A 72,089-nucleotide genomic window follows, 5' to 3' on the forward strand; every position below is an offset into this window, starting at 1 on the left:
CTAAATGACGGCCCTCGTAAATTAATTATCCAAACGAAGAGAAAGCCCCATACACAAGCATAGGGCATAGAGCTGTAGCTTGCTTCTGTGTTGCGCCTTATTAGCGTTTTACGGAAAATCGATCAAAGCCCCAGTGTGGCTGTACTCATGTTGCTAATGTGGAACATGCTATCATCGCAGTTGTTTGCTTGCAAGAGAGCGGCGAAAGTGGCCCCTGTCAGCAAGTAGATTGCCCTCTTATCGTTCACCTCGCAAGGAATTCGTTCCGCAGCTCACAGAAGAAAAGCGCCCAGCAGCATTGTCGCATAGACCGCCACCGCGCCTCACAGTCGCAGACCGCAATGCCGGCACCCTCAACCTTCACACACCTTTCACAACACCGCAATCATTTCCTCCTCTCTATGTTCTTAGAGACGCATGTCGACACTCCCCTCACGCCAGGAGTTTTAAATGAAAATTGTTCTGAACGGAGGTGACTCGCTGGCCGCTCAGAGCACAGAGACAATAATGTCGAAATTTCAAATCGATCGGCTTCCAAAGGAGCGCTATACAGCGCGCTCCGCGAATCTTAAGCCGAGGAGCATTCGCGTTGTGGCCTATAAGAAAACACGGCCACTACCAACTGAGCTTTGTCTTTGCACCTACTTCTTAGCTTTGCATGACCCTTTTGCTTGACACCGAAACAACGCGAATCGGGCAAAAGAAACAAAGAAATTGTCATGCAGGGGAGCACACGGCGTGCGCTTATCGGAGCCTCAAGCGCTGCCGGCACGCTATTCTGGCTGTCAGGGCAAAATGCGTGATTCCGCCGCTTTCTTGCAAGAGGCGTTGTGTGGCGTAAACCCGCTCCCCGACCACCGCAATGATAGCATGTGGCGCATTATCCGCATAAATACAGAAACACTGATGCTTTGTTTGCGTGAGGCGTAAAACGCGACTGAGATGACGGAGTTCGACAAGTGTGGTTTGAACCGTGGGAAATCCTCCAGTTCTGTGCGCAATTCAAAAATAGGCTCATTATAAGAAATGCACGTTTTTTCTACTTTTTCCTGAGGGTGAAAGGGGGGGGGGTGCTGTACGCGGAGGAAATGGGCGTCCAGAGGGAAAAGTTCCTGTAAATAAGTTGATACGAGTGGAATGCGGAGTTTAGCTTCCTGAAGCGACGCATGGGATAGGAGAGTGAGGTTAAACCCAGCTGGAGTTCTTTGACATGCCCCCACGTGATGCAGTACACGGGGGTGTTCGGAATTCGGTTCCACTAAAATGCTGCTCTCCTGGCGAGGGTTTAACTCTGCGACCTTGCCTCCCGTATCGGAAAGGCAAAGCCTCTTAGCCACAAAGGCACATAAAGAAGGGTCCGTATCTGTGTATTCTAGCTTGCGCAGGGTACATATGATTATCGTGCTCTGTAGTTATCACACTCGTGATGCGGGAGCAGCCAAAGAAAAGTGACACGTAATGCCGTAAGAACAAAAGAAATTTGCAGAGATCAGAGTTCACAAAAGGCTACACTTGAGCTCAACGGAATATTGTGCCAATTCGACAACCCATCGGCACGGCCTATCAAAGTATGCTATAGTGCATGCACGGCAATATAACGACGTTATGGCAGCGGCACACGTTCCATTAACGAGTCGCCTACTCGCTCTGTTTTAAATGATGGCCGTTGCACTCAAATGTTCAGAATCCCTCCTTAATCTCCTGAAATGAGCCGCAACAGCAGTCTCACGGTGTCATCCACGATTGCCGTGTCATCACCCTTAGTTACAATGCGTGAAACTACAATTAAAACTGACCCTTAAAAGGCTCACGAGTCCATAATGGCAAGAGTACGGTGCACGTCGACGTCTTCTCTTGTTATTTTGAGGCACTTGTGACGTTGTGACGTTGCTGTTACTAATAGTTGGGAACTGGACATCCCGGTGGGAAAGTTACAATTTTTCCCAGTCCCGGTGTATAACACCAGTCATGTTCTCGGGGAGGGCATTCTTTCCGGGGCTGAATTCTAGCTGCCCTCATGAAGTTTGCCGATCTTTTGCGTCTCTTGCCACGCATGAATTTTCTGCACACCTTATTGCACTCCTCCAATGTGTCGAACCTGCGTTAGTTCGGTGATAAAACAAAACAAGGCCAGAACATTAGAATAACTGTGTTCAAAAGATCAAAAAAGCACTTTTCACGGCAAATATAGTTTTCTAACCTTAAGGGTAACACGGTAGATTCGAATAGAAGGCAAGCGTAGCCGGGGGCTGCAGAAGGTTAGGTGGGCGTATGAGATTAAGGTTTGAGGGATGGGGTGGCCGAAGCTGGCAAAAGACAAGGTCAATTAGGGAGACATGGGAGATACCTTTACCCAGCAGTCCGCTTAGTCAGGCTGATGATGGTGATGATGATGACGATGATGATGATGATGATGATAATGAACAGTTCCCCAGGTGAATGCGGTTAAAGCCGCCAGTAGAGGTTTTCATAAATGAACTGCAGTAACGTCAATTGAGCTTTAGAATACACTTCCATTCATACTGGGATGACGACCCCGGAGGCTATTTTCGGTCCCGACGTCACGGCGTGGATTAGAGTGAAAATTCTCATAATTTTTCATTCGTTAGCATTGAATGACCCAGACGAGAAGAAAAAGTGTTCGATGTTAGCTTGTTTTAGGTAGGTGGCAGCAGCAATCTTGCACCGTCTACCACCTGGCTGATAGCGAGACCGACCTGTCACCTGCTGCGGTTAGTACACGGCAGATCCACCTGCCAATCGTAATAGTCATCTGCTACGACTGCAAGACTGCAAAGTGAAGGGAGGGAGATTTCTTTTTCCGTTTGTAAGGAGATTATGGTGACGCTAGTATGCGGCTTCTGCCGTATAAATTTCAGCAAAGAAATAAATCAAATTGATGATGAATAATGAAGTATTTTATATATAGATGAGAAAATATAGTACACATAAAACTAATACAGCGGTGCAATATAAGAAGATGAGTAGTATGAATGAAGGTATTAGAAGCAACAACACCTGATACTAACGCTTCTCATCGCATAATAATAATTAACCACTCCCATATCTTTCCACACACTACACACACACACACACACACACGCACGCACGCACACACACACACACACACACACACACACACACACACACACACACACACACACACACACACACACACACACACACACACATATATATATATATATATATATATATATATATATATATATATATATATATATATATATATATATATATATATATATATATATATATATATATATATATATATATATATATATATATATATATATATATATATATATATGCAGAAGAGAGCATACCATAGGAATAGATTTTAGAGCAGAACCGAATGAAATTACCCTTTGTGTTGCCACGCACAATCCCCGCAAACGGTGGGGCGTCAAGGCAAAAATGAAGACAGATCTACACACTTAGATTACCTTCGCATGAAGACAATGCTTGGACGGACACCATCAAGATATTTCGGCTAGATTTTATATTTTTCCGTGTATTTTTGTGTGGCCAGATTTTGTGACATCCCTTAGCGAAAAAAAAGGTTGCGCTAAAAATGCATATCGAACGCGTTGTATTAATTTCATATCAATTGTTTATTTTTTGTCCCTTTGCATAAATTGCAATACGAATGTCTTCTAAGTATCGTAGGAGTATATTTTGAACATTCTCACAAATGCATCAAAAATACAATTTCTGTCCTCTTAGTATATCTATTACACATTAAATATATGAGAAAATGTCCATTAAATACATTACATTTCATTAAATATACACTAAAATATACAATTAACACATTAAATATATATTCACTTCGGCTTAAAAAGGTGTACTAGTTGGATTTACCGGAGGGGACACATCAGTGTTGTCAACAGCAGAACTTATGACTGAACCGGCTATAAGCATCAGAAGGCAATCCCAGATAAAACGCGTTGTCATCAAGAAGTCCATCTCAATGCAAGGTCAGGTGACGGAACCTCAACGGGAAAGTTGTCGCCACGCAGGAAATGCCGACGGAAAGTGACGTCAGCAAAGAGTTACTGTTTCGGCAAGTGTGATACTTGGCTTCCCTAGTATATACCCCCCCGAGAGGCGGCCCATTAACTTGCACGGTGAGGCATTCTTCGCGCAAAGACTGTGGGTCCCAAAATTATCGCACTAGTGTCGGAGTGGTCACGTTGGAATCCGGGGGCTATCTTTAAACGAACTGCTCCCCGTAACTTGGGTCTGACATCGGTTATGAGTCGAACTGTCAACCAACAAATATATGGGCTTCTATGGGAACCGGTCGGCCTTTCCAGTCGACGTCCTTTTTACTGGCATGTTCGGGCCCGGAGGCGGGCATAGCGCCCTTGCCGGTATAAAGCTATCGCGCCGTCCAAACTTAATTTAAATAAGTGGCGATTGCCTTCCTGCTAGAAGAAGAAGAAACGAAAGGACGACTGTAAAGGGAGAGTTTTCACTGTTCCCTGAAACGGCATTTCGAGCACTAGGTTGTTCCACGGCACCTTCAAGTGCGCTGCAAATATGCTGACGCGGACTGTCCATTTGTTGGAATTGAAGTATACTTTGCATTAATTAATGTCGTAATTCCGAAATAACACTTTAAATACATTTCCAGCATGCAAATGGAATTTCCCGAAACTCGATTTCGAGCACGAGACTGCTCCATGGCAGCTAATAGATTCAAATAAATTTTAAAGGGCTGTCCATTTCTTTAAACTGAAATATACTTCTATTATTAATATTTTCTACATAGAAAAATTTCGAGCACTAGACTGTTCCATGGCAGCTAATACCTTCAAATAAATTTTAAAGAGCTGCACATTTGTTTAAACTGAAATATACTTCTATTGTTGAAATTTTCTACATAGAAATTTTAATGAAGTACACTTTATTACTTTGACAAGACGCTAAAACCGCGTACATATTTTTTCTGTATTTTACACGTGCTCGAAGCATGTTTTAGTGACGTATTTTTGGAAAATTTTAAGAATATATTTAGAATACCAGGTGTAAAATTTCAGTAACCCATTTTCTGCATGTTTTAGTGCATTTCTGAATAAAAATTATGTTTAAATACAATATAAATATCCCACCGTATATTCGAAAGGAAATTACTTTTCGCTAAGGGATGATACCTACCGGTCTATTGACATTCCAACCTAGGATTGCAGCAGGCGAATGACGCGTCCGCGAAGAGAAAAACTAACTTTGGCGTGGTCATGGCAGAAACTGACCTTTTGTCTTCGTCGACACACTGGTGGTCTTTCATCGCCTCGTACTCCATCCGATGGCACCGCCTTACTCCGTCAGAGTGCTTGTACATGAAGATGGGAAAGTTCATAACTTCGATGGAGCAGACACCGCCGGCGCGTTCATGTAAGCAGCCCGGTGGAGGGTTCTTCTTATTTAAGCAGTCATTCTCGCAGCTCTGTTTTGTATAGTACTGTTTATGATTGCCTGGGTTGGTGGGGCATCTGCCTTCTTTGAAACTCCACGCCTGGCACTTGGTCCTGAAACGCCAACAGCCAATCGCAGGATTCAAGTGTACTGACCAGTCCAACTAGGGAAATTTTCGACGCACAAATTAGAGCACCAAGACGCGAATGAACTGCAATTCTACCTCTCTCAAACTGCACTGTTTTGTACTCTTGAACGTGAGCAAGCAAAAGATTATTTCCTTGCACACTTGCTGTACTAAACGACAAGCCATCGGGGACAAGATACTCATTGGTGAAAATCTTGATTAGAGATAATTTTAATCACTAAAAGCGCAATAAAAGCTACGGATAAATATCGATATACTACGCCATATATACCATGAAGCACGTGGCTCACCGTTGCACCGTGGGCCATCGCCAAGCAGGAGGGCCACGGACCAGAACGGTCACACTGACAGACCTCGCAATACAAGCGGCCGCCTTGCCACCGTTCTTTGCAGAAGGTGCTGCCGGTAACGGGCCATGTATCTGAGTCTGTCCGAGCTTGCAGTGATAGGCATATCCGTTGCTCCCCACTGTGCCTCAACCTCGATACCAATACCAGATCATGCACTCGGTAATCTTCATCACTGACACTATAGTGAAATGTTGAAATTCTCGTTAAAATCACAAACCCGCCACGTCGCTCAGAATGAGTGCCGATTCGAAACAGAGCACGGCGCCAAGAAAACATTAAGAACTAAAATTCATTCAAGTCGGCCTTCCTGCCGCCTTGCCATTGGTGGCGCTTCGCTGCTATGGACCCCCATCTTACGCAGCTTCGGAATGAATTTTAGTTGAGGCTGATTATTTACCTCTTGGTATCGAGGAACCAATAATCGGTGTTGATGTCGGTGGCCTTACAGGGTGAGAAGTACTTAGGTACCATGCGTAAATAATTATCTCTCCTGGGGTCTTTGCCGGAAGCGCGCTCCACGCAATCTGACATGTAGTGCAACCGGTTGACATTGCAGCTGCACAGGTACTGCAGGTTGTCTGTAGTCGAGACGCATCTTTTTTTCTTGTCGTGGAAATAGTATCCGAACTTGCTCTTCTCACAGTAGTAGAGGTATCTATTCACCGGATAGCACTGCAGAGAGAAAAAAAAAGAGTTTTGTAGCAACCGCAACTCGCGCAGAGTCAAACCGCACTCGGCGTCACTGGGCCATCAGTGCTAGCTGTGCTGAAGGCAGTGTGCTTGAAGTGCTCGCTAAGCGCACGAACAAGCATGCTATCCGAATAGAGGGACACATGCTATGGGCGAGTGCGAAAGCGCGAAACACGGCGTTAAAAGACCCTTTGTTAAAGGGCTTCAGCGACCCACGTGACCTGGTCTGGTCTCAGCGGGGTTAGGAACAAACATCAAAAACCTCGAAAGGTCAAGCAAGTTGGAACACGTGTGCGGACTATCCAAGACCCCACGCACATGTGTGCGAAATATTGTGACAGCGGCGCGGAAAATTTCGCCAACCAGTGAAATTCTTACATTCGCCCTGCCATATGATCAGTGTATCTTCCTTATTTCGAACGTGTCACTCATGCGGAAGGCTAAATAATAATCGCAGGATCTTGTTGACTGTCATCGATCACGATCCCGGTATTCATAAGGGCTTTGCGCTCAGCGCTCTCAAAAATTTCAAATTGAGCTACTGCTCTTGTCGGCCTTCAAGCGAATAGAGGGATACAGTGAGAGTGAAAGGACAGACACTTTACCTCTATTGTGGGAAGAAATTGGTCGCGTTTTGTAAACAATTTTAGACGTATAGTTTTCATACTCTTTGAAAGTAAGAGAGAGTATATACCTTCTTTAAAGTGAGCGGCTTCATCACAGACAGCGAAAACAGGTTGACGCACTCCTATTTATTTGCGTGCATTTATGTAATGACCGAATACTGTAATCTTTGAAAACGCCACTGCTTCCGATGAAGTCATTCCCTTTATAAACCAGAGAAAACAACTTGACAGGTGTCTCCACCTCCGGAAGATTTGACAAGCAGACACTTAGTATACATATTCTTTTTTTACGTGGATATTCGAATAGACGCAATGAAACGCGCGAACACGGCCTCTTAGTATTTGCCGCTTTGTTACCTCTGTCTGGGCTGCACACACGATCAATATTTATTGTATAAAGTTAGACAAGCCGGTAGGGCGCGAATACCGTAGAAAGACAAGATTACGTGCTTAGAATGCTCTCCTCGTTAACATGACCAGATAATTGAAATAGCAGCCCCGGAGCTCTTCACATTGTCACGACTGATATCAGTGGAAGAACCTGATCCGTTTCTGCCGAAAGTAAAACGAAAAGAGCGAACCCCCGCAACGGCTAGTATTCTCTACGATTATGTGTGGAACACAAGCATGCTTGGGCGAAGCAAGGCCGCCAGCATTTGGAGACTGCCTGCAAATAAATCAAGCGGCCTCTTTGGGCGCTGAACATATGTAAACCCAACAGCTTTGGGCATCTCGTCTAGCTCAACACGCAATGAAGTCCCATTCGCATGCATACTTCGGCTACATTAACGAAGATTCGAGCGACAGGAGAAACGAATGGTAGGGTAGAGGCTACAGATGGAGCTCAAATTTACTCTTTAGACCCACTAAAGGCTAAAAAAGAGAATTTTAAATCGCTACATGGATTTTCTTAAAAAACAAGAGGCACGCGCTACGCGAAACCCGTTGTCACAGCTATGCTACACGCGCATAAATTGAGCGGATAACTGACCTCGTCACTTATCTATTAACGAGAATGAATAAAATTTTTAACATGTTTAACTTGAAATTTTAAATTTTGTTACCTTCCACGGTAGCTGTATTTATAAAATTTTAGCATGCTCATCGTTAGCGATAATCGCTTGCGTTTATTGTGCGCATGCCACCTAACTGTGCATGCAAGGTGGTGACGACTGATGCAAATTTCCTGACTTCACGCAGTTGATGCCTGATGTTCATCTTCCCAAACGAGGAAAGCGACATCGAGAGAGTACAGCTATTGCCTTTTTAGTATCCTAATCATCTTTTTTTTACAGCGTCACAAGAGGGAGGAGATTGTAGATTATTGTAACTGCCTTCCGCGGCTAATTTGCTGCAATGAGTTAAGAATTAGGCTCAGCTTAGTCTGGCACACGTCGCCTCCATGTCTCCTCTGCCCTCTCTCTATGCCGCTTTCCTCGTTTGGGAGGATTAACATCAGGCACAACAACTGCGCCAAGCCAGGAAATTTTGCATCAGACATCACCACCTGTTATGCACACTAATAGTTAGGCTCTAGGTGGCTACAACAGCTACAATTAACTATTATATATATATATATATATATATATATATATATATATATATATATATATATATATATATATATATATATATACAGTATTACGACAAACGCGACTGTTCGTTTTAAAGGTTTATTGTGCCAACAGTTTCGGGAATGGTATTCCCTTCGTCAGGGCAGGCTTACAATGAAACAGTCTTGTCAATATAAGGACACAGAGCGAGCGAGGATGTATAAACTCCGCCCTCAAAGCGAACTTGATAGTGAGGGCAAGGGGCCGTATAATGCATATATATATATATATATATATATATATATATATATATATATATATATATATATATATATATATATATATATATATATATATATATATATATATATATATAGCAGGCAAGGCAAGGCAAATGAAATGAGGGGCTCGTTTGACAAACCTAAGAATGAAGCCAACAGTCACCGAAACTAAGGCGCATAGGGGAATGCTTCTATTTTTTTGTTTGTAGTTCCAATCAATGTGAGAATAATACTTCGATTAATATGTCGCTTAAAGAAAATTGCTTATAAAGCAGCAGAAAAAACAAGCAAGCCGCCGGTGGGATCTGAACCCACGACCTCCAAATGTCGCGTTCGGTGCTCCGGCGACGGCTGTCAAACCTGCTGCTTTCGTGGGTATTTATGTTTTGAATGTTAGGTGACTCATCGCACACTGCTGCACTGGTTCAGCGATGCGCTACTCTCCTGAGATGCAACGTGCGGCCATCGGTGGTGCTTAGGAGAAACAAGTTGCACTTTCCAAACACAATCTCTCGCGACCAATAATTAACTGAAATTCCACCTGCCATGTTGATCATTTCCATCGTGACCAGTTTATGTAATGAGCTGGCAAGTAAAGGAAAATCAGTTGCTTATTTTGACATACATGCCAAAAAAAAACAAGCCACCAAACAAGCCAAGGAGCAGAATGGAATGTTTCTTTTTTATTTAAAACATGGAGATGACCAATGGCAATTTAATAGTTCAACTGTACCATCGCTGAAATATAAGCTATTTAAATCCAGAAGAAAAAACAACCATGTGTCACTGATTGGGTCCGAACCCACAACCTCCGGATTTTCCGTCCGGTGCTCTACCAGCTCTGCTACAGCGACGGCTGTCTGTACTTTTGCTTAGAGTATGTTTTTTGCGCGTAACCAGATCTCGGGAGTGCTCAGCAGCGCTACCCTCGTTCATAAGGGCGGATGTAGTACGTCCTAGACTACAGCCAGCGCAACGTGGGTCGTAAATAAAAACGGAGGGCAGAATCTATGCGAGTAGCATTTTATGCTGCCTGTGGCATCAAGACTGCCAGAATCGAGGACCTCGTTAAAACAGACAAGGGAAATGAGGGGCGCGTTATGGCATACCTACTAAGGCATAACGCAAGATGTACACAGGCGGCATATGGTTTTGGTTCTGCTTTCCGGTCAATTACCTTTCTGCGATAATATAATTACAGTATTTATTTACCATTGATCAACTCAACAATTTAAAACAAAATAAGAAATATAGAAACCTTTCTTTGTGCTCCTTGCTTTCGGTGAATTGGCTTCCTGCATATCAATGTCATAACGAGCCCCTCATTACTCTAGCCTTGTCTGCTCAATAGCTTAACGCGGCAAAGCATTCTTGATGTCATAGGCAGCACAAGGGGGTTCTCATACACCTACCCTCCATGTTCTATCACATTCTACGCAACACACTAGTATTATAGGAAGTACTGGGCCCGCTGCTATAAACAAGGGTGGCCCTGGTGACCACACCCAAGATTTGGTTACGAACACCGAGGCTAGGCCTAGCGCCTCCGGTGACGTGCTGGCGGGGGTAGCTCCGCCTGCGCCGCTTGCCTAGGTGGCTTTCCCGGCAGTACATCTGCCCCATGAGCATTGACCAGACCTCCAAAATCGTGCCTTTGTTCCTTCGGATACGGCTCCTGCCCGGCCTTCTTCAGATGTACAACAGCTCCTGAGTGATTTGCCCTCTGGGCGGAACACAGATACGGCTGCTCAGCCTATACTTCTGGATCGACCTCTACCAGTACTACATGAGACGCCGAGCACTCCAATGGACCTGTCATCGGGCCGCCGGTGCTCCGCTCTTCTTAAAAGCGCCCTTCGGGAGACGCTGCAACGGGTTCCTCTTCGGTCAGCTGCGGCTCACAAGGCAAGCGTTCCTGCCTAACCACAGACCGCCCAGATGTGTCTACCCATCGCTCAGTGAGGACAAAGCCACTGTCAAATCTCCGGCAACGAAACGCCGTGCAGATATACCGACCAGAATTCTGCCGGCAAATCTGGATCAATGTCTCGGAACGAAAGGTTTTTGCGGCTTTACGGCCAGAAGAAGTCCAATACCATTGCTGTGTGGCTCTCGACCTTGGCTGCCGTGGAACGCCTGCAAACGCTACAGTGCATTGCAGTTAGCAGCGAGGTCTCGGTGCCGGTACAGGTGTACCTGGTTGATGGATCCGACTTGCAACGTTGTGCTGTCTACAACGTCGATGTCAATGAGTACCAGGCCGCCCTTCAGCGTCAGCTTTATTATCCCACTCACCGAGTGACCCAAGCACGTTATATGGGAAAAGGGCGCTCATGCATCGCCACCCTGCAAGGCCCACCAACACTTCCAGCCTGCTTGTATTAATATGGCTGCATTTTACGGCCTCGGCCATACAAACCAACCGCCGTCTACTGCTACAGTTGCTTCAGACCTGGCCATATGCGTAGATCCTGCCCTTTCACAGCTCAAGTGGAACCTGCGCCGGAAGGCGCAGCGGCGCACAGATGTGGGGTCTGTAAAACTGACGACCACGGCATCACATCGCCCACTTGCCCCACAAAGCAGAAGACAACAGAAAACATTCGTCGTGGGTATTCTAAGCAAATGACTGAGAACGTGATTACGTCCCTTGTGCAGACTTCCAACCGGTTTGCAGCTCTCCAGTCGGATCATGACGAATGGCCCGAACTTCCCGTGCTGCACACGCATGAAACTGCTACCCAGCCGACTTATAGCGAAAAAGTGCGTAAGGACTCCCGACATCAGCAGGCTACAAAACAACGTAGAATCCCGGAACCTCTCAACGATGGCATGGTAGCAGTTGATGACCAAATTGCACGCCTTTTGGCAGAGGTCTCAAGGCCCCGACAATCCGACAACATCGTGAACTGTTTGCCCGCCGTAGACATGCAGCGGGATCTGGCACGGCCACTATAAATGATGAATCAGCACCGAGCATGTCCCGCCCACCAGCTTCTTTCACCGCTCCTCCCAGAGTACCTGCTACTTTGCCAGATAAATCTACAGCATCCCTGCTCCGCTTCATAGTTACCCAGTTATCCAACCTGACATCTGTTCTCTTGCAACGCTTGGACTACTAACCGAAGATGGCGCTTTCCGGCTTTTCTGGTGTGCTCCAGTGGAACTGTAGAGACCTCTCCACTAAAGTGGGAGAGCTCAAAACCAGTCTTCGCTTGCACAAGCTCCAGGTGTGGGCCATGTTACTGCAGGAGACCAATGCCTTGCCAGCAATTCCGGGTTTCAGAGGTTACGCGTCGCCTTCGATAACGACCATCGTGTGCACACTGCTTCCCCTCCGGGAAAGGCGGAGGTGTACGTTGACACACGTTTCCCTCAAGTATGCCTCTCTCTGGAAACTTGATGCACCTCCTATCAGGAGGTAGTTTCAGCTGCTGTAAAATTTCCGAAGGCAACTGTTGTGGTGGTATCCTACTACGTAAGACCAGCGGGTGGCGCTCCCTCCCGTATTAATCTGGGCTGATTGTTGACTGTGCGTAGGAAATACCCCGGGTGCCCGATTTTAGTCGTAGGTGACTTCAACGCCCCACACCCAGATAGGGGGTACCCTACTTTGAGCCCCCGCGGCAGGCGCGTGCTTGATGCCTTCGCGGATGCCTTGTTTATTCTTCTAAATCACCCCGATTCAGCAACGCGGGCTATGCGTCACAATTACAGTACCACTTATACTCCTAATCTGACGTGGTGGTGTGGCCCCGGCACTCCCTCGTGGCACCTTGAGCCTGACTGTTTGGGGAGTGACCATCACCCTATAATCATCGGTGTCCACCCATCACGTGCTCGCCGGTTACGCAGAAAGTGCTCGGTTGTCAACCGGGATTGTTTCCGTACTAATCTCCAGGATCTCCCTGCAGTGTCGTCACCATCGCTTGTTGACCGCATTCACTGCGCGTTAAACAGGGCTACCACCTCCCCCTGTGCAGACATCGATCACCCGGTTCCAGATATCGGTCTGCTAACCTTGTGGGCTGCTCGCCGACAGGCCAAGCTGCACGTGATCCCACATCAGCAAAGGCACGTATAAGACTGAACTATATTACTGCTAAGGCTCGCAGATACGAACGCGATCTATCACGAAGGCAATGGCAAGCGTGGTGCGAGCAGTTTTCTGCGAAGTCATCGAATTCATCTCTGTGGCGAACTTTCTGTGCAATGGAAAACGATCACCGTCGCCCCGACGGATCTAGCAATGCTTCGCAGCTAACTTGTCTCCGGATGATTTCGCAAGAGAAGCGGCACGGAAATTCTTTCCAAAATATGATGTGTTGCCACCCTCAGCTACCCCATCTATCTTGGCAGGGATTCCATCTCACGTAGATAAACTGCCATCGGCACCATATGCCGAGGGGGTTGCGTCTCCTTTTACCATGCCTGAGTTGCTTGCAGCCATAGATCAGACTAAACGAAATACATGGCCCAGTGCGGATGCCATTCCATATGAGGTGCACAAGAACATGAGTTGTGCTGTCCTCCCTCAACTTCGCAACACTATTAACACAGTAGGGCTAAACGGCTCTGTTCCTGAGACCTGGAAATTGGCCACTGTGATCCAAATTCCAAAAGCAGGGAAGCCACCGACGGATCTTGGCAACTTCCGGCCTGTTTCTCTAACATCAAAACTGTGCAAGCTGACAGAGAAAATGTCAGCCACACGACTGTCGTGGTGGCTGGAGCACCACGGTTTCTACCACCCCGCCCAAAATTGGCTTCCGACCATTCATCGTCACTGAGGATGGTTTGGCTGTCTTGGCGTCGCAAGTTCTGTCATCAACTCGTAGGCACAGTGTACGTACCGTCCTCGCCATGGGTATCGAAAAGGCTTATGATAATATACGTCTTGCTACCATTTTGCATTCTATTGACATGCTGCATTTCCCTCTTCGAGTATGCAATTTTATAAAATCCTTCGTTGAAGGCAGACGATTTGCCATACGCCTTAGTGGTGACTCCATAGGATCATTTGAATCTGTTCGCGGTGTACCCCAAGACTCGGCACTGTCACCAACGCTGTTCAATATTGCCTTCATTCCTCTTGCATGGCGCTTACATGAGGTCCAGTTCTTACTGTACGCCGATGATATCATGGTATGGAGCACTCACCATGACCTGCTAACTCAAGCGACGGCCCTACTGTCAGCCTTAGATATTACCGCCAATTACGCTAAATCTGTCGGCCTACAGCTTTCCGTGAGCAAAACTACGTTCACGTCAGTGGCCAACCGCTGGGGACGCCGCAAATTCGCTGCCATGCCAATCCGTCTCCAACTATCTTGAACCACACTTCAAGAATCTTCGACATTGAAAATTCTGGGTTTGTCGATACATCACTCCGGAACGGGTACTACCTGGCTTTCTCACGCAAAAAAGCAGGCGTTGCAGACTTTGGGCCTAATCAGACGTATTGCTCCCAAAACCGGCGGCGCTCGCTCCCATGTCGCACGATATTTGGTGAAAGCGGTTTTGCAACCACGCCTCATTTACCAAGCACAGTTCCAACACTTAACCAGAGCTCAGTGGGATCGTCTGGAAGCCGTCAATCGAGAGGCAATGAAAGCTATCACTTGCCTTACACGCATCACACTAATAGTGGCACTTCAAGAAAATGCTCAGTTAAATACCCTTGGCGAGCTTGTGCAGCAGCGCCATGATGCTCGTAGCCTTAAGGCCACCCTTTTGCATTCACCACGAGCACTCCGGAATCTTTGCTTCATTGCACACCATACTGTCGTCGCGACCGCCAGTTCTTCCTCCATGGGACTTTGTGCAGCTGAGCGACAACAAATCTACCGATCTACGTCGCCCAATCTCACCTTTTGCTGCATCATCCCTTCGCGAGCTAATCGCGGAACAAGACCGTCACCTACCCAGTGGCTCGATTATTATATATGTTGATACCAGTATCCAGGGCTTTGTATCAACGACTGCAGTTTACTGTCCCTGACAGCCTGCACTTAACAAGACGGCCAGGTTTCGATTCGCGGGACCCCCTACTTCCTTCTGTGCTGAGCTGCTTGCTATACAAGATGCTCTTCGATCTGTATTCGTAGTTACCTTCCTTCCTACAGCCCACATTATAATCTGCACTGACGTCCTTCAAGCGACTCGTCTACTCCGACGCGTTAGCCGCAGCCCAGAAGTCTGCCAGAATATACATCTCCTGGCGGCTCGCATCCCGCAATTCATTCGAATTGAGTGGGTCCCACGTGACCTACTCAATTCACAAAGTTCTGTATATTTTGCAACCCGCTTGCCAACCCTACACACATCAATGCCTCGATTCTTCAGTATGGATGATGCTACCCTCCTTCTTACAAGAAAGGAACACCTCCGGCGCCGCACACGTGCTCTCGTCCCTCAGTGTGCGATAACCCTCCCCCGCGGTCTTACCCTTGAGGAGGAGGGGGTGCTCCGGAGGATCCGGGTCGCGGTTGCCCTCCCTCCTGCCGTAACTCGGACGTGGCCTCAACTTCGCGACTTATATCCCCACCTAGGATGTCTAGTCTGCCACTCGCAAGGCACTGAGGCTGACATTCACCACTTGTTGTGGGTTTGCCCGGCGCTGAAGCCAACTAGAATTCGCCACCTGGCAGCGGCGGGCCTCCACCGAGACAACCCGTCCTCATATATTGTTTGGACGCAAGGGCCACATCACAGCTCCCTCCTCGCCTACATTAGATCGGCCCACCTTTCCTGCGTTATTTAACACCCACCCACTCTTTCCTTTCCTTTCTCTTTTCTTCCCAATTCCCCTTATGCCCAGAGGCAATAAACAACGCTATCAAAAAGAAAATTGGAGGGAACACTTGAGCAAAGCCTTAAAGTACGACGCGATAGTGTCCACGAGTTAACAGCATGCGGAATTGGTCACTCTCAACTTAACGTTCATAACACCCTAATATAGTTCGCACCACTCCTGGTGCAGTGGTGCAGGGGTTAAGGTATGCGCGCACTGCCCTGCGATGACAGGCGCTTTCACCATTGGGGCTTCTGCGACCCAAATTCCTCTTCTATAGTAACCTATCGCAATCAATCATTAATTTACCTGTCACCTGCCACGGTGGTCAGTCTGCTCACAATCCGGTGGGCAGGTTTTGATTACCCCAGAAGGTCACGTGACTTAGGTAGCCACTGAGGTTGCTTATACAGGATATTTTTAACTACTGTGTGTTACTCGAAGCCCAGCAGAATATTGTATCCCAGGTCAGCCACAAGGTGGCCCCATCGAGTGGACACAGTGGCTCGCTGGGCCACCCTACCCTGCCCTATCCTTCGCTCCCGGCTCCGATGACGTCGACGACACCGGATTTTCTGCACAATGGAAGCCTCAAAGCTATCGTGTTAAAAGCACTCCCGAAAGCAGAAGATGGAACAGCCGTCCCCACAGCTAAGTTGATAGAGCACCGGACGTGAAAACTTGAAGTTTGTGGGTTCGGATACAACCAGCGCCATATGGTAGTATCTTTCAGCGGTAATACAGCTACACCACTAATAGCCCATTAATCAAATAAATTATAAAAATAAAAAGAATAGACACATGTCCTACGTACGCCTTGGTTTCAGTGACAGTTGGCATTTTCATTTATGCTAGGTGCTTCGGAGAGGATGATCATTAATTTCTAAAAATGTTTTTTTTTGGAGTACAGAGAAGCTTTTAGCGGTGTATTAATACCAGTTTGGGCGGACGTCAATAAACGAGCGAATGATAAAATTGATGAACTAAAATCAATTTTTAACTATTACCGACATGCTCCCGATTGCAATTATTGATCTGAAGCTAGCGGTTAGTAATAGGCATATCAGTTTTTGTACTCCGAAAACGCGATTACACTCGCCGCTTTGGCTCTAAAACTTGGCTACATCGTGCCAAAATGCATGCGCTTTCTAAAAGCATGCAGGCAATAGCAACGCCTCCAGTGCACGTATCTAGTAGAAATAGTCAAATTTTGCTTAGCTAAAGCCCAGAGGGCAATCGCGTGTTCGCAATTGTAAGAACGGATAAAGACCGGCTATGAATATTTAATATCAGTAAGGTGCCTATCGGTAATAATGAAGAACTATTGGAATTTAGTTCTTCAGTGCACTAGCTGACATGATTGGTCAGTTTTTTGACGTTGCGTTCGTCAACGCCATTATTACTATGCTGCAAATACGTTGTCTTTGTCTAAAAAACTTTTAATTGGTGATCACCTTTCTTGAAACACCAACTGCATATATACTTCTGGTTCATAGTGCCTTCCTCGCAACAGTTACATATAGTATGTCTAAGGCCGCGGTAGAAACATGTCGAGCAGGTTTCTTGGTACACATAGTTCAGAAGGACGGGAAAAGCTTCAGTGTGCTTTGTTAACGTTTCAATCAGAGGAATAAGTCCTCTCGTCAAAATGGAGCCAAGCACCCCCTCACTTCATCATTCTGTGCGATTCTGAGGCTACGGCAGGCATACGGGAAGTTATTCTTATTTTGTGCGGCTTTTGCTGATGGAAAAGTAAGTCATTTCGACTGTAGATAACTTAGAATAAATTAGAATAGAGAACGGCTCCCCCTCCCCCCCGAGCCATTCGTACCCATGCCCTTCGCATGTCGCGTACGGTGCTCCTTAAACAGATCTACGGCAGCGGCCCTCCGCTGCCTTCTGCGGAAAGTGGTTACATTAACTACCGGCTACTTGAACTTGCTCACCTGGACCGCGGCCAACGTCAGCTGTAGACGTACAGCATGTTGTTGCGTCCCAAGCGATACATGCAACTTGATTGCAAAAGAAGCAGGTAGGGAGCAGCACTGATCGAGAACTCTCGTTTCGTACCTCTTGAATCACGAATGGCAGGGCCGAGCCCTTTCCTATGCAGTCACCAAACAAGACTGTGGCTGTTGATGTTGTAGTTTTAAACTATGATTTTAAAGAGCCAACAGCATGAAGTAATGGCAGGCTAAAGGAAATATACAGTCTGCCTTCATTTGTGTCCAGCAATCGACCAATGTGCACCCCGAAGTGAGAAGTTAAATTAGAAACCAGCCCATGGTTCCAAGACAAGCAGCTTATGCCCTCCCTGCTTGGTATTACGAACAAGCGTTGCCTCTAAAAGCTGGAGGCTGCTAAGAGGTGTTGAATTTTGTGCAAGGTAGTGCGCGGTTCCAGCGATATACACAAGGGTGATGCAGACTGCGCTTTCAAATTTCACAAGGTTTGCATGTGAGAGGAAAAGAGTTCTTCTGGACTACTCGTCATGGCAAACACATGCCAGTCCTGCGACGAGCCCCTGCCAGATGACGGACGCGTCCTGAAGTGCAGCGAATGTGAGTCCTCTTACCATTTTGGTAGTTGCTCTGGAAGGTCAGAGTCAACCTTTAAGACCAAAGGCGAGAACGGCCGCCGGACATGGCGATGTGTAGCCTGCCGTCCATCAAAATCCAAATGTGGGGACAAAGCGAGCATGGACTCTGAGCTAACTATCTTTCTGGCAGATTTAACTCGAAGGCTCGATGCTCTGGCAGGACTGCCAACTCAAGTTGGGGAGATCAAGGATTCTATTGAGCTATTGTCCCAGAAGTATGATGACATCCTGAACCGGCAGATTAAACAAGAGAAAGTCATCAATAGCTTGAACAGACGTGTAGGCAAATTAGAGACTGCCTGCACTTCAGGCGATATTCAGCAGCTGAAAGCCACTGTAAATGATCTTGAGTTTCGTAGCAGGAAGCTAAACATAGAAGTTCACGGCATCCAAGCTACGCCAAACGAGGACTTGCTGTCTAAGTTGAACAATGTAGCCAGGACTGTAGACTTGCCAGAGCTGACAGGGAACGACATCTGCGCTATTCATAGACTTCCCTCAAAACCGAATAAATTGCCTGGGATTATTGTGCGGTTTGCCCAACAGCCAACCCGTGATCAGTGGCTGGAAAAGCGGAAAGCCCTTAGAAATGATTCATCTGGTGTTTCGATCACTGAAAACATGACGCATCAAAAGAGAGAGTTGCTTCGCTGCGCAAAACAGTGGACAGAGAAAAATGATTACCGTTTTTCCTGGCATTGCAGCGGGAAGGTTCTTGTAAGAAAAAGAGTGGGCGATAGCGCCATTGTCATTCGTTGTGCTGCTGACCTTGATAAGCTCTGATATGATTTCACTTGGCACTGCCTCCTGATGTTTCTTTTCAGTTTCCTTTCATCATGCTTCCCTTCTCAAGTCAGCAAGAAGATGTCATAAATCTTAAAAGCTTATATGATACCAATGGCCAAAGATGCTGTAGTCGTGTTCATTTTAATCTTAGATCAGGTAGAAATAAGCAGGATGAACTTGATTATTTTTTTAGTGAGGCGCAAATACGCTTCGATGTTGTGATGTTTTCAGAAACATGGTTTGCCTCTGAAGAGGATGTGTTTGCAGTTCCAATGTACAAATCTTACTACATGAATCGCACAGGAAAGAGGGGTGGTGGCATAGCAATGTTAATCTCAAACTCAATAGATTCTGAACTTATGTCTGAATTTTGCTTCATCACTCCTTTCTACGAGACGCTTGCTATTAGATGTGGTACTTCTGTTTTTTGTGTTTGTTACCGCCCTCCTTCAAATAATGTTCGTCTGTTCTTTTCTTTTTTAGACTCTTTTTTAGAATTTGTGAGTCAAAGAAAATACGCACTTATTATAGGTGGTGACTTCAACATCAACATGTTAGCTGATACCAGTGCTAAGACAGAACTAGAATCATTACTAAACTGTCATTCCTGTCAAAACTACATAACGACGCCCACGCGAATCACCCCACAATCAGCAACACTTCTTGATCTGTTTATAAGCAATTCAGATCCTTCCCTTGTTAGAGCTGGCACCTTAATTAACAATATTAGCGACCACTTGCCTATATTTTTATTCGTCAGTCAAGTGCATAATACACCTAAACAACTACGCTCGGAATATTCCTACAGACTCATAACTCCTGAAACGCTATCTGCTTTTAGAGACTGCTTAAGCAGAGTAAGCTGGACCGATGTGTTTACAGAGAGCGACCCCAACTTAGCATACGATTTATTTATGGAAAAGTTCTCTGAAATATACTTGGCATGTTTCCCAATCAAGGCGTTTAAAATATGCAAAAAAAGTCGGAAACCATGGGTAAATAAAGAAAGCCTTCAGCTTATGAAACATCGGGATAAACTGTTTAAGAGATTTATTGTTAGTAAATCGCCCGAAGCGCTCAAGGAATTCAAGAAATACAGAAATTTTGTCACTAAATACCTTCGTGATGCAAAAAAGCAATATTATTCTAACCTGTTCAACTCAACACAAGGACGCACAGACAATGTATGGAAGGCACTTAACACTGTAATTAATAATGCATCAGAAGCGGTGACTAATATAGTTAAGGATGGGGCAGAAATTCAAGGCGCTGAGCTAGCCAACGCTTTCAATGACTTCTTTCTGTCAGTTGGGGACCATAGCACCAGCACTTCTGACCTAAAATATATGAATGACCGAAGTAATTCAACCATATTTCTAGAGCCAGTCTCAAATAGTGAGGTTGTAGCCACTTTTTTTAGCCCTGAGCAATAGCAGAGCCGCGGACGCGGGCAATATTCAAATGAAGCCCGTAAAACACGTAATTGATTTACTAGCACCTTGTCTTACCCATATTTTCAATATTAGTTTGTCGACGGGAATTTTTCCCCGAAGCATGCAAATTGCAAAAGTAAAAGTTGTATTTAAAAAGGGTAACAGAAATGATTTGTCCAACTACCGTCCTATATCGATTCTACCTGTGTTTTCCAAGGGTTTGGAGAAAATAATTTTGAAACGCCTTACTTCATTCACTGACCGCTTTAAATTGATAAGCTCCTCACAGTATGGTTTTCGCAAAAACAAATCTACAGAACTCGCATTACTCGCCCAAAAAGAATTCATATTAGGAAAATTTGAATGAAGAAATATGGTACTTGGCCTTTTTTTGGATTTTTCAAAAGCCTTCGACTTAATTAATCATGAACTACTGCTACAAAAACTTGATCACTACGGCATAAGAGGCATCGCGAACAAATTAATTATGTCCTACTTGCAATACCGTTCTCAATTTGTCGTCATTGAAGGAGAACATTCCTCGATAAAATCCATTAAAGCAGGTGTCCCGCAGGGAAGCATACTGGGCCCATTTCTGTTCATCCTTTATATTAATGAGATAGACCGCATCGATAAAACGGCCCATCACATAATCTATGCTGATGACACGAGTTTGTCATCACGATGATTCACGAGGTGAATCATATGCAGATTTAGCTAGTCGAGCAAATAGCGCACTGTCAAAAATTAATGCATGGGCACAAATGAACTGTCTTAAAGTTAACAGTAATAAAACGAAGGCTGTTTTATTTCACCGCCGCCATACATATGTGCAGTTGCCTCCTATTTTGTTAAATAACTATGAAATTGAAGTGGTCAAAAACTTTAAATCACTGGGCGTATACTTTTCACAAAACATGACATGGGATCATCACGTGAACTATATTATCAATAAACTATCCAGGACAACCGGCATTATGCGCCGTCACTGCTACTTCTTCCCTACTTCTGTTAACATACTCATATATAATTCATTATTTTGTTCTTTATTAAGTTACGCGTTTCTTGTGTGGTCAACAACAACAGCTGGAAATATTAGTAAACTTTCCATCTTACAAAAAAGAGCTTTACGCCTAGCCTGTAAAATCCCTTATCGGTCTCACACTGCAGGTTTATTTAAGAAGCACTATTTAATTCAGGTTTCATCAATGTATGACTATAAGCTATGTCGTTTGTATAAACTCTGTTTACTAAAAAATAATGACGCCATAACAAGCTTAGCACAACTAGCGGAAAACTTCCCTATTTATAATGTTCGCCATCCAGAAGTGTGGTACGTCGCCAAATGCAGAACCAATTATGGACATCAAATGTTGAAATTTTTACTTCCCACACTTCTAAATCGCGTGTTAAAAGAAACTAACATTGACATATCTGGTATATCACCAAAAGAACTGCGTGAAGTGTTTGTATAATGATGCCATACACTGACCTTTTTATTTCTCTTCTATCTTTTCCTAGTGCTTTCCTCTTCGAATGATTTTGCTTAACTCGTGTATTTGTTTTGTCCAAGTGTACTTCATTAGCCGCAAGTTTTTTATGCTGTCCGTGTGCTAGGGGGTCAGGGCTTCTCAAGCTGTTTCGCACAGCTTTTACCTGCCCTCCTCGTAACTTTTTTGTTGCGGAATAAATTTGATTGATTGATTGATTGATAATTATCTTCGTTTGTGATAGCTTATAATCAAGCAGAAACTACAACTTGCCGCCACCTGGATTAGAACCGTGCAACCTCCGCATGCCGTGTACGGTGCTCTATCAACTTTAATTACGGCGGCGGCTCTCACACCTACTTTCAAAAACATGCATGTTATGTGAAGCCTGAACATGGGTGTCCAGCGTTCACTAGTTCACCTCTTAACATCACGTTCCAACTACAAGGCCAGACTGCCACTACCGTAGCAGATTTGACAAAGCAAAACGAATGCGAAACTTGGCCAGTTGATATAGCGCCTTACGCGACTTGCTTAGGTCGTGGATTCAGATTTCACCGGCATGTGTGGTTTCTTTTTTATTGTATTATTTCACAATATCTCGGATCTAAACAATTTTTTGCTCTCACCAAAATATGCCATCAAATAATATTCCTATATGACTCAAATAACATCAGACTGCGGGCTTTTAGTAAGCATAGTTTAAGTGGCCCCTGAACTTCCCTATTCATGTCTGCTCACAGCGTAGCGATGGACTGGACCTTGCTGGTCCTGAGAAAAATAGTGACATACGGGCACACCACTTGCCTCCCCTCGCTCACGGGGGAATCTTATGGAGCTTGCACGATAGCGATTGCAAGAGCGTACCTGCTGTTTAGCTGAACTGGTAAAAATGACGTGCATGTTCCATGTCATCCGCATTAATTTGAATAGACTAGTCTATCACTTCATACAGTAGTCTTCGTTTGTCCGCCAGGTGCTATAAGTGCCATTAAAACGCGGTTCAAGCTCCCAAACAGCCTGTGTAATAGCTATGCTTTACGAGTGCAGAAAAAACAGCTTCAAAAGTGCGTCTATCATAAGCGATTTTTCAGCATTAGTTAAAATATGATGTAGAATCACGAGAAACCAGGCCTGATAAGAGCACTGCTGAAATAAAAATTAACCGGTCATTTTTTTATGGCCGGTTTGTGGAATTTGATGGCTCGCCGCAGCATCAAAAACGCTATCGTTGCCACTGGCTACGTTTGCTAGCAAAAACAATCAACAATGAGTATAATGTAAAAACTCAGATTTAGAGCCATCGCTCCTACTCACTTGTCTTGGTCCCTTCGGCGGTGGTTTTTTGGTGGTCGTGGTGGAAGTTGTGGTTGTAGTCGTTGTGGTCGTTGTAGTTGTCGTAGTGGTTGTAGTCGTGGTTGTTGTGGTGGTTGTGGTCGTAGTCGTGGTTGTTGTAGTTGTGGTCGTTGTGGTCGTAGTCGTAGTAGTCGTGGTCGTTGTTGTGGTGGTCGTAGTTGTGGTTGTGGTGGTCGTAGTTGTGGTTGTTGTGGTCGTTGTGGTCGTAGTTGTAGTAGTGGTCGTTGTTGTGGTGGTCGTAGTCGTGGTTGTAGTGGTTGTGGTAGTTGTGGTGGTAGTCGTAGTAGTTGTGGTGGTGGTTGTAGTAGTTGTGGTCGTTGTGGTGGTCGTAGTCGTAGTAGTAGTTGTGGTGGTTGTTGTTGTCGTGGTCGTTGTGGTGGTTGTGGTCGTAGTCGTCGTAGTAGTAGTGGTGGTTGTAGTCGTGGTCGTAGTGGTTGTAGTGGTGGTTGTAGTCGTCGTAGTTGTAGTGGTAGTGGTCGTAGTCGTCGTAGTAGTAGTAGTGGTAGTGGTCGTTGTAGTCGTGGTGGTTGTAGTCGTGGTCGTAGTGGTTGTAGTGGTGGTTGTAGTTGTCGTTGTTGTCGTTGTAGTCGTGGTGGTTGTAGTCGTGGTCGTAGTGGTTGTTGTTGTAGTCGTTGTAGTCGTAGTGGTGGTGGTAGTTGTGGTTGTAGTTGTGGTAGTTGTAGTAGTAGTGGTCGTACTAGTGGTTGTAGTCGTAGTGGTCGTGGTGGTTGTTGTAGTCGTAGTAGTCGTTGTAGTGGTTGTCGTAGTTGTGGTTGTAGTAGTCGTGGTGGTTGTAGTTGTAGTCGTAGTAGTAGTGGTGGTTGTGGTGGTCGTTGTAGTAGTCGTGGTTGTTGTTGTCGTTGTGGTGGTAGTGGTAGTTGTAGACGTAGTAGTAGTAGTGGTTGTTGTGGTAGTCGTGGTAGTTGTCGTCGTAGTAGTGGTTGTAGTTGTAGTAGTAGTAGTGGTGGTTGTTGTAGTCGTAGTAGTGGTTGTCGTCGTAGTGGTCGTTGTAGTTGTAGTCGTAGTAGTAGTGGTTGTGGTGGTCGTTGTGGTTGTAGATGTAGATGTAGTAGTGGTAGTTGTACTTGTCGTGGTAGTTGTGGTAGTCGTAGTACTAGTAGTAGTTGTGGTTGTAGTCGTAGAGGTCGTAGTTGTAGTTGTGGATGTAGTAGTCGTGGTGGTAGTGGTGCTAGTGGTAGTTGTCGTTGTAGTGGTTGTCGTAGTGGTTGTTGTGCTGGTGCTGGTAGTTGTAGTAGTGGTCGAAGTGGTGGTTGTTGTGGTGGAGGTCGTGGTGGATGTGGTTGTCGTTGTTGTAGTAGTTGTTGTAGACGTGGAAGTCGTAGTCGTGGTTGTAGATGTAGTCATAATTGTGGTGGATGTGGTTGTCGTGGAAGCAGTCGTGCTTGTGGGGGTCGTGGAAGTCGTGGTTGTCGAAGTGGTCATAGTTGCAGTGGTCGTGGTGGTTGTTGTGGTCGCTGTAGTCGCAGTAGCTGAAGCCGCCGATGTGGTGGTCATACTGGTTGTCGTTGTTGCGGTCGTAGTCAGACTGCTAGTGGCCGTCGGTGTCGTGTCTGTTGCCGTAGTTGTCGTGACAGCGGTAGAGGTACTGCTGATTACGGTAGTGGTTTCGACGTCATCGGGAGCGGAAGTAGTGCTCTCTGTGGAAGTCCTGTCTATTGTGGTATCGGGTTCGCTTTTTGTGGTTGTGTCAGGTTCGATGGGGACGGTCGCAGGCGGTCCCGACACTATCCCGAGGTCCGGCACAAAGGTGGTGCCATTACCGACGCGTTTCCCCAGCATCGCTCCTCCCACGATACTTGTGACGACCAGGAAGAGCAGGAGCAGCAGCAGTAGAACAGTGCACAGCAGGCGGAGGCAGCAGGCCCTCCAGTTGCTGCCTTCGTCCTCTGTGGACACTGCGAGCGAGAGCGAGTACCAGAATTTTATTAGCAGGACACCGAATGGTCACATAGTTTTTTTTCGACCGCAAAGTGAAACTAACAAAAAAAACACCATGAAAAATTTCACAGCCTTCAAGTGACGCCTGAGCTAGAAGAGCAGAGCCCGGTAGAGAAATGAACGACTGCTTTTCGTGTCCGAAGTTGCACTTAAGCTATGACAAAGCCCGTATTCGTGTACGAAAGAACACTTTCAACCATGGGTCTTTCAAGATGTTCTGCTCTCGCACAGTAGACGAACGTATTCGGTTAATCCTGCTTCTAACTACAGCTTGCAGATCGGCAATGGAGCGCCTTCGACCGGGTTCCATTGCATCAATGTGAAGAAATATTTTCGAAAACGATCATTCGGGACCCGCCTCGGTGGCTCAGCGGTTACGGCGCTCGGCTACTGACCCGAAAGACACGGGTTAGATACCAGCCGTGGCGGTCGAATTTTGATGGAAGTGAAATTCTACAATCCCGTGTTCTTTGCGATATCAGTGCACGTTAAAGAACCCCAGGTGGTCGAAATTTCCGGAGCCCTTCTCTACGGCGTTACTCTAGCCTCAGTCTCTTTGGGACGTTAAACCCCATAAACCAAACCAAACCATTGTTCGCTTCAATCCGCTCTTTAATGTCGGAAGTAAAATCGTCAAGTAAAGCCACGTGGTTGAAATTTTAATTTCAAATCAAGTTCCTGGGGCGCAATGGGTGTTACATAGCTTATAAATTTCGATATTGCCGTCTGTGTTTATTCGGCGCAGTCCTAAACGATGGAAAAAAGAACCCAATTGTGGACGCCTGTGTACAAGCAAAAGAGTAAAACCAGCTACTGATGCTGTGTCGTCAAATACGATTATAGCCGACATTGCATCCCTGAAACAAAACAGGTGCTAAATCATAAAAAATAAATGATAGTTTCTGCGAAATCTAAAAACATAACGCACATTTCATAACGATTTACAGAAAGTAACGCAACAACACTTCCGCCTGAGGCGGTTTTCGTTGTTTGTGGCCAACATTTCATGCCAATTAATTTTAGAAGAGTTCATGAAGAACTGAATGGTGTGCCTAGGACCGCAACAAGTGTTCAAAATGCACTTATTTAGTGTGCAATTACTGTTTCTACAAGACTCATCTTGGCTTTCACTGACAGCTCCGCATTTCAAATAAATTATGACATGTTTGTTCGCATACTTCACTTACTAAAGGTAGAGTATCCGCGATCTCTATAGGATACTCTAATCGTTTTTTCACAGTGCAAGCCTGATTGTGCGGGAGGGAAAACAGCAGAAGGCAAATTCTGTTACTTTAGTTGTACCCTCGACTGACTGGATGCTTGACCCAAGGTTGGCCAGGGTTTAGAAAAGCAGTGGATCTGTGCGGACTACACTTTTATGGATGCCGTAGAAGCTCTTTGCGTGTGCTCTGGGCAAGGATTAATTTTGTAAGCTTCATTCCGTGGCATTAAAGGCAGTGGGCATTTTTTGGCAGTAACGCTTTTGTGCTGATTGTACAATCACTACAAGTTGCCAGGCAGCCATACCTTAGTGGGTTAATAAGAGCAGTGAATCCGGCGGCTACTTCGCCCGCACCACGTGTATCTCTCCGGATCGCAAATATATCAAGTATTGTAACCAAGTGTGATTCATGTCACAGTGAGCTTGAAAACCAAGAATGGGGTCAGAACATAGCCGCGGGTGCCAAAAGGTAAGCCGAGTGATCGCCACTCCACCTGTTTGTGACACTCACCCCTAGTTACGGTAGAAGGTTGGGATGGCTTAACCTTGCTTTTTAAACGAGATCATGTTCCTCTGTGTGCTCCAGACTGATACGCAAGGATCGATAGCAGGACTACTTTTGGTATGTAAATATATTACCAACCCAGCTATTTTGTATGCTTTATATCATGCCCTTAACTTTTTTAAATAGCCAAATATGCACCTCGACATAAGAATTATAGGTACATGTGCAGGCCGGTGTCGGCTATGAGTTCGAATAAGGCCCGGCATTGGGGCCCATGGGTCCAGATTTGAGTGTCCGCTGTTCGGCTGGGGTGGTAAACTGAATGCCGAGGTGTCGCTTGCGTAGCTCCCGAAGTTCATGGTAATTAGCATAAACTGAGGTAACGTCGCCTCTGTAGCAGAAGCGGGAGCAAGGCAAAAAGAGCGGTTCAGAAGTGGGGTCTGTGATGTCCAGGAGGCCCTGACCGCAGGCTTCAGCGTAGCATCCACCCGGATTCCCAACGCCACCTCCTCACGGCGAGTCAAACTGCCCGAAAGGTTGGATCAACGCGATGGAAGTAAAGCACGCGTGGAGCAGCGAAGAAATTTCTTTTTAGGCAGCACGGTGTTTCCTGAGGATAATTTCAGTAGATGAAGCGGGTAGGCACTTGCAGTAGATTGGACGTACTGTCCGCTCCCCTAAGATAGTGCGTAATGCGTCGAGCCCATACAACTCGCACAAGGCATGGATACAATTATACGCTGGAGCATATATCGACAACAATGCCCAGGCGATAGGCCACACGCCGTAAAGCCCCTACTGCTTGTGTGAGTAGGTATATAAAGAAGGCAGTTCGATGGAGTAGTGAGCTGGTCCTTTAAAGTCGACCAGCCGTCACGAATGAACTGAGCTCTGCTGTCACAGAGGGAAGCGGCACATCTGTGATGTAGGAACATGTCTGTGGGCGTTATGCAGAACGGGACAGAAAAGACTGGTGCGGCATATAGAATCTTTTGTGCTTGCGTCCACGTAAGCTTGAAGTACGCCTATGGAGTAAGGTTGGAAAGGGGGCTCTTTCTCTGACTGAACGATTGGCATTGCGAATGACATGTAGGGGTCAGTTGTCGGTGACATGATGATGCTGTCAAGTATGAGGTTCCAAAAGTGTTGCGTGAAGAAGCGGGTGAGTGGGGTCCAAGTAATTTGCTAGGGCAGATGCCGCAGTGGTTGCTGATACTTTCAGGTTGCGCACATTACGGCGTTGCTCCACGAGCTCGTCAATGACACTCGGTTGGGCTTCCGCGTGCATTGTGTGAATAGGGGTCAAGCAAGAAAGGCCAGATCTAGCTCGCATGGCCTCTCCGTTGACTGTTTCTATTCGGTCCTAATGCTTAAGGGTAAGGCGTTGGAACTGTCATTATCGAAACAATGAATAACTGCGCAAAAAGGACGGGACAAGAAAGAAGAAACACCGAAACACACGAGACAAGTGCAGACTAACAACTGGTTTATTGCACCAACGCCTCCTTCCTTCGACAACAAAGCGCATGCGCACCAACAGCAAAGACAAAGGCCATAATCATCCCGCCAAACCAAGAAACTCGAACTCTTTTCGGTACAGGTGTATGGAAGCCTCGCTACCACATTTGTCAGGCCCTAATCTCGCAATTTCCAAGGCTTCGATAACTTCACATCCTTTCTCATCCCTCGCGCGTCCGATAATCTTAGTGCTGCCGAAAAGTGGAGTGCAATCTTTATCGTCATGCTTGCAGTCCTTGCAATGGCTAGGCAGATGCTGCCCTCTAGAATCAGCTAAGGAATTGGCATGCTCTAATAATCTAATGTTGATGCATCGGCCAGTTTGCCCTATGTACACCTTACCACAGCTCAGCGGAATCTGATAGATTACATTCACTCTGCATTGCACAAACTTGTTCCTGTGGTTGGTGCTACACTCAGTCTTCTTTTGCCTATCTGGTATAACCAAATTGCACAAACGCGACAGTTTGCAAGGTGCCGAAAAAAGGACCTCTACGCCGAATTTACCGGCCCCCCTCTTCAGGCCGTGTGAGACCCTGTGAACATAGGGAATTACTTCATATTTCCGCCTCTCCTGGGCATCCGCCCCACGAGGCTTTGAGTTTGGGTGGAAGGACTTCAACAGGGACTCGGCAACACCCCGAAGGAGGGCCAGCGGAAAACCGGCAGACCGAAGGCGATCCACCTGTACATCAAAGCTAGCCTTAACCATATGAGGGCAGGACTTGGCTAACGAAGCCCTGAGGCAAGTTGACGAAATGCCCCTCTTGACCAGTTTCGAATGAGACGAGTTGAAGGGCAGGACTGTGCTTGATAAACAGTGCTTGATAAACGAGCCGAGGCTAAAGAACAGAGTGGTCTAACGTTCGAGCCATGTAAAAACACACACAAACTGTTTTCTAGGCAATTCGGCGGAATAGGCGCAGCGTACTGGCGGCCTTCTGTCGCGCAGATCCAGCTCACGGTGCTGCAGATCCAGAGCTGTCCAGGTTTGGCACCTAGCACCCGCAATGACGAGGCTGTAGTAAGGAGTGGGCCGTTCAAGGAGAGCTGTAGGTGCGAGCAAAAAGCAGCGTCTACTCCATCGATTTGTGGCAGCCATGAAGGTTGTCATTTCAACCGACAGCGCCAGGCCAATCTTGGTGCACCACTGAGATGTCTTGTCCAGAGCGGTCTGATGGGCCACTTCTTGGAAGGTAAGGTCCGTGTGTACTGACCAAACCATTACATCGTCCGCACACATCCAACAGAAGATATCCGGAATAGTAGCCAGTCGTCATGCCAAAGGAATCAGGGCGATGTTCAATAAATCGGGGGCCAGCACGGATCCTATAGGTACACCCCTCTTTACAGTGAAGGGGCCAACACGTTCCTTTCCAATGCGTATGGCGATGAAACGGTCTTCCAAGAACGAAGCCATAGAGTATCGTACTTGAGGAGAGAGATGCCGCCAACGTAAACGGCTAAGATCCCTGACTAACTGACGTTGTCATACGCCTAGTTAACGTCCGTGGTCAGAAGCGTGAGGATTTTCCGAGATCTGTTTCCAAACAGCACCATGCTTGATAGATGGACCACTCCATCCTCAGTGCCCAAGTGAGGGCGAATGCCAATCTGAGTCGGGTGGTACCAGTCATACCGTTCCAGCCACCATGACAGCCGCGTAGCTGTCATTCGTTCTAGGAGCTTACAAAGAGTGGGGGTAAGCTCGGTCGGGCTAATGTTGCTTAACCTACTAGGATCTTTTCCAGGCTTAGAGATTGGGACCACTTCAGCATGTTTCCGCGATGTTGGAATCTCTCCAGATGTCCAAATTGTGTTCAGGGCTTCAAGTAACCACTCCAATGCCGGGCCTTTGATACTTTTGAAAATCTGGTATATACGTCCATCCGGCCAAGGTACTTAACGCAGTTTCGTTTGATCTATGGCTGCAAGAAACTCAGCCGTGGTGAACTCCTTCTCTATACCTTCAAGGTCACATTTGCTTAGAGGCCAGCCCGCTTCTGAAGGAAGAGTATTCGGGTAGAGGAATGGCGCTCGTGGTTGGTCGAAAGCTGGTTATAAAGCCCTGACGATCTCTGAAGCGAACTGACTTGGCGTCTGTCCCGAAACAACACATGCTGGACTTGCGGTGTCTTTTGAACGCTTGCCAATTTCCATAAGACGAAAGGTGCGCCATATCGATGCAGTCGTTGACGATGATCCAAGAGACGCGCACCAGTCCTGCTGTCGCTGGCGAGAAAGGCACTTTTGATGTCGGCGTGCCGCAGCAGTTGGCCGGTGTTGTGTCATGGCGTTGCGACGCAAAGGTTTCTCGACGGATCGCCAGCTGTGCCCGACGACGGGCTGACTAGAGCCGAAGCAGGTGCAGATCCGGAGGTGGTTTGCTTTCCTCCACACAACATGAATAACGGGTTTTTTGAAGCGCCGCACACAAAGCTTCCTGCAGATCCGATGGAGCTGATATGAGGCAGTCTTTGAGTGCCGTTCTTGGCAGGTTCCACTCTTTGTATGGCAACAGCGCTAACGGCTACGCTGGGAACCAGGATCCAAACCGAGAAGCAAGGGATGGTGATCACTGCCCCAACCGTCTATTTCTCGGTCCCATGATACAGGGTGTGCACCACACCACCATGTTAGGTCGGGAGAAGAAGAATGAGACTAGAGATGATCCCACCGGAAGTTTGCGGTGCCTGGGGAGTTGAGAAGCACAAGCTCTGCCTCATTAAAGGTGTCTAGCACTTCTATTCTCCGCGCACTAGGGCTGGGGTAACCTTAGTCTGACGCAGTGCATTAAAATCTCCGCCAACTAAAATAGGGCATCCCGGTTATGCGCCGCGAAGATGAGCTATTCATCCACGCTGTAGGTGAGGAGCTCTGTCACTGTATACAGACATATATAGCACGCCACACGAATCACGTCAGTACGGGGAAGGCGAATCAGCACCGCCGCATCACCTTGCTTACTTTTGCACAAAGACACCAGGGGAACTTCAGTCTGAGTGTAACAAGAGGCCCGCGCTTTCTCGTTTTACTGCCTACTCTTCCCTAACTAACCCAGACATCCTTTGTAGCACTGCCTCCAAAACGCCTGGAGAGGCCACCGTATACGTAGCCACTTGTTACCCTCAGACTGAAGTTCCACTAGCGTCTTGGTGCAACATTTGGCCAGAAGTTTTGGCTGTGCTCATTCACCTTCCCCGCACGGACATGATTCTTTCCCCAAAAATCTATTTCTCCGTTCCAGGATAGAGGGTGTGCACCACACCGCCATGTTACGTCTCGAGAAGAAGGATGAGACTGAGGATGATCCCACCGGTGGGTTGCGGCGCCTGGGGAATTGAGAAGCGCGACCTCCGCCTAATTAAAAGTGCCTAGCACTACATTTCGCCGCGCACTAGAGCAGGGGTAACTTCAAGTCTGATGTGGGCCATTGGCATCACCGCCAACCAAAATCAGGCATCCCGGGTATGCGCTACGTAGGTGAGCTCTTCATCCTAGCTTTAGGTGAGGAGCTCTGCCATGGTACGTACTTATGTAACACGAAAAAAGAATCACGTGGAACTCAGTAGAAAACCTCAGCAGCCATACAGGCATAGCGGAATCAGGGTGTGCAAGAGCCTCATGTCAAAATACCGTAAGATATATATAGCAACTGCACGGCTACCACAGACCTCCATAAAGTCAAAAATAAAATCCCCATGAAGTAGGGCGTCAGGCAAGGAGACACGATTTCGCCATTTCCATTCACCACGTGTTTGCACGAGGTATTCCGAGGTCTGAATTGGGAACAGTTGGGAATAAGAGTTAATGAAGAATACCTCAGTAATTTGCGATTCGCTGATGACATTGCTTTGCTGAGTCACTCAGGAGCTGATCTGTCAATCATGATCGCTGAGTTAGGCAGGCAGATCAGAATGGTGGGTCTAAAAAGTAACATTCAGAAAACCAAAGCAATATTAAACAGTCTAGCAAGGGAACAGCAGTTCCCATTTGGAAACGAAGTGCTGGACGTGGTAAAGGAATAAGTATCCTTAGGGCAGGTAGTGACAACTAATCCAGATCAAAATATCAAAAGCGGGCAGAGTGGGTGAGGGAACAAACGGGGGTTAATGACATCTTAGTCGAAGGGTGACAGAGTGGATTCCAAAAGAAGACAAGTGTGGCCGGGGGCGGCAGAAGTTAGGTGGGCGGAGGAGATTCGGAAATTTGTAGTCGTACGGTGGGTGCAGCTGGCAAAACACAGCGTTAATTTGAGATACAAGGGAGAGGCTTTTGCCCAGCAGTGGGTGTAGTCAGGCTGATGTTGATGATGATGATGATAAGTAACGCCCACGAAGGAAGTTTACCTACACGCATTCGATGACAGATCTCGCCTGCCTTGTTCTGGAAACCGCGACAGTTCCATTGTAATGCATATCGATGAGTGTTAAATGTTGAATCACATTTAGGAAACCCAGCAAGGTTAGCTTTCAACACATTTGTCACTTGCTGCAGTTGTCACACCATGAAGTGGAGGAGCTGTACATAAGTCAACTGATCAGGTTGTGGTGTTGCACAAGAGGTAAGCGATGTGTGCGCATTTGACTGCATCACAGGAGATGGGTGAATAGTTCGGTGACTGGACGATTGAGAAAGTAAAGCACGTTTTTGGCGGAGACTTTGTACCTCCTCCTGCAGAACTACAAGCCTTTTATTCAAATCGCCAATGTCATTTCAATGTTGCTCTTCTATAGCTGATTTTTGGGGTGGTTAAGCAAAAGGTCGTTGCCTCACTGCAACGCTTAACTGTACGTTTGCGTGGCGGTCAGACCTTCTTTGACATCACGTTGCGCGGGGTTGTCCTCTTCGCTAAGCGCCAGTAGTGCAAAGCGGTTCGATGTAGTCAAGATAGCATTTGGCGATTTCGGCTTTGGATTCGGGCGAGCACCCTTGGAACGTTTACACCGTTTTTCTATTGTGCGGCGCTTCACTAGGCAGTCTTTCGAAGTAAAAATTCCTTGGGGAACTTTGTTTATTTAAACTGCGGTGAGGCGAGAGTCTTTAGCGCGTTTTGATGCTTGCGTCACAGATTTGTGGTTAAGATGTTAAGTACACAATTGTTACTACATATGCGTTGCGCTATAGGAGGGAGGTCGAGCGGCACCCGGCTCGGTCGATAGCAGCGAGGCGTCTGGCGCGGGCGCCACGCGCGCGCTGGTGGCGCCACCTCGCACATTCGCAGTGAACTACCAATTGCGCAATATGGCCTCCCAGATTACAAACACGGAGGTGATCTCGGAGGCCATGGGCGCAAGAGCGTAACGGACGGACGGACGCGAGCATGAGCCATTAAAGGCTTTCGCCTTAATATCGTGATCGCCCTAGCGACAACGACCGCAGCTATGTTGCTGGGAATTAGAATCCCCCTTAGAGGTGTTTGCAGAATACGGGCAAGACGTTCTCATATGTCCTGGCCGAAAGCAACGATAAACGTAAGCCATCCCAGGTTTGTAATGTCGGTGCAGCAAGATGCCCCCATAGAATGAGATGCTAGTCGGAGCAGAGTGACAAGACAGAGTGACAGAGTGACAAGACACGTAAGTCCCCTCCCCATGTAGCGAGCTTCCACCACCTTATGCGTGAACAACCAAACGAAGAAACTAGTTGTTTAGGTGCGACGTCTGGGTCGACACCCGACACGACATAACGGCGAAGGTCTGAACCAGATGCCAGGTAAGCTTGAGCAGTCACGATGGTCGATGCAGAAGCATGCAAAGTCTTTAGTTCGCGGAGGCGGTCGGCGTCGTATTACAAGCGCACCCAGCATGCACTTTCGGCTGATGACTAATGCTACACAACCGTATTCGCCTTTAATACTTGCGTAGGCCTTTTACAGGGTGTTCTACCTAAGACTTCTCACAATTTCTAAACACAGGCTTTTGACTTAAAACAGCGCTTTCTTGCCATAGCATTTTCAGCGCTCTAGTACATCAGAACACAGCTGAAAGGGCTAACTAGCAGGCTGCTTAAATTATATTGAGTAGGTAACCTTTTAAGAATAACTAGTGGACTCCTTAATTACTAACAGGCGCATAGCCCACCGTAATATCAGTTGTTAGAATTTCGAAAATGCGGTTTTTTTCTATGCTGTGGCCCAGCACATTTTGGCTACATCGCGCCAAAACACATGCGCTTGCGAGGAACTTGCAGGCAAAGCAACCTCTTCAGTGTACGTAACTAGTCCAAATAGCCAACATTTCTTGGCCCAAAGCGCAGAGGGTAACCGTGTTTTCGAAATTCTAAAAACTGATATGGATATAACTTACGGTTTGCTGGAGGCTTCTCAATAATTAATAAGCCTAACAGCAATGGTTAAAAATCTAGCTCTGCAATATTAGTTAACCAGTTTCTAGTCAACACGTCTTAACTGCATTTGGATGTCCTACACTACTGACAGTGCTATACAGAAAAGCGCCTTCCTAACTCAGAAAGCCTATTTTAAAAAAATGTGCAAGTATTAGGTTAGAAACCCTGTATACCTTATTGGTGTTTTAATGCTGCTTGGTTTTCTAAGTGATAAACATAGCGGATTTCCTTCACCTTATCTCAATTTGGCGTATATGTCAATGGCAATGCAATTCGCAAAATTCCCTTCACTATGCTATCGGGCCGCCACAGGTGGCTGAGTGGTTATGGCGCTCGGCTGCTGGCCCGAAAAGACGCGGGTTCGATCCTGGCCGCGGCGGTCAAATTTCGATGGAGGCGAAATTCTACAGGCCCGTTTACTGTGTGATTTCAGTGAACGTTAGAGAACCCTAGCTGGTCGAAATTTCTGGAGCCCTTCACTACGGCGTGTGGAGAACCTGTTTCCCCCCTCCGTTTCGATGCGGCCCATCTTCATCGTCGGCCGTCGGGACGGACAGCCCCCGGCTGGGCGAGGAGGGAAGTCTCCCTCATGGGGGAAAGGGAACGGCGACGGGAGCGCCACCTCGTAGGTTACGCGGAATTCTGCGGAACCGGAGAGAGGCCCTTCGGGATCCGGCCAGCGTCGTGAGCGGTTGGAGCCGGACGCTCCCGTCACCTTCCACGGCAGGCGCACGGGGATCCGTTGTGCCTTGCCGCTGGACTTCTGGTTCCAGGCAGCGAAGCGAGAGCAGCAAACGCGCGCTCTGGTCGCCTTCCCCGGCAAATGCTAGGGAAAGGCTTTGCCTCAAGAATGCGGCGCGCACGGGAGAACCCGGCCGCCATTATCGGCGCATACAAACGTTCGCCGCCGATACCTCCGAAGTCGCGCCCCTGCCCCAGCCGGTAAGTCGGAAGTCCTTCTTACGTAGCCTTCTATTTCCGAGGAATGCCTCGTTGATGTTTTGTAGCTAGCTGGCCCGCTCTGTGTATTAATTGCAAGTGTAATAAATAGCATATGAGTGTTAACGCTGTGTCGTCCCTTCCCTTTGTCCCTCGAGCACGAACCCCATCCGCGGTTAGCGAGCGGGAACGCTGCATCCGCGGAGTGGGAGTGCGGGCGGGGCGAAAGGCTTTGTCCCCCCGTATTTCCACAGTGGCGTCCCAACGTGTGGCAAGCTCTTGGGACGAGGGACGGCAGTCAGTTCGGTTCGTGGAATGCCCGCCCGGATTTGGAACAGCGTTAGGCCTGAACCGAATTCGGAGTTGCTAACAAGGCGAAGATGCTTTCTTGACAGCGAGATGAGCGTAATAGCAGCATGGGAGGATTGCCGTGCATGCTACGCTTTTGATGAGCACTTCATCGGTACACCTGTGGAAGGTGAACCTACGAGGTCCGCTCATGGAGAGCGAGACCGAGACGTCCACGGAGAACAGCAAGCCAGAAGCGAGTGAATGCGGAAGCCTGGAGGGTGGCCCGATTTTTCTTGTACATAGTTGTAAATATTCTCTGTTCTGTCTCTTTGGCTCTGGGAGCCGGGTGCCGTAGTCAGCTGTTTTGGATTGCAGTCGTGATTACAGGAAAAGCACCGGGGCGCTGCGACACCGCGAGAAGCGGTAGGCGCCGTTCGCGTTAGGGTCACCTTGGCAGAGACGTATCTCCTCGTGGCGTTGTGTTCTAGCTATTGTCCTTGGCCCTTTGTTGGCACCCGGAAGTGTAAGAGCGAGTAGGCCTAAGGCTCTTCGGGAGCTGCCTGTCGCTTTTGGGAGGACATAGTCGTACCGTGGCACAAGCACGCGCAAACGGGTTTGCTTGTTTTATATTTAACCTCGCTAGAGCCGAGAGGTCTCGCTCAACAACAGAAAGCTGACTTTGTTCGAACGAACTTATTTTTTGGGCTGTGAAGCGAATTTATAATTTCGCGGAACCAGAGACGCTAACGCAGCTCAAGTGAGCTTAACATCACCATGCCGGAAAGCGAACCGCGAATGTGCTTCGTCCGAAGTGAGCCAGCTACGTTCAAATGAACCGAGCGTTTGGGCGGTGCCGGATAGGATTGTTTGGCACTTGCATTGCTCCGCACTTTACCAAATGGTGAGTTTACGCGGTCTCCATTGTTTTTGATGCAAACTTTTGGAGATCCTAGGAGCGATATGCAGAGTTCAAGAGAAGCTGCCCCGGCCTGCTGTCCATTGTATGGGTCTCTGCCTGCTGCCTTGCGGCCATGAGTCATCGAGCTGCAGAGTCTCCGGCGAGCAGTTTGCAGCGGCTACGAGAGGGGGGCTAGCCCCTCTACCTTCCAACAAAGGCGCGTCGGCGCGAACAACACCCTCCCGACACGCTAATTTTGGATGCCTGCCGCGGGACAAGGACGGGTGCCCGGTGACCTTGCTGCTCATCGGATGACCCCGGCACCCTGCCTGTACGAGCTGTCTTGCAGTCATCATCGCAACGCTCGTGGCTCCTTCGTCGATGGCATCCATGGACGGGTTCAACCGTAGGCCGACATTTAAGGAGGGAGGGATGTGGAGAACCTGTTTCCCCCCTCCGTTTCGATGCGGCCCATCTTCATCGTCGGCCGTCGGGACGGACAGCCCCCGGCTGGGCGAGGAGGGAAGTCTCCCTCATGGGGGAAAGGGAACGGCGACGGGAGCGCCACCTCGTAGGTTACGCGGAATTCTGCGGAACCGGAGAGAGGCCCTTCGGGATCCGGCCAGCGTCGTGAGCGGTTGGAGCCGGACGCTCCCGTCACCTTCCACGGCAGGCGCACTGGGATCCGTTGTGCCTTGCCGCTGGACTTCTGGTTCCAGGCAGCGAAGCGAGCGCAGCAAACGCGCGCTCTGGTCGCCTTCCCCGGCAAATGCTAGGGAAAGGCTTTGCCTCAAGAATGCGGCGCGCACGGGAGAACCCGGCCGCCATTATCGGCGCATACAAACGTTCGCCGCCGATACCTCCGAAGTCGCGCCCCTGCCCCAGCCGGTAAGTCGGAAGTCCTTCTTACGTAGCCTTCTATTTCCGAGGAATGCCTCGTTGATGTTTTGTAGCTAGCTGGCCCGCTCTGTGTATTAATTGCAAGTGTAATAAATAGCATATGAGTGTTAACGCTGTGTCGTCCCTTCCCTTTGTCCCTCGAGCACGAACCCCATCCGCGGTTAGCGAGCGGGAACGCTGCATCCGCGGAGTGGGAGTGCGGGCGGGGCGAAAGGCTTTGTCCCCCCGTATTTCCACAGGCGTCACTCATAGTCTGAGTCGCTTTGGGACGTTAAATCCTCATAAACCATAAACCATCTTCACTATGCTACTTCAGTGTTCACATATCTTCGAGTCGACTTAGTCACTAAGTTTTATTACCATAATTATAAACCCTAACAAGCTAGGCTATTGTTGCCAAAAATTCTCTGTGTAACACTAACGTTATAATTAGCACCGGTTGAAGTGAACTAACATGCCTAGCTTTCGAGAACAATAAGAAAATGGCGCTTTTTTGTCCAAATGAAAAGAAAAGTGGAAAAAGGAATGGTTTTGCTTTAAAACTTAAAACTTTTAGAAACATGTACAGTCCGTAGAGGTTCTGCACAAAAGTGGCCCATGGTGGTATTAAGGCTGACTGTTTCACCTTGTTCCCAAAACTGGCCTATAAAACGATTCCTCGGCTCACAGGAACTGTATCCGCCGTCCGTAGAAAACCAATCGGGTAACATCATACATTCGCCAAATTAGCCGAGGTTTAACTCCGCTTAAACCGATGTGTGACGTGCGAAAGCGCGGTGACTTAAATGGCAACGGCTGAGATGGCGCAAATGTTAACGCTGTGAACAGGTTCTTGACTGGCCTGGGCAAAATTCATGGAAACAACCCGGGTCAAATCTGCAGCCCTCCATCGTGTCAGGCGCAGTCAGTTATGGTCGGATGTCCATTTTGGTCCATATCGCCACTGCAAGATATCAAAGGTGCCCGGCCCAATTTTGACAATACCCCGGGTCACATTTTGAGGACGCCATTGTGTCGGGCATGCTGAATTATATTCGGACATTCATTTTAGTGCCGCCAATATGCCAACGCTAAATTTTTGGTTGGCCCGGAAAACTTTTTGGAAATGACCGGGGCCAAATTTTTCGCCCAATGAATTTTCGCCCAAATTGACCAAGGTCAAAAATCGTGTGTGGCCCAGTCGAAATCTTGGTAATGGCCTGTGCCAAAATTGAATGTCTTCATCGTATCGGGCATGTCCAATTATATTTGAAAATCGGTTGTAGTCCAAATCACCCAAGGTCAAATTTCGGAGGTCGCTTGGGCCACATTTGAATGTTAACGATGATGATGAACTTTTTATGGCGCAAGGGCATCTGTGGCCAAAGAGCGGCATGTCACAAGGTTGCTTCCTTATACTGAAGGTAGGGTCAAAGACCCATTTCTCACGCATTTCACCCTAACGAAGCCGAGCACCAAGCAAGGGAAAGCTTGTACTTATTGTATCACTGGTGGGTACCCGGTGGCACTGGGGATCGAACCCCGCACCTCCCGCATGCAAGGCAGATGCTGAAACGAATTTGCATGTTATCATCGTGTCGGGCAGGGTAAATTATGGTTGGACATCGATTTTGGTCCAAATCGGCCAAGATCAAACTTCTGTGGTGGCCCGGGCCAATTCTTATCGCGTGGCGTCAGAGTCGCTAAAGCAAAGAGTGATGCAGAAGAAAAATTCATGATGCACAACCAAGACGCAAGATGCATGAGCAACATTTTTGCTCGGCTCTGACGATCGTATCAGTGCTATCGCACTGAAATTCCTGCCGTAAATTTTCTTGGGTAATTTATTCGGCAATTTTCTTTAAACGGCCCCAACCGCTTTGCTAAGCTGGCACATCCCTAAATATTTTTCCTTCCTTTTTTCCGTTCTTGTCAGCAAAATTGCGCTCACAGAGCAACTACACTTACATCTGAATAAAAATTTCCGCATCGGTTACAAGTACATAACTCGAATATTTCAGTGCCAGCTGTGATTCTAGAGCAAAAAAAAAGTTTATAATTTAGTCAGGTCTTAATTACCGCGATCCTTAACATAGGCCCGTACAGAAACGATGGAAAGAAATGCGAAGAGCTGATGCCAGTCCTCCCCTGTTTGCATTTTTTTCTGTCATCACGCTATAACTTCGGCGGTAACAAGAAGACGCTAGAGTCGCCCGTGATGCATTCTGAGACGACTCTAACGTTTTTTCTTACCATCCAGGTAAGGGCGCGATGAAAAGAAAATCGAACAGCGGAGCGCGTAGGTGCCGCATTGTTTACGTACTACAACACGCGTCACATTACGCACTATGCCGCTTCCGCACAGTTTTCTTGTCGTACATTACATACCGGGCCGCAGCAGGCCGCAGAATCGTCCCGGCTCGCTGTGGAGTTTGCCGAGCGACTCGCCGCAGCCTCTGCAATCTATCAAATCGACAAATTCAATGCGACAAGCAATACTCCCTCTCCGCTCTCGCCTCCCCTCGACTCTGATTGGCGACCGCAGCGTCCCTCTCACCACGTGTTGGCGCCAACACTCCATGCCTCTTGCCGTCTCTCTTGCTTTCCATCTCACTTCTAGCTGCTGAATGTAAAACGTGGGATTTCGCTCTCAACTTTTTGCCACCTGCCTACCTCCTGCTTGGCGCACTGCGGACGGCGCCTGCGCCAATCTCGTGAAATTAAGAAATGGAATGACAAGAGGCAACGCTTCAAGACTAGTTCTGAAAACACAAGCAGCACATGTAATGGGCTCAATTTTGCAAATCGATGGTTTCACTGCGAGCATTTCTTGGACTAACATTTGCCAATACATTTACAATACAGGGCCGATTAATTGTGCTACTTGGGATTGGATTATTGATTATGGAGATTTTATGTCCCAAAGCGCTCTGGCTATGAGGAACGCCGTAGTGAAGGGCTCCGGAAATTTCGACCACCTGAGGTTCTTTAGCGTGCACTGACATCGCACGTACAGTACACGGGCCTTTTAAATTTCGCCTCCATCGAAACTCGGCCGTCGTAGCCGGGATCAAACCCGCGTCTTTCGGGTCAGCCGAGTACCATAACCACTGAGCCACCGCGGCGGCCCTGCGCTGCTTGGGAATTTTCTTCTTTAACCTACATATACTCAGCAAGATGTATCCTACACAGTATAGGAACACATGTCCGTGGTGCGGGGCAACCCCCACGCTTTACCATATAACCTGGGAGTGTAAGCGAAACTACACGTTCCACCAACACAAAACCCCGAGTGCGGAGCAATGGGAGAGCCGGCTCACCAGTTGCGAGCTCGCCGCCCAAAGGGCAATGGTGCGCATGCAAGCGAAGCAGCGCAACTCAGTGGAGCCCTGGACTAGGGGCCCAACCCTGCTTTGAAGGTCAAAAGTATGCAGCGATGAAGACCAAGACGGAACGCTGAACCCTTAATGAACCAAATAAAGTTTCTCTCTCTCTCCTCAAACACTAAAAAACTGGGGCCGGCTTCAGGTCTGAAAAGTCAGCATCCAAGAATATCCACGTTGTCGTATCCGAGCAGTAAGGACAAGGCAAGCTTCGATATAATGGGTTTCTTTCATCGCAGCTACCAGGACGCAGGTCTTCTGCGTATCGGTGTCAGTCGTCGAGTGCCCTCGCGGTCTCAGTCCCTTGCGCGTTTCAGCTGCTCGCTCATGTGGCACCATCTGTCAGTCCTGCCGCTCCCCACACCCTTCCTTCTTAATGGCGTTTGGGCTACAGGTCCAGGCGATTCGGAGGCTTCACGACGCGTCCACTTCTTGTCGGGACCGTCCCTGGTAGTGGTTGCAGAGACTGGAAGTGACTGCTGGTGCGACGAGTCATCCCGCTTACGGTTTGTACCACATAAGAACGCGGAGAGAGAGCCGGAGCAATCACAGTCCCTTTAGCAGCCGCGCCGTGGAGAATGCGGACTGCTGTACTCGGCAGCAGTCGTTCTCGTTCACAGACCTTGCGCCGGCGGTCGTATTCATTGCGTTGATTTGCCCTGTACACCTGGCTTCTCTTCCGGTAAGCGCGAGAGTTCCAACGCGGTCTGAACTCCGTTGACACAGTTGGCATGTCGGTTCTCGGCGCCCCATGAGTAGCTCAGCCGGAGAGTAGCCTTCGCGAGCTGGCGTGTCACGGTGAGCTAACAGAGCTTTGTTGATGTTCGGCGATTTCCTGAGCAGCCGTTTGGCAGTTTGCACGTTTTTCTCGGCCGCTCCGTTGCTTTGGGGACAGTACGGGCTGCTGGTGATGTGCTGTATTCCCCATTTTCGAGTGAATAACTTGGATTCCGTAGATGAATTGCTGTATCGAATACGGCAGTGGCACTCCTTTAGGCCAGTATGTCGAACAGTAGCTTTTGACTCTAGCTATCGTGGGGTCCTGGTCCTGCGCTGTCTTGATAATTTCAAGCTTGTCGGCGGATGCCGAAAGTAGTTCCATCACGAGTACTGCATACTCTAGGATGCTGCATCAGGACGTCTTGGGTGGCCGGAGTCCCTGTCGGCTAATGGTCTGCGTGACAAGACATCAGCTGTGTGGATCTTCTTGCCTGTTGTGTGGGAGATTGTGTAGTCATACTCCAGTAGTCTCATTCGCAAGCGTGGAGAGAGTTCATCCAATCGTTTCAATGACAGTAGCGGCACCAAGGGCTTATGGTCCGTTTCTACATGAAATCGTAATCCAAGGAGATATGGACGGAAATGCTCACAGGCCCACGTGGTTGCCAGGGCCTCTTTTTCAATCTGTGCATAGAGCTGTTCGGTTTCGGAGAGGAACCGGGAGACATATGGGACAGGTAGGCGTCGTCCAGACATCTCTCGTAGGAGTACCGCTCCTAGGCCATAAGAAGAAGCGTCAGCTGACACAGTAAGCGGGCTGTGGAGATGGTAGAGGGCCAGTACTGGTCTTGTCGTGATGGCTGTTTTAATGGCATCAAAACTATCTTGCTGTGCCTTGCTCCAATACCAGTCGACGTCATGATGTAGCAGATCCCGGAGCGGCTTCGTCAACTGTGATAGCTTAGGAAGAAACTTGCCAAGGTGATTGACCATTCCAAGGTATGACCTCACTTCTGTAACATCAGTGGGTGGTGGCAATTCAATGCGAGCTTTGACTTTTTCTGGATCAGCCCGTATGCCATCAGCGGTGAAGATGCGTCCCAAGAACTCGATTTCTTGTTTTCTGAACTCTCACTTCTCTTTGTTCAGAGCTATACCAGCATCTTGAAGCCGTTGGAGTACTTTCTGTAAGTGCAAGTCGTGTAGTTCCTGCGTTCTTCCGAACACGATTATGTCATCCTGGAGATAGGCTTGACCCTCCAGATCCTCCAGCACTCTTAGCATCTCTCTCTGAAAGAATTCAGTTGCCGTCGTTATGCCGAAAGGCAATCGCAGAAATTTATATCTTCCAAATGGCGTTTGGAAGGTAGTGTACTTCTGCGAGTCATGTGCTAGTGGAGCATGCCAGTAGCCTGCTTTTGCGTCTAACTTGCTGAACCACTTGGTTCTAGCGAGTTTTACCAGGCACTCGTCGACAGTAGGCATCAAAATTATTTCCCTGAGGATGCAGCTGTTGAGACTACCGTAGTCGACACAGATTCTCAGCTCTCCACCCCTCTTTCTTGCTACTACCATTCTGTGGCTTGGTCTATCTTTTCAATCATTCCGAGGTTCTCCATGCGTTCCAGTTCTTGTTTTACACTTGGCAGTATTAGGAGAGGTACTCTCCTCGGATAGGTTATTGCGTAAGGCTTTGCACCAGGTTGCAGCATTATCTTGTACTCCGTACGGATACGTCCTAAGCCTGAGGTAGCTTAGCTTTAGGAAGTCTTCTGCCTTACCGTCTTTTGGCTCTGTGACTTCCAGAAGGTTTTGCAGAACATTCAGGGACTTGATCGCCGGTCTTCCCAGAAGTCCCCAGTGTAAGTTGTCTTGTCTATCACAAACACTTGTTGTTGGGTGGTCTGTCTGTATGCAGCCTCAGAAAGTGGGGTCACCAATTTCCAGAAGCCCCACCCGCCTCTACCCAAGAGAGGCGCCGCCAACCACCAACCCAGGCAGCTTCACCCTCCACATGGCTTCGACAAATAATAAGCGCACGCAGCAGCAGAAAAGAATAGAGTTACTGTATAATGTACTATACAGTTACTCTAGAACAGGAATGCCCCGGCGAAATCGACAGCAAGGATACTGATGGAAAGACATCTGCCTCCAGAAGCACACCTTTCAGCTACCTACACACCCCACTACCCTACACTAGGGCCTGCCGTCCATTCACCGTAATGTTGAAGAAAAATTTTGTAATGTGTGAGAAATGAGGGCTTAGAGAAAAAACATTAATTAGAGTAAAACCACTGAAAGTAATTAGACACGCTAAATGGAACAGCGCTCGCAGAATTGTAGTTGCAGATGTCGGATCCCCCAGCGATTTTTATTGTTCCCCATTTCGTCATTTTTTGCTCTACACCGCGCCTATAATTCCTTGGTTACCTACCATAGCACTGCATAAAAATATAAGCCCGTACAAAGTGATTAAAGAAAAGCCTCATTACAACAACAACACAGGTTCCCATATACCGAACAAAAAAAAGCAAATAGAAGAAAACGTTCTCGATGAAAAAACCTGATACCTACATTTACGGTTCTGTGGCCTCTCCGTAAATCAGAGTTTCCAATATAAAGCCCTTAAGCCACTTGTTATAATAAATCTTGTCGTTGTATCACCAGTTTCCGGGCAATCCAGTTCCAGTTGCGCACGGACTTTTCAAGCTTGGCTTAGCGATTTCGGCTTCTTTATCGTTCCAAAATGCTGCTATACAATGATGGCGATGATTAATTTTTATGGGACAAAGGTACTTTGGTCAAAGAGCGCCATACCAAGAGGTATTTTTTCGACCACAGAAGGTGTGGCCTTAGGTTCATTTTCCAAGCATTACATGCAAGGGAATCTTAAAACCAAGACGTGGAACTTCGGCATCCCTTAGGGTTAAAGTTTAACGTTATGGTCTAATGTTCCAAAGTGAATCAGCCTATGAAGAACACCGTAGGTGAACTGTCCGGCAATTTCAACCACCTGGGGCTCTTTGACGCGTAATGCAATCGCATAGTACACGGACCTCTAGCGTTTTTTCTCATTCGAAAGGGGACCGGCGAAGAAGGGCTGAAATCCGCGTTCTTCTAGTCATCAGCCGGGCACCCTAGCAGCAGGGGAACCACGACGACATCGGCATCTCTTGGGGGAAATGAAAGTGGGCTGAAGTTTTGTTCCGCTCTGTTGTGGAATTGGGAACCAGTTGAAGCCGTTCCATTGATAAGGGGTGTGTAGAATTTCTTGGCGGTCGAATGCCAACATCTTGGAAGCGTCAACCCAAGTGCCGTACAGGCTGCGTTCGGCGATAGGCCCAGGTCGCCGGAAAAATACAGGCGGATGTCCTCTCAGCATGGCGAGTGCACATCGCTTCCCTGATAACGAGATGTTTACCGCAATTACTCATGACCTCACTGCCTATGCCACTTAACTGCAAGTGATAAAACACCGAAGACCGCACTAGGTGAAAAAAAACAGGGCATATTCGTGACTGAAGGCAATCATATTGAGAGTGGCTACCCTGTTGGCAAGCGGAAAAATAGCTGTCCGGTTAGGATTCCAGCAGTGTTAGTTGATGGACTCGCTGTAGTCAGGTGACGAGCAGAAAAACTCTTCAGAACTAATTTTTTTATTTAGGAAAACATGACAAGTCATTATTTGTTTCCCCTGGGAATGTGCCGCCTTTAGGTAGCATTCTGAGATTCATTGGGGTAGGTTTGATTGCCGGCTGCCGGCAGCTTTTTGTGCCATGGCAAAGCCATATAAAAAGAAAATTCCATGGCGGAAGCTACGGAAAAAAAAATTCCCGCAATGGCGTTTCATTGGCTGCGTGCCATGGTGCGACCGCAATCAGCCAATGGTGTAAAACTGCTGTCAGTCTGCTCCGGGCTATTTCAAGGCAAAAGCCTCTTTGCTCATGAGTGGCGTGTACGGAAGTTGTAGATAAAAGCTGTAGACTGAAGTTGACCGCACGAACTGTCAATCATAAGCTGTGTGGTAAATAAAAAAATTGTAAAACTTGATTAAGCAACATTTCTTACGCAGCGTATATGAATTATAAAACCAGAAATGAAAAATATATATAAACAAAAACCTAGAAGAAATATTATAAAAACAAAACAAACATTCCAGAAAATAAAATAAATTGGAGGAAGCTTAAGCTTCGTCTTTAAGAGCGGGGCGCGACAGCATGTTGCAGCGTTGCCAAGGGGTCCACCGAACGCCATCGCCCGTTGAGCCCGACGCCTTGCCCGTTGGACAATTTAAGGAAAGGAAATGACGCTTGTCTCACATATCTCGGTGGACACCCGAACCGCGCCGTAAGAGAAGCAATATTTCTGACGCGCGGTGACGATAACTACTACTACTATAACGCCGACGGTGTTTCGACCGAACGAGCTGTATACTCTGTTGTGTAAATAAAAAATGAAAAGAGAATGAGGAAAGGGAAAGGCTTTCGCATTCGCGCTCTTAAGGAAACAAGTGATAATAATAATAATAATTGGTTTTTGGGAGGAAAGGAAATGGCGCAGTATCTGTCTCATATATCGTTGGACACCTGAACCGCGCCGTAAGGGAAGGGTAAAGGAGGGAATGAAAGAAGAAAGGAAGAGAGAGGTGCCGTAGTGGAAGGCTCCGGAATAATTTCGACCACCTGGGGATCTTTAACGTGCACTGACATCGCACAGCACACAGGCGCCTTAGCGTTTTTCCTCCATAAAAACGCAGCCGCCGCGGTAGTGTTCGAACCCGGGAACTCCGGATCAGTAGTCGAGCGCCCTAACCACTGAGCCACCGCGGCGGGGCATGGAAACAAGTGCAATCCTGTAATTTTTGCCGGCGTCTGGCGCAGTAGTCATATGTTCCAATGATGTTCATCCCTGCCGGATTGCGGCCTCTAGTTCTGATTAGGTTGCCCAAGATACCCTTGATTGAAAGATGAAAACAAGGCGAAACTAGCCGCTTAGGAAACAATCTTTTTTTTTCTTTGTATACGGACTATCCGGTGAAGACTAGGACAGCAACGACGACGCGAAACTTGAGATCTGAGATTACACATTTAGAGCTGTAAAAACCCTCGAGCTCTACCTAACATTTGCCTAAGCCCGCAGCAGTGCAGGATCTACCTCTGTCCTACAAGGCTACGCATGACGCCTCCGACGCCGGGAGGGCATGCGGGAGGGCTGTTGCCGTGAAAAGGGGTGCGGCTGGCGGGACAGGGCAAGTTGTATATCGTTAAAGCTTGCCTCTTATGTAGAACAGGTCGTCCGAGTAGAGGGTCCCGGCCACGGTGGTTTCGCCAGCCACTGTCCCGGTCTCGTACGCGGTGTCGGCCAGCCCGGTGCGGCTGGTCGCCGAGCCGCGGGTGGTCATGGCGGTCGTGGCATTAATTGTGCGGTCGGTCACGAACTGGCTGTCTCCGACGGTGGTGGCGGCGGTCGTTTCAAAGAAGGACGTGGCCTCCGTGTCTGCGCGAGAGAGCCGACGACGGGAGCTCATGTTCGGGCTTAGCCGGAGACCTCGGTGAAAGATGCTAGCGAACGCTGGAGCTGAGGAAAGCTATGCTGCCGGCTGACGGAGCACGCGGTGCGTTTCTTCTTCTGCGTTCCTCGAGGCGGCATGCAGCGACACGTGGGCCACGTTCGAACTTGAGAAATCAATGAAATAATCAATACCTTGTTTCAGAGAATCACAAACTCTGTCCGATTTTGAAAAGGGGATGTTGTGAAAGACGACTAAGGGTGAGCATTTTGCGCACTTCTGTTCGATCTGCTCTTGCTTCTCGGTTGATCGCGCGCAATAAAAAAGACAGTTTTCGCGAACTTGAATCTTAGACTGCAGAAACACAAAAAAGGACGAAGACGAAGTGAAGCCAAATGGCCTCTGTCAGAAGATGAATCAAGAAATAAACAATGTAGGCTCCGGGCCCCCTCTTCAGGACAGACTCCGAACAACCTACGGAATTATTGTTTGTTACTAATGACACTGAAGAAGCCAAAAGTCGTAGCGTTTGCATCAACTGTATGAAAGTGAAATTGCGACACGCCAGCGAATTACTTCGCGCACTTGCAATGATGACGTACTATGGGGGACAAAATTCTCCAGTACGCGCGACAAGCGATTTTGGCTTATAGCTGCTACGTTTGTTAGCGATCACATGCTATGACTTGCACACACTACAGAACGCGAGTCTGACTTTCACTTCAGCGAGTATAGTCTGCAGCCCGCGGATAATTACGGAGCTATCAGCTTCGGTTCCCGATGAGGCATCCTGGAGACATTTGTCCTCGACAGTACGATACACGGAAATTAGAAAGCTGTGAGCGTCCAGCTGTTCGTTTTCGAAAGAAAACATGGGAAGAAGAAAAATAAGGTGTGTGTCAAGAAAAGCAACTTTTATTACACGTCATTGTCGTCACGTGACACAGCAAGTGTCACTTGTATGACGTCAGCAACTTTTTCTCAAGTCATCGTTGTGTAACATCCGTACACATCCCCAGAACTCTTTACCGTCATACGCACCACAACGCGTTCACTTCGTGCCCCTCTAACACGCTTGAACCAACTACCCTTCTTGGCATGATGCTGGTGTGATTGTTTATGACGGGTAGTTGGATGCGACCTGGTTAGATCGGGCTTGTAGCTTGTCAGGGTGGTTGTACTCCGATGAAGCAAAGAAAAGAAAAAGACCCTTCATGGCATATATGTTGCACGCCCACCTGGCAAGCAGAGTGCCTGGGTTCGGATCCCAATCCCGGCAAATGTCTTTTTTCCAATGACATCACGTGAGAGGTACCATTTCCTGCGGACTCCTCTTGCGGACACATCTTGCGGACAACTTCCGGTGACGAGTTTTCCTTCGCATGAGGCAAAGAATGCTTTCGCATTAAAAATAAAAACATAGTGTATGCCCCTTGGCTTCAGTGTCTGTTGCCTTTCGTCATGTATGTCGTAACGAGCAACTGTTTTCATTCCCTTTTCTCCTAAATACAGTAGGTTGTCGTTGAAACTTTCATATGCCATTTACTGCAATGGTATGTAGAAGCATTACCTGTCTGTGAGTGTCCATCGGTAATAATATTTCAACGCAAATGCCGTCGCCATTGCTCTAAATTAATAAAATATGCAACTGCCGCAATTCTAGAGTAATCGCTAACCGTTCTCCTCAGTTTCACTTTTTACGCCTTGCCCTGCGCTGGCGCATTGCTTCACTGGGAGGTTTAAATCCCTTCAGTGGCATTAACAACGCGCAGCATCTGCTACACAAAAATCCTACAATCTCCTTTCAGCCTATAAATGCCGTCGCCTTGGCTTATGCGCCCATTGACAGAGAACAGAAGACACCCCAGGTCAAGCCAGGTCTCATTCACGGCGTCCGCACAGAGAATACATCATCGTTCATCTCGAATGTCATGAGCTGAACGTGATCAGCCTCGAACAGAACAATAGGTGCCGTCGGCTGTATGTTAAGTAAGGAAAAATCGTCGAGACTCACTGCCATGCATGAGAAAATGACAGGAGCAGCTGCACTATCATCCTCACCACAACTAATATCACCGCGCAAACTATAAATAACGATCATATTTATGATTCAGGAGCGTCGTAAATATGTGTTCTTTTAGGACCGATACGATGCTACGTTCACTACCCCGATAATGTTGTGGATTTGTAATAGCCTGCTGATACGGCACTCGCAGTAAACAGCAACCGCTGTGGAAGCTATGATAATTCATTCAGTGTTATAACTGGTCGATATTTGGAGTGTGCATTATTTCCTCCTCATCCAATAGCATGCTCTCTCGCGAATCCGCTCACAATAAAGACGATAAAGTAAAGAAAGCGGCACACATTTTTTTTTTTCATGACAACCGCTAAAACACGATCGCGAAAACTGGACGTTCAACGGCGACCGATGGTATCAAGCATCTTTAACAAAGCGAATAAAAAAGGTTGTATAGAAAAGCGGAAAATTTGAGAGCACGAATCAGATGCGAACCATCTGTCGTTTCGTTCGGGACGCCACGCGAACGCTTGGTATTTCAGGTAAGCTAAATGTTTGAGCAAGCTATCCAAAGCTTTGGGCGCATTGAACTTTGTCGTATAAGCGCGACATTTGTTTCAGCCGCGCCGCGTATTCCACTTTACCCGTCCATAACATATTGCTACAATAGTATTACCTGGCACTTTCTTTGGGTTTAGAAGGCCTTGCAATGATGCATTCCTACATAGATGCATTCAAGCGTTAATCCGTAGAAGAATAGTGTTGCTTGCCGGATTAAAGAGTGTCGACGCTCAACAAACGTTTCTGCTAAGTCACGGTACTGAAGTCGCATCCAGAGTGTGAGGGGTCTGACGTCGGAATAACAGCGGGAAGGGGGGGGGTGAACTTTTGCTTCCACATTTCGCCTCCATTGAGGCCAGTAATGCCAACCTCTTGTTCTTCGCTCACATTACCATTATCTTGTGCTTAACAAGGCGAAGACTTCACAGTAACCTAAAGGATCTTAGTACAAACAGCATTTAGAAAAACAGATCGCAAGACTGGTGTTAGGCGATTGAAACATTTGTAAACAGGAAGTTGCGTTCTTTACTGTAGACGTGGCCACCTGCGCAAAACTTTAGGGTGAAATATGGTCTGGATGACTGCCGTGAATATTACAGTTTAGTCCGCTGTGATAATATTCTATGTTAACAATTGTACGCACACGCGCCAAATATTGGGTGGCAGCTTTATAGTTCTAGAAAAGGTTAAAGTTTTACGGACTGCAAGAAAAGAAGTGCATTGTTTCTGCATAGAAGGAAATGAAAGGTCTAACCAGTATCCAGGTTTCTAGCGGTCACATCGTACTATGCCATTGGATCTGCAGTTTTCTTTCTTTGCAGCATATTCGCTATTGAAGCCGAAAAAAAGCAAAAATTGAGACAAGTGTGTTTCATAGTTTTCTTCGCGCTAGTGCACAACACGATTGACGATGACACAAAGAAACAGACGAGCATATGTACAAGTACTGTACATGTGCGTAATTGGGACAGAGGTTTTAAACGGCTTTCATGTAGCGGGTCTCTACGATTGCAATGTCACGTCTGAATAATGATGCTTTACAAATTCTGAAGTAAATTCAAGTTAGCGTGTTCCCTGCACTTTTTCTAGCGGACAGGCTAAATGAATTTCTTGCGGTGGCGAACCAAATTACACACTTTTGAAATAAGGATGCCCAAAGATGGCATACTCATACGTATGTCGGAACCCAACATTGGCCGAAACTGTTGAAAGCATATTGGAATGTTTCGGTGTTTTGTTCTCGTCTTGAGGGGCTGATAATTAGGAAATTAGTTCGATAATTTATGCCCGAAAGGTGATTAATTAAAAGGTAGAAGAAAAACAATCCCATATCGCCGATGGCATCCGAAACCACGACTTCCTAATTTCGCGTAGGATTTTCTACCAACAGAGCGACGGCAACGGCTGTCCAATCATCTGTTTTCAGAGGTATTTATGTTTCGTATAACTCCATTTTAGCAGTGTTTATTATTGCCACTCTCGTACACAGCGGCGGACGTGGTACGTCCTTTATTACCGCGAGTGTCACGTGGACCATGATCAAGCGTTGAAGACGGAAGCTGTGCGAGATACCTCTTATGCTACCATGGCATCAAGTCTGCCAGAACCGAGGCAGTCGTTAAGCAGTTGAGCAAACAAGGACAGACAATCAGTTCTCTTTCAGTCATGAATAATTACACTATTATTTTTCATTATTCGCACCCCAAAACTAGAAAATGAAAGCATTCCCCAATGCATTACTTTGGTTTTGAACGTTGGCTCCCACATGTATACCATAACGAGACCCTCATTTCTCAGTATTAAACCCCTCAAAGCTCTGATATGCTATTCTGAAAACGCTAGCTGTAAAACGTCGCAAGTTGCGGTGAAAACTAGCCTAGTGAGCCCGACGCGTTAATTGATATCGTTAAAACTGCTTAAATGTAGGTCGACCAACTATGACGACCAAAACAAGCTTTACGTCGATCAGAAGAAGCTAAGGACATCCGCGCAATTTCACATGGTTGTCTCGGACATGCTAGCGTTTAGTATTAGACAGGTGAAATGAGCAGAATAGTATTCACAGGAAAGAGTGTCCTACGTGCCTTGCAGTAAGTTCACTATGATTAGGTTAAAGAAAGAAGCAAACAGAAAACATGATCCCCTGGTGTTTACCGCACCCCGCAAATTAGTGAGCCTTTGTCATCAAAATGAATAAAGTTAGAACGAAAGTTGCTAACACATGTGGTAGAGCAAACCAGGAAAAGTTCGTAAAATGTGTTACAGGTATGGTCAATAAAATTACCTTGACATGAGGCATGAGTTCATAGGCCAATCAGGCAGATGTCTAAACACAAGGTTAAAGGTGCACAGCAATAGCATAGATAAATTAACAAATCCTGGAAACCTTGCCCCCCATTGCGCAAATCACAAGGGTTCACGTTGCTGTGAAAGGACTACAATTTTAGCTCGTGCAAGAACAAGAAAGAAAGGGAAATAAAAAAAGCCTTCGAGATATGGGAGGCTGGTGAACGCGAGTGCGTAAGCACAACCTAGGTATTATCATGTGAGGAGTTCGAAATAATTAAGAAGCGAAGGTGCGTGCCACACATCCGGTGGCAATGAGTTGATTATTTTGAGCATGTGCATGAAATATATTCAATATATATATATATATATATATATATATATATATATATATATATATATATATATATATATATATATATATATATATATATATATATATATTGCCGTCGTACAAGAGTAAATCTTAGTCGTTAGTGCGCGCTTGTCCTGTCTCTCTCGTTTCTTCGTTTCTCCTTCTGTAGCGCGTTATTTCCAACAAATGTACAACCAACTAGCCCACATTGCCGCCTTGCATGGTTATTTCAGTTCATTTCAAGGTGGTTTAACATCCCAAAGCGAATCTGGCTATTAAGGACGCCGTAGTGAAGGGCTCCGTAAACTTCGACCACCTGGGGTTCTTTAATGTGCACTGACATCGCACGGTACACAGGCCTCTAGAATTTCGCCTCCAACGAAATTCGACCACCGCGGCTGGGATCGAACACGCGTCTTTCGGGTCAGCAGCCGAGCGCCTTAACCCCTGAGCCACCGCGGCGGCCTCCTTGCATGGTTAGGTGCTTATGCAAGAACTGAGCTTGGACCACAAGGTTCTCATCGTAACTGATTTTTGTAGAATACTTGATGTCATTCTTAGCCCATATACCGGTGTCTGATTATTCGTTCAGCAGGTCGTTAACACCCACTGAAAAATTAGGAGTGCTAGAACACTCTGTTCATGCTTATCAAATGAAACATCAGCAGGTGGGGTATCTTATTTAGAAATACAAACGCACACCAGAAGTTACGAAATTTCATACCCACAATCTAAACAGAAAGGTGCAAAAAAGAGAGTAAGCTGTCCTCTAGCGCATAGTCTTTCATAAAAGGGTGTGCACTAGAGGTCAAATTACTCCCTATTTACTCCAGTTTAGGTGTTTTCGTGTTTAGAGTGCATGAGGGCGTTCAATAGTCGAGAAGGATTGCTAGTATGGTTGTCAAAGGATGGTGCGCAAAACGGGCAAAATTCATAAGTAAATATAGTCAGAAAGTCCTTGATCATACTAACAATATAGTAACATGCCGGTGTTTCGTAAATTGACACACAGAAACATCACATCAAAGCATTTTTCACAAAACCATGCCCAGTAGAAACGGAGAAGTTGTTAGATTTCAGGTGAGTGTAGACAGCACAAGATGCGATATCTCCGAACGGCTGCACAATTTTCATCCCCGTGACCTGCTTTGGTAGTTTCCAAGTTCGTTTCAATCACAAGATGCCGGTATGAAAACAATATTTGTACTTTCGCAATCTGCTGGTATTTAGCAGTTTGTGTAGAAGGCGATATGTAATTAAGAAATTTAGAATAATGTTTGGGGTACCTAAAGCACTTGGAATACTAAGGTCTAATAAACGTATTTCAGTACCGTAAGCGGTGTTAATCTCTGGGTCTATTAAGTCGCACCCTGCAAAAAAATTTCCTGGATGGGTGGATGAGATAGCGGGGCATTGTATGGTACGTTAAGAGGTTTACCTACCTAAGCTAAGCAACTCGAGGTGAACTATTCGCAAGTTATTAAGCGAAAATGACCAAATGCCTCTTGTAGTGCAGTTGTTAACGCGCTGAAAAGGTCGGCAGTTTAGTGATCGAACTGCGGTAGAAAACAAAAACAATTTACAGTTTAGGATGTGAAGTAATATCGCTCCGAGAAATGTGTAACCGCAGGAACCACAGAGAAAAGGTTCATTCTTCCTTTTTTGCTTTCACTCCAGCGATTCAGTGAAGCATCTTGTCCCTGCAAAGTACAAGATGCTGTCTGAACTTTAAGTTGTACCTTTTGCATTACGATGCCGTCGAAAGTGACAACATAATGTCTTCAAATTTCGGCAGCGTGCGAGAGATTCTTTAGTTCAAAAGCTTCTGCCCGTACATTTAACAACGGTTGGCCTCAGACCAGGTGCAACATTGTCATGTAAAAAAAAAAACGAATGCCACAAAGCTTTCTTTTTTTCGATTTTTTTCTGTTTTTTTTTTCTGCAGGAGCTGTCTCGGTGCAACGAAAGCCCGATAATACCTGACACACGCAGACTGCAGCTACCACTTTCCGATTGTTTCTGCTGGGTTTTTTCACAAGATTATGTAACGCCCGATGTGATAATGATTATGGTAGACTCAGTGACTGCGTCTGCATACACAGTCCAAAGCCGAATCCATCATGGGCGAAGGTATCCCGCTGCTTTACCATTCTCCTTCCCGCCATGTAGAACCAGTGTCATTTTGGTTATTCCGCCAGACTTGATGGAAAATGGGTTGGCTGCAGGGAACACATTTCAGGTCTCAGTTTCAGGGCAATCACGAAAGGCACAAAAGGTATTTTAGAGGAGTTTAACGTCCCAAAGCGACTCAGGCTATGAGAGACGCTTTAATGAAGGGTTCCGGAAATATCAACCGCCTGGGGTTCTTTAACGTGCAAAGACATCGCACTGCACATGGGTCTCCAGAGAATTTTGCCTTCATCGAAATGCGGCCGCTGTGGCCGGGATCGAACCCGAGTCTATTGGGTCAGCAGCCTAGCACCATAACCACTCGCCACTGCGGCGCCTCTCCTCCGCCTGTGCTACTCAGGCGGTTCAGACAGCCACCGAGAGTGAGAAAAATACGGCTTGCCTTCCCTTTCCTCATAAAAAATTCTCAATATTTTTTAGATTGTCCCATTCGCCGCGGTGGCTCAGTTATTGCGGCGTGAGACTGCTCAGCCCAATTGCGTCGAGCATTCTTCGGCTTCCTCCGTAATAGAGGCTATGCGGAGCTTGAGTTCTCTCTTGATACGTTGAAGGTTCCATCGTTTAATGAGTTTTTCTCTATCTTGCCATAACTGAACGAGATGGCGATCTATATCTGGTGCCACGGCAGTACGCTGGGTCACTTGAGTGTGGGTTGCGTGTGCTTCCCTCAAGCGTTGTGTTCATTCTCTGATGTTGGCGATCCCTCCGCGGAAGTTGTCCCAATTTGCGATTTTGGCGTCTCTGAGTATTCTCCTGAGCATGGGCGTGGAGATGGCTGTACTGAGGATATAGTGTCCACTGCCTAATGCCTCCCCTAGATGCGTCCAGGTGACAGCGTGGATATTCTTTGCAAAGGAGGGATCCGGTGTGGTGTCTCCACAAACGCTCTTGCCTATGCAGGTGGGAGTAGCGAGGTCTGTGGCCACGTCGAGACCCTCCCCCCTGTATATTGCTTCTAAGAGTGAAGAACTTTTCGGGATGTCTCTGTCATAGCCCCAAGACGTGGGAGGAGCATTCATGTCCCCTACTATAACAAAGTTGATTGTTGGCCGCGTTCTTGAAGCATGCTTGAATGATTTTGTGAAACAGCGGAGGTCTTGCTCTCGGCGGGCTGTAGAGGTTGGCAATAAAAGTGCTGTTCTTGCCTCTTTCAGAGGGAGGATTTTCAATATTATGTGACCAATTTCAGTGATTGTGGTCGAGAAGGCTATTGAGGCTATGGGGTTGGCTATGTAAACCGCGACTCGTGGATAGGCCGGATCGTATATGAGGTAGTATCCTGTCATAGGGGGAGGGTTATTTCCTATCACCTGGATACAGATCACGTCTGGTGGTAGCGGATAGCGCTGAATGGAATGGTGTAGTGAGGAAATTTCCTTGTGAAGGGAACGACAGTTCCACTGCCAATTTCCAGCTGCTGGTGGGTGTCGCGTGAGGTAGATGACGCTGCCATCGAGAGTGCTTGCGGCGTCGCTGACATTATTAGTGTCTGTAGCGTCTGTAGGATTTGAAACGAGAGTTATCCGAGCTGTTTTCACGCTTCCTCGAGCCATGTTCGAGTACTCGAACGCTACGCTGAAGTTCCCCTATGGATTGACCGCGTTGTTGCAGTTCAGTAGCCATTTGTTGTTGTTGAGTGCTGAGGTGTTGGGCTCTCCTGTCAATCGCTTGTACACGCGATTCAATTACCTGCAACAGCGAGCTAAGTGGCTCGACGTAATACTCGACGAATACTCGAATACTCGACGCAATTCTCCCGGACAAAATTGGGCCCAGTTCTGCTCATCTCTCAAGGGCACCTTCAGCACTGCCCAGACATGGACAATCCTTCGAAGTATTCTTGAACCCGACAAAATCAAAACGGCTACAAACCGAACGCTTCAAACAATTGCTAATCAATTCTCTGGCACGGATGGGGCTCTGATGGGAGCTCTGTGGACGCGCTATGTAGGCGACACTCTCTTCCCTCCCTGTATTCTTGGTTACACAGGCCACCCCAACCCTATGCTTGACGCCCTGTTAGAGTGGCAGACGTCCGATCGGTAGTTCACACCTCCCAGCGAAACAGTGCCGCCGGCGCAGACTAGATAACGAGTGCCATCATTCGTAATCTCAGTTGGGATAATTTTCAGGCTCTCACGGACTACGTCAATCATGAGCTATAGGACAAAGTAGTAGTGCCCCAGGAATGGTGACACGCAGACATTATCACCAATCCAAAACCAGGCAAGAAGGCTACGTTGGACACACTACGCCCAATTTCTTTAACGTCTTGCGTAGGCAAACTCTACGAACGGGTCGTCAACACCAGCTTTCAAACTTACATCGATGACTATGATCTCTTTCTCCCTACCATGATTGGGTTTCGGCCCGGCCTCTCGGCTGAATACGCTTTCCCCCTAATAAGAGAAGAGGTCCTCACAAATATTCCTAAAGGTCATGAACACCTCATTTGCCCTCGATCTAAAGAGCGCCTTTGATAACATCTCACATGAACCAATTCTTCAAGGCATCATCGACCTTAACGGTGGCGAAAAGATAGTTTCTTACGTACGCGCATTCCTCACGGGACGCACAGCGACGATAGGCATAGGCCAAACACGCTCCGAGATTCGAGAAATGGCACACAAAGGCACGCCGCAGGGCTCTATCATATCGCCCCTGCTTTTCAACATCGCGATGCTCAAGCTCGCTCAGCAACTGCAGACACTTCCCAATATCGAATATACGTTGTATGCTGATGATATAACGATATCGACCACCAAGGGCTCTTTAGGCCACAAATAAACAACGCTACGGGAAGCAGCACAAGTAGCGGAAGATTTCGCGTTCAAAAGCGATCTTCTCTGCTCACCAGAGAAGTAGGAAGCAATACGGGTTCATAATCCACGATACAGATCATCGCGCTCGATCAACCTTACGATAGAAGGGCAGCCCATAAAAGTAGTGTGAGCTTATCCGGATACTTGGACTTTGAATCCAAATCAACCTCAATGCCACCCACACCAATCAAACGCTTAAACTACCACTACGCAAATAACCCGCATAATTAATCGTATGACCCGACATCGTCAAGGCATGCAAGAAGAGGACACGATGCGATTAGTTCAAGTGCTAGTCCCCACTAGAATAACGTACGGACTTTCTTTTCACAAGACCACAAAACAGGAAGAGCAACAGATTGACACCATCATAAGAGGGGCATACAAAACGGCGCTTAATCTTCCACCCAGCGCCCCAACGGGAATGCTTCACGCTCTGGGCCCGTTCAACGCATATTCCGAACTCCAGGAAGCAGTCCTAACATCACAAACAGTCCGACTCCAACAAACACAAGCCGACCACGCTCTTCTCAGGAGTGTAGGCACGACAGCGGACGTACGAGTCCTGGTTTCTCAATCCACCCTAGAGAAACTACAAAGAAATAAAATCAAAGTTGCTCCGATCCCAAAACATATGTTCAAATATGTCCACACCGGCAGGCGCAAAGCAAGAATTTCCTACATACGCAGGCGACTCGCCATCTCAGCCGGTGGTGGTGGTGGTAAACTTTAACAAATATTGAGCCATATCTCAAACTATTCTTTGGTTGGCTCTTGGTCGCGTGAAGTGGCCGGCAGTTGGTGACGTCCGGCGACTTCTAAAGCCCAGCCCACCAGCTGCTTCTGGACAGCTGGGTCGGAGCTGGACACCGCGACCTCCCATCGCTCGAGGTCAGTGAGTTGCCACTCTGATGGCGGCTGGAACTCAGAGCATATGTATAGTATGTGATGGAAATCAGCTCTTGGGGCTCCGCATAGGGTACACTCTAAAGGGCACAGCCCTGGGTGAATTAGTTCTACAAGGGCGGGGGAGAGAAAAGTGCGAGATTGTAGCTGGCGCCCCGTGACCTGCTCTAATTTAGTGAGTGATTTGTGAGGCGGAGGATACTGAAGACGTTGCTCTCTGTAGCGGGGTGAAATTTCGTGGTACGTGATCATTCGGTCACGGGCGCTCCCTGGCTCGGCGGCTAGCCCTGCTCGGTTGACGTACGCTCGAGCGGTGTCATGGGCGGCTTCGTTGCCTGGATGGCCCGCATGCGCGGGGACCCATATGAGTTGAATGGGCCTAGAGGGGGGGCTTAGAGGAGTTGAGAATTTTATGGGCTACGGCATGCGTCCGCCCTTTAGCAAAGTTTCTGATCGCGGTTTTTGAGTCACTGAATACGAGTCTGCCAGTGGGGGAGGAGATCGCAAGGGCAATTGCAGCTTCTTCGGCTTCTAGCGAGGTGTGCGTTAGGACCGATGCAGCTGCCGGCGCGGCGTATGTGGACGCCGAGTCACACCCGGAACACAATAAATACGCGGTTGCAGCGATAAATTCCGAATTATTCACAGTGCTCGCTGCCTCCGTCATAGCCCACTCTTCAGAGACAGCGGAAACTGCTGCTGTTGTACTTGCTATACGGCACTGCGGCGCGCAAGGGCGCAGTGCTCATGTGATCACGGATTCACAGCAAACCTGCAGAGACTTCCTTCGAGGACGCGTCCCAAGACAAGACTCTCGATTCATGGGTACCCAGCACCTCAATAAACCCCACCAGATTACGTGGATCCCTGGCCACGAAAAACTAGAGGGAAATGAAAGCGCGCTCGTTTTAGCTCGAATAGAAGTCAACCGAGCGGGGCCATCCAGCGCATTACAGTTCATCCCTGTTCCCTCCATGTACAACGAAGGCTTAGAGTTCCAGCGTCTGCAGCGCCAAAAATACCCTCTTCCTCACACAAAATTAGGCTCCCAGGACGCAATCTCCTGCAATCAGATCCAAACGAACACTTTCTTTCATCTCCACAAACTTCACTTCATGCACCCATCACTATACCCTGACACATGCCCATGGTGGCACACCCACCCAACACTCTTCCACTTTTCATGGCGAAATGGGGCGAAACCGAAACACTTACAGACGCAGTTTACGTCATTTGAGCGGTGGGAGGCGGTGCTGACCATCTATCGTGTCGAGAACCAAAAGCCCTCATAAAACAGGTCCGTCTGACAGCTCAAGCCAGTGGAGCCCTGGAATGAGCACCCCACCCACAAGCCTCAAAAAACATTCCTCTGATTTTAATCAATAAAGTTTACCTTACATTACCTTCGCTCAGCCCAAAGTCCTGGAATGGAATCCTGATCCCTCCGAACGTATTTAAAACTATATCGAAACAATAAAATAGGGGCATGTGTGCTGTTCTACGTCAGTGAGCGTTATTTAACTTCAAGTGGTCGAAATTAGTCCGAGGGCCCTCGCTACGACGACGCTAGATTTCTGCCATTTTTCACTCCTTCCTTCATTTCCTTCTTTGACGGCGTGGTATAGGAGTTCAGCATGAATGACACATTTACTGTGGCTTATATTTCCTAATGAAAAATTCATTATTCTTCACGCGGTTGAGCGCCGGAGCGGTTGTTGCTGGCGTGGCCGAATTAATAAAGGCCAAGAAATGGCACGGCCCTGCCGACTGAAACTGGCGACTGAAGGAATTTAAAAAAGACACTTCAAAAATAAAGATAGATAGGGAAGAACAGAGTGCAATTAATTCACCTTACGTGATTTGAAGGCGAAAGCATAATTTTATAAGTGATATTTTTTTATCCCTTTTAATGACACTTTCCATTAGCATACAGTGGTGAGTAAATGCATGCACTAGCTGCACCTTTATTCGTCAATAAGCAACGCTGTTTAGATGTCTATGGGTTGCGTTCTCTTTCCTCAAACTCATGGCCCTTGGTTCAATTCGCCGCACATGCAGAAACTAAGTTTGTTTTGTTTTTTTTTGCTGGTGACTTCACGAGGTCACGTGGGTTTTGGTACAAATTTCCTCGACGATGATGTCTGCTTCAGCAACAGGTCGTGAGAGAGGCCACGGTAACCCTGTCGCGGCTATAAGATCGGAAAGCCCATACAAACATTTTCTTACACTGCCTACTGGCTGTTCATAGACTTTCGTAAATCAAATCTATAGACTTTCAATAGACTAATTCTATAGACTAGTGTATAGAAAGTACAATCTTATATACAGTCTATAGAAAGTTTATAAATTTACGGCGATAAGCTATTGTAGAGTTTTGTCTACAGGCAGTCTATTGACTATTAATAGTCAAAAGGTCTATAGAAAGTTAATATAGTTTATAGTAAGTCTAGAAAAAGATTATAGACAAAATCTGGACAATTTCCCAACGCTGAAACGTGTAAAACACAACAGTTATTCTACAGCGGCTGCGTTGGAATGCGGTGTCATTAAGTGTTTCATAACGTTGCGAGCGGCAAGAGATTTCTTCTCCTGGTTTTAAACTTTATCATTAATGGTGTATGTTTTCAATGTGAGAAGGTACGTCCGCTATTTCAAGATTTCAGGGAAGAAGTGGTTTGTAGCAATGTGCGACATGCCTGAGGAAAGATGCATCGAACAGAGGTTTTACCCGGAAAATAAATACATGACGTGGGCATCAGACGGCATGTGAATATAGCAGTTTCACAGACTTGTCCTCACGCTAACTCTTATTTCCTACGTTATTTCACAAAATGCGAAATCCTACCCACAATCCACTGGCATCGTTTTGCACCTGCGTTTCTTTCGCTTTTTTACAAAGTAAAGGCTTATCCGTCCGCCTTTGTGAATGTTTAATTACTGCCTGATGAGATGGTTACGCATTTTACGCCATATTCACAAGAATCAGGTATAAGTGCTTCATTAACCTTTGTCTCAGTTCCAGCTGTGTTTTAAAGTAAAATTGTTACGGGCTGTCTGTCCGGAGAAATGCTACATGTTCGGAATATCCGAGACATTTTTGTACATATACATAATGAGAGGACCGATATGACAAGAAAGAAGCAAAATATCAACATGCAGCAATTCGAACTCACGACCTATCAGCTCGTCGGTGGGCGCGCATAGACTTGGGCATTCTTACTGTTAATTTTTCATTCACTGCTAGATTCCTACACAGGAGAACACAAGAAAATGAGCTGCACAATAAGTAGCCTTAGATTCAGGCTCCTCACATAATGTTCACAAAAAAGCAAACAATTAGGTGCCAGCCCTGAATAGACTGACATCACCAACTTAAGTTGTGCGAAGCAAAAAATCATTGCAATATTTCGGTGGTGTATCATCCAAAAGCAACTCAGTTTTTAAAGATACTTGGTTGGTTTGATTGCCTAGGGCTCTGAGTACTGCTGACAGTCTCATAGCCTAGTGCCAGCGTTAATTTTTCCTTGTGCAGAAAATTTTATTACTAAATGCCACATGGCTAACATTTTTAACGTTGCTGTTGGGAATAACATGTCAAAGCGGAAGTTGAAGATCCCCTTGAAAAGCAGCCGGCCGCAATGTTTACCTAAGATACAGTTTGCGTCATCATCATCATCAGCCTGACTACGCCCATTGGAAGGCAAAGGCCTCTTCCATGTCTCTACAATTAACCCTGTCGTTTGCCATCTGCGGCCACCGTATGCCCGCAAAATGCTTAATCTCATCCGGCTACCTAACCTTCTGCATCCCCCTGCTACGCTTACCTTGTCTTGGAATCCACTCCGTTACCCTTAAGGACCGGCGGTTATCTTGCCTTCGCATTACCCGCCTTAGGTAAAGCTTTCAAAATAGAAAAGTGTCAACGAGACGCTGGTACTGCTTCAGCAGTTCACGGCGCCTCATAGAGAACAAATCCGTTTTACTCCGGAGCGCCGTCCCCTACGGGGCTTTCTGTCACGTGTAGGTCACGTGTAGCTGTCACGTGGTAGGTTTTTTTTAAGTGTAGTAAAGTAACACGTGAAAATGACACCTTCGTGCTAATATATACGCAAGCTCTTTCCCAAGGTGATCTACAACTTCTGAATTGACACTTTATTCGTGAAGTCATTATTTTAAATATTATGATTATCTTTACGAAATCGCTTAGGACGGGGAAAAACAGACGATCTATTTGATCGATGCGGAGAAGGTTGTGTTAGCGTTAGTGTTCCTCAGGACGGTGCAGCCACTACTGCCTTGTTCAGGCCGTGCGAGTGCGTGACATCATCCAGTCCGTCAGTCGGCATGCGCCACGGCTATTCCTGCTACACCACTCTCCTGATCCAGCCCAGTAATCAAAATAGTACCCACTCAATACTCAACCCACTCCCCTCGCTCCGTCGCCGTCCCCCCTCATCCACCATTCATCTCTCCTCTCCCTCATCTCTCCTCTCCCTCCCCTGAAAGCAGAAAGAGGGATTTATTTCTGTCCACATTGTCACCTGCCAAAACAGGCTTCAGTCGGACGGACAGACAGACAGATTTTTCCGACATGCGGGTTCTAATGCTGACGCATCAAAATAACTCCAGATCAGCTCCGGATACTCAACACATCTGAGTTCCTCCCACTTCGCTGCGACACTGTGTTGTTTAAAATCCTTGTTACGCCTAACTAGCACGTCTTGTATACGAATTGTGTCCGAAGTTGGCATGCCCAATTCTTCGTGGACAAAATTTTCGAATGCGAACAGTTTAGGAACGCAGTTTTTTATATATTGTAAGATTTCACTCTCATCATCATCATCAGCCTTACTACACCCACTGCCGGGCAAAGACCTCTCCCTTGTTTCTCCAATTAACCTGTTCTTTACCAGCTGCGCCCAACCTATGCCCGCAAACTTATCAATCTCATCCGCCCACCTAATCTTCTGCCGTCCCCTGCCACGCTTGCTTTCTCTTGGAATCCACTCTGTTACCCTTAAGGACCTGCGATTATCTTCGCTTTGCATTACATGCCCTGCCCAAGCCCATTTCTTCTCCTTGATTTCGACGAGGATTGAAAATAATAATAACAATAATTGGTTTTTTGGGAAAGGAAATGACGCAGTATCTGTCTCTTATATCGCTGGACACCTGAACCGCGCCGTAAGGGAAGGGATAAAAGAGGAACTGAAAGAAGACAAGAACAGAGAGGTGCCGTAGAGGAGGGCTCCGGAATAATTTCGACCACCTGGAGATCTTTAACTTGAACTGGCGTCGCACATCACACGGGCGCCTTAGCGCTTTGCCTCCATAAAACGCAGCCGCCGCGGTGGTGTTCGAACCCAACCGCGGCGGCTGCGTGTTTATGGAGGCAGAACGCTGAAAATGAAAATTGGTCTTTTGGCAAAGGAAATGGCGCAATATTTGTCTCACATCTCGGCGGACACCTGAACCACGCCATAAGAAAAGTAATAAAGGAGGGACTGAGAGAAGAAAGGAAGAAAGAGGTGCCGTAGTGGAGGACTCCGGAATAACATCGACTACCTGGGCATCTTTAACGTGCACTGACATCGTACAGCCCACGCGCGCCTTTGCGTTCCGCCTCCATCCAAATGCGGCCGCCCTGGTCGGGTTCGAACCCGAAAACTCCGGATCGTCGACTAGGATTCCATTAACACGCGTTTGTTCCATCACCCACTCTGCACGCTTGCGGTCTCTTAACGTTACTCCCATCATTTTTATTTCCATGGGTCGCTGTGTTGTCCTTAATTTATGCTGAACCATTTTCGTTATTCGCCACTTTTCTGCCCCGAGGGTGAGTGCAAACAAGATACAGCTGTTGTACGCTTTTCTCTTGAGGGATATTGGTAAACTGCCTCTCATGATCTGAGAGAACCTGCCATATGCGCTCCACCCCTCCTTATCCTTCTAGTTATTTCCCTCTCATGATCCGGATCAGCTGTGACTACCGGCCCTATGTAGACGTGCCCCAAGTAGACTTTTTTTGTGGGGGCGGGCGGGGGGGCGGGGGCAGTGATTAATCTGTGACCCTCAACCCGGAAAAGTATGCTCTCATTAGGTGTAGACAATAAAACGGTTCTACAAGTGGGCAAAAGTCTCCTTACCAGATTTTTGCGACCTACTTCGTTGCGTGTTGTCCGCCCGTTAGTAATTGTTAGTCTATTGATTCTGTTCGTTCACAGCCAGGCTGAACTGATGAGAAACGACAATTTCAACTTCAACAGTCACCCCTTGGCGGAGAAAATGCACTTTAATTCTACATGTCTTGTTGCATACCACGTTCTCACATCAAAGACACAAGCGAAAAGTCTTAGGCATCCACAAGTAGAAAAGAAGATGCGAAGTGTCAAATTTATTCCGTCAGTTATATTGGTACTAATACCCGTGTTGTTTTTTCTGATGTGTCCCCTGGTACTCGCTACCAGAACGTTAAGACCAAATCAAAGAGTGAAAATACATTTTTTATGAACCTTTGGTTTTTGGCCTTAGTATTCAAAAGAAATCCCAAGTGTAATCTTCAATTTCCGTGTGATCAATGCATATAGCCTGCCCTTCTATATATTTTTAAGTACTTACCCAGTAGAGAATGGAGCAGGAGATTCCTAGTATGTGAGCTTCAATGACACAGTTTGTTCAATTTCCACTGTACTGCTACGCAGCACCACAGCCATTAATGGTTATGTCCGAGGAGAGTGGTTTCGTCTAAATAACGGTAAGTGTTCAAGAATGTCACCGACTTCAATTCCTATCAATTTTCTTCTCAAAGCGACTACTGTCGTCAAAAGTGTTTGGATCATTGAAATCGAACAGGCATACATAACGTTCTGCAACCATGTCCGCCACTTTATTCGTTCATACAGTGCGTCGGGATCATCCGCCTGTTCAACAGCCGCGAAAGCACGGGTACTGCTCTTGCGTGCATACCCCTAAAAGGGTAAATGTAATATCTTTAACTCAAAAATAGATAGTTATGAAAACAGCTGTTTGGTTCAATTGGAACGGTTATTTATAACAGTTAAAACTTGTTTGATATCAGTAGCATTTCCCTCCGTTTCAAGAATGACGTCACAGATCAACGGCACTGTTTCATTCACACAGCAACGTTTACAGCTTTACTCGGTTCTGACGTTTGTAAACAAACGTGGAGTTTTGATGATGATACTACCACAACGTGCGTCCGGTATCAATGGCACGGCGCTTGAAGAGGTTTGAGCCGGTGCAGACACCGCGTGTCGTGCAGTATGTGATAATGTGCCCATGCAGGTGACGCTGATGATGATTATGATGACGATGCAGGTGACGCGTCAGCTATCGATACTTTTCTTCAAACAGGAAGTGTTCTGGGGCTAAATCACAGTGCTGAGAGCAAAAAAAATGACTTCGGTTTAACGTGGCTTCAACCTATAGTTGTATGAGCGAACGCTCTATTAACCGTGGTCTGCGCTATCTCAAATCAAATATCACGGTCAAGGTCAAAGGTAAAGGACAATGGTCGTAGTCATATGATCACGTGGTCATACTAATATAGCTTGGACCATACCACCATGCAGTAGTTCGGTTTGACACTGTGAGGCATTGGAAGTCATTGTCGTTGTGGTGCCCGCTGCCTGAAATCAAATGTCAAATTCAAAGGCCAAGGTCAAAAGTCAGTCATGTATCCAATGGTTATAGTCATATGTTCACGTGGTCATGCTACCATAGCTTGGGCCCTACCACCATGCAGTTAAATTCGGTTCGACCTTGTGAGTCATTGAAGGCCCTTGTCTCATCCACATCTAAATGGGAAGTTATACCACTAGAAGCAGAGCTCTCACTCTAAAATGTTCGACAAACCCGTGCATCATAATTTTACGAACACAGGATGCGTTTGGCTGAGCGAGAGACCGTGCTGGAGCGCGTCGCCACACGTGTTCTGATACCATGGACTGCCACAATAAGCAAGCAGCACGCGAACCACCGACTGACTGCCGACACTGTAACAAGCGTTAGTAGAGAGTTTTGTAGCGAAAGCTACATTGGCCACGTACTCGCAGTTTCGTCGTGCTCGCATTCCCACCGTGGCCGCACCGCACCACGTGACCAACCACAGGTCTGGTCACGTGACCAACTGCGTGACGAACCACGTGACAACAACTAGCCGGACAGCCAGACTAACCTGGAGAGAGAGAGATGGTTTATTTACTTGAAAGGCAGAGAGGTTGGCCTGAAAGATGACTGGCCTGCTACTCTGCACTGGGGAAGGTTAAGAGGAGAAAAAGAGGGTCGCGATTGGGGATGATGATGATGGCAGGAGGCAGATGAAAAAATACATAAAAAATGTACACTTTCTGACATCACAAACGCGAGGAAAGGCCCGTGTCGCTTAAAAAGCGTGACAGCGCTCGCGTTGCCTGTACAGTTTTCAAACTATCTGGCCAAGCGCCGAGGATCAAATCCTTCGAGACGGGACTTGTATCCATAGACCTCAAAACAGGTGCAAGCATAAGTCTTTCACGTGTATATGCTGGACACACCAATAAAACATGTTCTATAGTCTCTTTCACGCCACATGTGGTACAGTCCAGGGAGTCCGCTTGTCCTATTAACTGCAAGTATTTGCGCGTGAAGGCGACGTTTAAACGTAATCTATGGATTACGCATGTAATAGGGTGTGGTATTCCGCGAGGAACAGAAAAGCTCATCGCCGGATCCAGCCGTTTAAGGCGTATGTGTCGAGTTTCTGGTAGGATCCAGTACCTAGCCGACTAACCTGGACTAACCTGGACTTGCAATCAAGATTAACCAAGGCTAACCAAGCTATGTCTTACCTTTCGCTACGTACATCCTGGCATAGCCGAGCTAAGCCACCGCCAATTTTAGCATAGCGCGATCCGCGATCCGTGAACCGCTTCCTCGAGGCGGCACTGCGAGTGCGCAGAACGCGCATGCAGGCGCTTACCATTTTATCTCTTAATGACCGCCAACACTCAAAACCGCGCCAGCCCACTTGAAGCGCCAAGTATCTGTTGCCATTAAACCTATGGATGCCTTGCAAGGCTCAACAGCATTCATAACCATTTAAAGAATGTAAAGTGCCCTCTTGATGAACAGCTGTTGTTGGAGTGAGCTCGAGTGGTCTACCTGAAGGGCTTTTCGCAAAGCCTCAGTAGTCTCGCTGGGCTCAGAATGATTAGCCTTATTCATGTACACCCTAATGAAATGAATCCGTATGCAACTGCACGAAAAATGCATACCATGCGTTTTCCTTCTCACGCATGCGGAGAACAAACGCATACAGTGCGTTCAGCACGAAAGTCCTTGCGGAGCTTAAGTATTTTATGTGGCTGATAGGGACGGCTGTTTTTTTTTAAGCGAAATTTATTGCCCCAGGGCATCAATGATGGGTGAAGGTGTGATGAATGATGTAGTAGAGATCAAATGAATGGAAAAAGTTTAGCTGATTTGATGAAGTCCAGTAGAGAACGATGGTACGGTACCTGCGTCCAGGCAATGTATGAAGAAGGGTTGCTTGGTGAAACACCTGCTACCATCAGGTGCCGGATCCTTGTAGGCTTGAGAGCTGGGCAGTCCCACAGTAAGTGATGAATGTCGGCCTCAATTTCCTCGTGTTTACATATCGGACATTCTGGCTGAGGAAACAATTCTCGATACTGAGGCATTGGGTTTAACGTCCCACTAAAGCGGCTCAGACTATGATGCAGTGGCGGCATGCGTTCTTTACGGACTATACAGAACTAGAACGGTGGATACGGATAGCTAAGGGCGAAACGTAAGGATTTTTTTCCTCACATTTCATGACACATACGCAGTCAGCATGGTTGCTATATCGATATGTGCGCCACATGCAGAAACTTCACTATAAGACTGTAGAGACATGAGAAAAAAAAATAGTGTTCATATTCAAATGAAGTCGGCGATCGACAGCCCCGGAAAATTTTTTTGACAAATGAAGTGCAGGCTGGTGTAAATCGAACATACGTGCACACAAGTAATTGAATGACTCGACAGCGGCGTTAGCAACACTACTCGACCAGCGGCATCCAAGATCAGGGTCACCCACTGCTTGTCGGTAACGGATGGCTAACCATATTTGAAGCGGGTTAGGTGCAGGCGCACTGCAGGTACAGATGCGTGTCGAGCCAGATACGGGATACATCCTTACGAAAAACACGCTTCACAGCGAAATTCAGGAGCCTGTGCGATGTCCGACGACAAGCAACCTGCTTAGAGAGGCGCAGACACAAATTTTCTAAGCCAACCCACCCAGTAACGTAAAAATGAGCCCCAAACATCATTGCATACCGTGAATTACTAACGATTATGTACCGGCAGTTCCAGTCTCGGTCAGAGCTATAGAGACCGGCCAACCTTGATTGTCACAATACTGACGCCATCGGCGTCGCCAGCAAGCACTGACTGCTCGCACGAACAATCACTAGGTTCGGTGCCATCCCATTATTGGGACAAGTGCGCCATGACGTCACTCGATACGGGTGAAAATGTCAAGTGGTTCCGTCAAAAGCGTTCCGTATGGGTTTTTTCTGGCAGTCTTAACTGTTTGACGCAATGATGGAAACAAATTACAGAAACATTTTGCTACATATCAGAAGAATGGATCAAGCTTCAATATTTCCATAAGAGTATCTTGCAATTTTCTAATTTTTAAACGTTTTTTTTCTGAGAATGTTGTACACGAACTTGCCCGAAGGCATCGTCTTACGCCCATAAAGCTAATTGTATCCTTTGTTTGCTCTCGAAAATTCGTGCCTGCAACCGTTTAGTGGTGCTAAAATATTTTTTTCCCCAGCTGATATTCACCTGCGCAAAATTTGACACTACGTTACTTCAGCTTGCTGTAATATTGCAATATTAGTGAGATTGTTCACAATTTTCAGCACATTTTTTCCCCTATTTCACCCCGTTTCAAGAGTTCGCGCGTGTCAAGCGACCAGTTGAAGCAGCATAGTGATATACCACGTATTTTCTTTCCCCGTAAACTTTCCTTTGGCATGTTATTTAAAAGCCTCATGGGACATAAAATATGTCGCGGCAGCTAAATTTACTGATTAGCTGCAGCGTAGTGACGTCACCAGATCGAAACGCTTTCGTCGGATGACTGGCTGGAAGGACTGAGCCTTCCCAATAGCTGCAGGAAAGTGACGTCACAATAGAGGAACATTCCCAATGGCTTCAGAGAAGTGACGTCGCAATACGGGAACTTTCCTTCGGTGTATTATTTAAAAACCTATTGGGAAATAAAATGTGTCGCGGAAGCTAAATTTACAGACTGGCTGCACCGAAATGACGTCGCCAGATCAGAACGTTTTCATTGGATGATTGGCTGGAAGACCTGAGCATTCCCAATAGCTGCAAGGAAGAAGCGTCACAATGCGGAAGAATTTCAAATGGCTGCGGGGAAGTAGCGTCACAATACTGCAGCATTCCCAATAGCTGCAAGGAAGTGACGTGACTTCTTGCAAAGGCATTAACCGCGTCTACTTTGTCGCATGCCGATACATTACGAAATTTCGTGTCGCTTAGATTTTTAATGTCTACTTTACGCTGATTTTACGCAGAAAACTACCACCAGATTCTGGACACGGACTACAAATCGTGGATAATCGAGCGCTATTGCAAATTCAAACCGGAGCGAACCCCAGACCAACTTGATATAGGTGGGTAGCAACGCTCTTACCTCCCCGTCAGTGGCCACGTGCCATTAACTGTGGAGAGCATTGTTACTATTGCAATTCAGAGCATATTACATCGCTGCCATACTGACGGTGACCACATCCTCATACACAAGATGTTTCACCATGCATAAGTGTTCACATTTACACCATAAGTACGTACCATACCACGTTCACCATACGTACACCAACATATGCTTCTTTAGTTACAAGAGCGCTTTTTTTCGTCATAGCATTGTCAGCGCTGCACTACATCAGAATACAGCTAAGAGGTGCTATATGGAAAAATTAACTGTTTCACCATTACTCTTAGGCTCTTAATTATTTACCGGCGTGTAGCCCACTGTAAGTAATATCTATATCAGTTTTTTAGAATTTCCAAAATGCGGTTGCCCTAGGCACTGCGGCCCAACACATTTTTAACAATTCGGACTAGTTACGTGCACTGGAAAGGTTTTTTGCCTGCAAGCTTCTGGAAAGCGCATGTATTTTGGCGCGATGCAGCCAAAATTTGTTGGGCCAAGCGCTGAGGTTAACCGTGTTTTCGAAATTCAAATCTTGGAGATATTCCATACTGTGGGCTACACGCCTCTCAGTTATTAAGGAGCCTAACAATAATTGTTAACAGGTAACTATTCAATATTAGTCAACCAGCTGGTAGTTAGCACATCTTAGCTGCGTTCTGATGTACTACACCACTGACAATGTTGTGCCGAAAAGGCACCCTTCTAGCACAGAAGGCCTGTTTTAAAAAATTGTGTAAAGTCTTAGGTTAAACACCTGTAAGTGGCATTCACACCACCCCGAAGCTCAGAAAATAATACAACCAACCGTGAGAAGGAGGCATAAGAAACGCAATAATGCTAATCGATTGTACCAGCGGATTTGCCGGTTCTGCAAGGTACAGACCCGCGAAGATGCGGCGAGTTTCGATGGAAACTGAAACAAAGCCACCTGATTAGTCGCTATTATTAAAGGGACAGCGTTTGGGTCAGCTGGATAGCCATGTTTAGATCGCGGAAGCGCTCAAGAAGACAGATACACAGAATGAGATGGACACAAATGGGCTTACTTCCAACTGACTTTTGAAGCGAAAATGTATGCTCTTGGCACTTCGCCTGCGCATACTTACAAGGTTAAAAGATGGTATAGAAACCGATAACAACTTGCCAAACTCTCCAGCCTTCTTGTGGTAGATGTTATAAGGTAAAAGAGGAAGATGTTTAAAAGAAAAGTTAGGTGAAGATGAAGTGTGGACTACAGAAAAGGAAGAGAGATTAGTATTCATTGTCTCAAGTGGGAAAAAAGCCGTTCCCGTCTTGTCTTCCACACCTGTGAACTTCTTTTTTAAGAGAAAATTGCAAAATCACCCGAGAAATTGTTAAAGCTTTCGAAACAGGGCAAGCTGGGGATGATTGCGTAAGTGCTCCTTCAAATCTGCTCTCGTATTAAAGAGTTGTTTTATCTTTAGTCGGGCTCCGGGCAATTCAATAAGAATTCAC

At 47.0% G+C, this 72,089-nt stretch overlaps 1 protein-coding gene and 1 long non-coding RNA gene across 2 annotated transcripts in view; one reads left to right on the forward strand and one right to left on the reverse strand.

Moving 5' to 3' along the window:
- Window positions 1–1,654: 1,654 nt before the first annotated feature.
- Window positions 1,655–47,733, reverse strand: LOC144103539 (uncharacterized). The gene is made up of 6 exons (XM_077636234.1): window positions 47,481–47,733; window positions 42,857–42,982; window positions 23,506–25,460; window positions 6,335–6,609; window positions 5,277–5,552; window positions 1,655–2,098 (listed from the first exon to the last, which is right to left on the reverse strand). The coding sequence occupies exons 1-6, from the start codon at window positions 47,731–47,733 to the stop codon at window positions 1,897–1,899; spliced, it is 3,087 nt and encodes a 1,028-aa protein (XP_077492360.1). The 3' UTR covers window positions 1,655–1,896.
- A 7,172-nt stretch (window positions 47,734–54,905) lies between these two features.
- Window positions 54,906–72,089, forward strand: part of LOC144105696 (uncharacterized) — a 19,509-nt gene continuing 2,325 nt past the window's right edge. The window contains exons 1-3 of the long non-coding RNA XR_013308860.1: window positions 54,906–55,067; window positions 61,512–61,621; window positions 70,474–70,572. This is a non-coding gene — a long non-coding RNA (uncharacterized LOC144105696). The remainder of the gene's footprint in view (window positions 55,068–61,511; window positions 61,622–70,473; window positions 70,573–72,089) is intronic.

The sequence above is a fragment of the Amblyomma americanum genome, chromosome 9, assembly GCF_052857255.1.
Source record: "Amblyomma americanum isolate KBUSLIRL-KWMA chromosome 9, ASM5285725v1, whole genome shotgun sequence".
Taxonomy (NCBI): Eukaryota; Metazoa; Arthropoda; class Arachnida; order Ixodida; family Ixodidae; genus Amblyomma; species Amblyomma americanum.

Bases quoted from the DNA above. Each gene is read 5' to 3' on its own strand.
- LOC144103539 (XM_077636234.1), bottom strand. From the start codon at position 47,733: ATGAGCTCCCGTCGTCGGCTCTCTCGCGCAGACACGGAGGCCACGTCC. The intron at 25,461-42,856 runs GTGAGCATTTCC...TCTCGCTCGCAG, and splicing joins CCTGGCAACCACGTGGGCCT to TGTCCACAGAGGACGAAGGC. The intron at 5,553-6,334 runs GTAAATAATCAG...TTGGCGTTTCAG, and splicing joins TGGTTCCTCGATACCAAGAG to GACCAAGTGCCAGGCGTGGA.